We start from the raw sequence: 72,089 nt of genomic DNA, 5'->3' as shown, positions 1-72,089 counted from the left end.
CCAACAATGTTATGAGACTGATGTTAAAACAACATCTTCCCCTACAAGAAGATGGTTTCTTAATCTTTCCTGCATTCAATGTTTCTGATTATCTCTGGTGTGGGGAAACGCGAGATGAGAAAGTTCTGTATATCTGGGGTGTGGATGAAGTGGAACCCAGAACCAAATGCACCTTGGGATGAATTTAATCATAAATAAGGGAAAGTTACATTTGGGGACTTTATTTCTCTCACTTTATACTGTATTTCAGAAATCCTGTTTTGTACCACAATCATTATTGCGAGAGACTGTTGTGTTATTGCACATCCAGTTGGTCCCTCGTGTCTCTTGTCAAACTGACGTTTTGTCAGTCGCCGCTACGGTGCCATATTCTAGCCACTCGTTCGCAGTGTGCTGTTGTCAGAGCTTCTGTCTAGGAGGCCTTATAGACATGAAATACTTTACTCCCAGAACCATTGAGCATATGCTTTTTGTTAGACTTTTATTTTGTTCTTACTATTTTCCTTGGGGGGGGGGGGTAGATTTATTTTTCTACTGCTGTGTCTTATATGAACTACGGTTGAGTGAGACTTGAGCGGTCCTTGTTGAAAACATGTTGCCGGTCCACTTGTTTATAATGTCTAATGCTTATCAATATGTCATGACTTCCATCTACTTGTTATTTATTATCTTTGGTTTACCAAATGGCTGAATCCAAACGCCAAGAGTTTGAATAAAGGATCAAAGCACAATTATACTTATTTTGTACTGTCTTTTTTTTTTGTGTGTTTTTATAGTATTTCTGTAGAACTTAGAAATCTTAATCAAGTCTAGGTTTAGCTATCTGGCTTTCCTGGTTTCACTCTGGGGTTATAGATTATAGGTTTACATTGACTCCAAAGAGGCAAGAGCAGATATTTTTATTGTGAAATGTTTATTAATTTGTTCATCACATGCATGCAGTCCATCTAACTGCTATTCAGATATGATCAGGTAAAGAAGCACAATAGATTATCAATAATATAACGGATAAGAAATGTCATAAGAAAACAATCTGGTATGGCAAAATATTGTAAATCAAAATAATCCAAGTATATAAAATGTGTGGGGAGAGTACTGTTCACCTGCCCCAGAAAGCTCTCCACCAAAACAAAGTCCACATGCTTCCCATTGAGTCAATATAAACAACCACCCAGCACCAAAAAGTAGTACCTATCCCATCATGTGACATCACCAGCGTCCAATGGAGACATTTGAAAAGTCTTATACCTGTCATGTCAAATCCAATTATTGGTCAGTATTTACAGTGAGTCAGTCACAGCCCCACAATAGGCCAAAACATATTGAATGAGTTCTGGTCAGTAATGTGACTGACTCTGCCCTTTAGGTGAAGAAGTAAAGCTGCTCTTCTTTCTCCTTGTCTGAAATGTCATACACCTGGCTGGTCTTCAGCTTGCCGGCAGGGGGCTGTGATCTGGCCATCAGTTTCTTGCCAGTCTGGAGAAAAGCATTGTCAAATAAAGGGAACACAATGGTATGGTTTCTGTAGTACAATTAATTATATGACATGAACTCTAGATTTTTATTGAACGTCATGCTTATTCTCCATTTCTATCATATATTATAATAGAACAGTCGCCCAGGTAACTAAACCAATGGCTTAGGGCTGCATTCAATCCATATCGTGGAAGTATCGCAGAAGATCCACGGCATAGCTCGATTTAAATTTAAAGGTAATGTTCCTGCATTCACCGTAAAATCTGCATATGCCGGCTCAATCAGAAATGACCTTACATTTTTTCATGCGCAATGTAATCTGGGTTGTAGGCGTCTAATGAAAATGTCATGTTTCACACAGATTTTCTGACTGAACTTTGGTCATAACGTTTGCCTGTAGGATTGTAATGGTGTGGTGTTGAGGCAGATTGTGTGACTTACTGTTTTCTTGATGTCGGCCTGGGCTCTCTCCAGGGCCCTCTTCAGCCTCTCCTCCTGGTGCTGCTTTGCCTGATGCATCTTCTCATCACGCAGCCTAGGGAGAGGAAGCAAAGGATCATGGGCGGGAAAGGAGGAGAAGGGTTGATTAATTTAATCTAAACGGCTAAATCTCCAGTCTAGTTGTCAACTTCACAGAGATGTGCTTTAAACTGAAAGAAACTCAGTTCTGGCACCCAGCTACCAAATGGAACAGGCAACGCCTAAATCTTAGATCCTTAAGACGTGTAGGTTGAAATGGAATGGGGCCAACCTGACTAGCCTATATGATGGTCCTACGATGCTGTGTTCCAACTCTCCCCTACCTGAGCCTCCTTTCCTTCTCCTTGGTCCTCTCGGCCATCAGCAGTCGCTCCTTGGGGATCATCTCCACGTTCTCCAGCAGCTCGCCCAGGCGGCTCTCGATAACCGTCAGCATCTGCAGTGTGCTCAGGTTGGCCTCTGTGTCGCCCACGCAGCTCCGGTACACCTCCTCCACCTTAGCGCCCAGGGAGTCCAACATAAACTCCTACAGTGGAGGAACAAAGGTGAGAGAGAATGATCTATATGATCTAAGGCCAATGACTGGCTCACTACTGACATTAGCATGTCCTCTGCATAACCGTCAGTGTGACCTGTCCCATTTCCCACTGTGAGTAGAAGTGTCATTAGGCACAGATCTAGGATTTGCTTACCTTCCCCAAATCTGAACATTGACCATTAGGGACGGACAGACTCTAAACTGACTTTAGATCACGGTCTCAAGGGCAGTCTTCTCTCTCCTACCTGGTCGGCGGATTTGTACTTCCCAAAGTTGAAGAGGCGGGCCCTCAGCTCCAGCTCGGCAGCCCGGTCCCTCTCCCTCTGGATGGTGTGGGTCATGATGTCTATCTGCTGGGTCAGCTGGACAGTTTCCAGCTCCCTGCAGAGAGGGGGAGGAGCCGCGCAACACATAGAAACGAATGCAGGTGAGGAAAGAGAGAAATGGAACTATGAAGGGACCTCATGACATAAAGCATCCTAGCACTTGTCAATGTCAGTCAATGTCAGTCAAAATAATGTACTTTCTACAATAACTTGGAATTTTTATCGCTAATATCATGCTATTCTAAACATTTTGCCATGAGGCTGAGAGAATTTTGCATTTTTAAAGCTAATTTCCTGCAATTCTACACATATTTACCCTTTTTGTTGGAGCATCTGCCAAGTGCCTAAACAGGCTATTTCCTAAACTGTGCTGCACGTGTCCTCACCCACACCTCCCCTCACATCACTCCAGTGCTGTTCAACCTCCACTACAAAATCCTGGTTCACACCTACCAAGCTACGAACAACTCTGGACCAAAGTACCTGTCTGAACTCATTCTACCCTTTGCTCCTCCAGGTCCATCTCCCTTCCGCAGCCCTTCAGCAGACTATAAACTATGGGTGACAGGGCTTTCAGTTACGCGGCTCTGTGGCTGTGGAACGCACTTCCAGACACTATTAGGACTGCAGAGTCTCTGTCCTCATTTAAGGCACAGCTCAAGACCGTGCTGTTCAGACCGTGCTGACCGTGCTGTTCAGTAAAGCTTTCTAGGACCTCTGCTAATTCTGTTCTCATGTCCTCCGGATCTGACCACACCTGCATATAGCGTTGATTGTTTTCTGTGTTTTGGATTGTTTTTATTATCATTTATTAATTCTGTATTATTATTATTTATCTTTTCGCCTCTGGTCTGAGAAAAGCACTTTACAAATTAAATTAATTATTAGTATGAATTATATTGCTATTCTGCCCATTTTGCAATAAGGCTGAGAGAATGTTGTATTTTAAAAGCTAATCTCCTGCAATTCTACACATTTTGTCATGGAGCAGAGAGGAACATGTGCAGTTTTATAGCTAATATCATGCTATTTTACACATTTTGCAATGATGCTGAGATAATTTAGAATTTATAACTAATTTCCTGCTATTCTACAAATTTTGCCATGAGGCTGGGAGAACATTTTGCCGTTTTACAGCTAATGTCCTGTAATTCTAAACATTTTGTTCATATTCTATCTGGAGATCCTATTACATTACCAGAAGGGCTTTGACATAAACCCTCAAAGTTCCCGAATGGAGTGCAAATGGCAGCCATATTGGTCAGGGAGAAATCCAAACCAGTGTAACTGGAATGAGAGGCATAATCCAGTGGTCCCGAGCCACTGTGTGAATCTCTACATTCACTTCCATCTGTAGTACTCACTTCACTCTCTACCTACCTCTCACCTCTAACCCCAGCAGGTCTTACTTACATCTTCTTTCTTGTATGGTCCATGACCTTACTGAACACCTCCAGGGCCTCCTCCGTCTCCCTGGAGTTCTGGATCAGAGAGAGGTTCTGCTCCTCCAGCTCTGAAAGCAACTCCAGAAGCTGCCTGGGGTCTGTGAAATACAGCTCTGGGTGTTCCTGCAGGGGGCAACAATCACCACACACAGATACAGTGCCTTGCGAAAGTAATCGGCCCCCTTGAACTTTGCGACCATTTGCCACATTTCAGGCTTCAAACATAAAGATATAAAACTGTATTTTTTTGTGAAGAAACAACAACAAGTGGGACACAATCATGAAGTGGAATGACATTTATTGGATATTTCAAACTTTTTTAACAAATCAAAAACTGAAAAATTGGGCGTGCAAAATTATTCAGCCCTCTTAAGTTAATACTTTGTAGCGCCACCTTTTGCTGCGATTACAGCTGTAAGTCGCTTGGGGAATGTCTCTATCAGTTTTGCACATCGAGAGACTGACATTTTTTCCCATTCCTCCTTGCAAAACAGCTCGAGCTCAGTGAGGTTGGATGGAGAGCATTTGTGAACAGCAGTTTTCAGTTCTTTCCACAGATTCTCGATTGGATTCAGGTCTGGACTTTGACTTGGCCATTCTAACACCTGGATATGTTTATTTTTGAACCATTCCATTGTAGATTTTGCTTTATGTTTTGGATCATTGTCTTGTTGGAAGACAAATCTCCGTCCCAGTCTCAGGTCTTTTGCAGACTCCATCAGGTTTGCTTCCAGAATGGTCCTGTATTTGGCTCCATCCATCTTCCCATCAATTTTAACCATCTTCCCTGTCCCTGCTGAAGAAAAGCAGGCCCAAACCATGATGCTGCCACCACCATGTTTGACAGTGGGGATGGTATTTTCAGGGTGATGAGCTGTGTTGCTTTTACGCCAAACATAACGTTTTGCATTGTTGCCAAAAAGTTCAATTTTGGTTTCATCTGACCAGAGCACCTTCTTCCACATGTTTGGTGTGTCTCCCAGGTGGCTTGTGGCAAACTTTAAACAACACTTTTTATGGATATCTTTAAGAAATGGCTTTCTTCTTGCCACTCTTCCATAAAGGCCAGATTTGTGCAATATACGACTAATTGTTGTCCTATGGACAGAGTCTCCCACCTCAGCTGTAGATCTCTGCAGTTCATCCAGAGTGATCATGGGCCTCTTGGCTGCATCTCTGATCAGTCTTCTCCTTGTATGAGCTGAAAGTTTAGAGGGACGGCCAGGTCTTGGTAGATTTGCAGTGGTCTGATACTCCTTCCATTTCAATGTTATCGCTTGCACAGTGCTCCTTGGGATGTTTAAAGCTTGGGAAATCTTTTGTATCCAAATCCGGCTTTAAACTTCTTCACAACAGTATCTCGGACCTGCCTGGTGTGTTCCTTGTTCTTCATGATGCTCTCTGCGCTTTTAACGGACGTCTGAGACTATCACAGTGCAGGTGCATTTATACGGAGACTTGATTACACACAGGTGGATTGTATTTATCATCATTAGTCATTTAGGTCAACATTGGATCATTCAGAGATCCTCACTGAACTTCTGGAGAGAGTTTGCTGCACTGAAAGTAAAGGGGCTGAATAATTTTGCACGCCCAATTTTTCAGTTTTTGATTTGTTAAAAAAGTTTGAAATATCCAATAAATGTCGTTCCACTTCATGATTGTGTCCCACTTGTTGTTGATTCTTCACAAAAAAATACAGTTTTATATCTTTATGTTTGAAGCCTGAAATGTGGCAAAAGGTCGCAAAGTTCAAGGGGGCCGAATACTTTCGCAAGGCACTGTAAGCATAGGGACATACAGAGAATCTCAATAGCATTTCCTTGATTCATCGCGTCATCTCTCCTCACCTCCTTCTCAAAACCCATTGGATTAGAAGGTCAGAGGGGCGACTTTTGAGAAGGAGGCGAGGAGAGTGGACGTGAGGAATTGAGGAAACGCTATTGGAATTCTCCCATAGACTTCATCCAGGGCAAATTGAAAAGTAGTCAGAAGTTTATAAAAATGTACAGGGAAAGATATCCTTTAGCAGGAAGCTAGGTTGCCTGGATGGACTAGTGGGGTTGAAGTTCAACATAATCAGATTTTGCTTGGTTTTCCCAGATCAATCCTAGTCATGGGGCTCGTTTAAGTGGTAAGGCTGAAGCAACCAACTGCAGACGAAAGTCGAGGAGTGAAGTCGGGGGAGGTGCATCTGCGACAGCCGACAGTCGGACACAAATCAAATCAAATTTGTCACATGCGCCCGAATACAACAGGTATGGTTTTTCAACAGCAAGACTCATGGCAGTGTTGCCATTGTTTATACAAGCTTTTCTTTGTAATGTCGAACTAAACATGTCTCCGACCTCCATATTATACACTCACAAACTGTAAATATATGTGTGTACATTGTACTATCAATTAGTGATTGAGAGCCTCAAATATCACATTCATTTGTACATATCCACTGTATACATGAATCGCGGCAAAGTTGGTTTTGGTTTCAGTCACGTGTTTGGTCACTTTCGCATGGAGCAAACAAAAACACCCTCATGATTGGTTGACAATAGAGCCTCCCACAATCCAGGCTATGGCTGTAGGGTGAAGTTGGTGAAGAGCAACTGCAGAAACTTGCAGTTGACTGCAGTCAAAGCTTCATGAGTTCATGCAGTCGTCGTGTAGGCGCAAGTCGAAAATGTTTATTCCCTTAATGCGACACACTTTGGAAGGCAGCGACCAACGACGGTCAAAAGTGATCTGCTTGAACGCGCCCTTGGAGAATAGGTATTTTATTCGAGACTGATCCATTAAGCATACTTTTAAGGCCTGAGCTTAATCTGTGTCCGGAAAATCGGCACTTGACATTTTAAGTCATATTCAGCCTGTATTCACTTTTTATTCAAACGTCTCATTTATTCAATTTTCACATTTTCACATTTTTCAGAATGCCGTTATCCTCCAGTGTAATTCTTACCTTCTAAGGTTGAAACTAACCTCATATTCAGAGCTGTCGGTCTCCAGTTCTGCCACAGGACTCCTGAAAAGACAGGAACTCAGCACAAAGATGTGCCAAAATTATAGCATAGAACACGGTCATATTCAAACCCACTTCTGCCAATGGGTGACTCACATAGATACCCTGAGGCCCAATGTTGTACTCGTGATTTGTGACACACACACACTCACGTTTTGTCACTCTGGACTATCGACTGTCTAGAGGGGGCCCTGGCATCCCGGAGAGGGGGCAGCTCCCGACTCGCAAAGGACGCCCTGCTTTCCACACCTGTGTGTGTGCGTGCGCACGTGTGTACGTGTGTGTAAGGGAGAGGGAGAGACAGAAAACAGAGATTAAAAAAGGGGCGCTTTAGTATAGACATAAAATAGCATCAAATGCAACAGCCCGTCACCATTTTACAGGCCACTGCATCACAGTACTGAAGTCAAATGTTTATGCAACAATACATAACAAAACACTAAGAAAGAAGACATACTAGAACCTCTTTTCGGAGTGGCCCTCTCGTCTTTGTCTTTCTCTTTGGACTTGTCCTTGGTGGCAGACTTGGTGGTAGACTTGGCTTTGGGGGTCTTACCCTTGGCCCTCTGTGCCTCTTGCCACTCTGGAGGGGACAGCTTGAAGAGAAACTCCTTGTACATGGTGTACTCCTTTATGATGTCCTCAAACTTAGAGATGTCACTGCAGGTGAAGAGCATGCACGCACACACACAAACAAACGCATGACACACACACACACACACACACACACACACACACACACACACACACACACACACACACACACACACACACACACACACACACACACACACACATCTTTGAGATATACACTTCCTTTCAAAAGTTTGGGGTCACTTAGAAATGTCCTTGTTTTTTAAAGAAAAGCACATTTCTTGTCCATTAAAATAACATAAAATTGATCAGAAATACAGTGTAAACATTGTTAATGTTGTAAATGACTATTGTAGCTGGAAACGGCTGATTTCGAATGGAATATCTACATAGATGTACAGAGGCCCATTATCAGCAACCATCACTCCTGTGTTCCAATGGCCTGTTGTGTTAGGTAATCCAAGTTTATAATTTTAAAAGGCTAATTGATCATTAGAAAACACTTTTGCAATTATGCTAGCACAGCTGAAAACTGTTGTCCTGATTAAAGAAGCAATACAACTGGCCTTCTTTAGACTTTTGAGTACTGAGTTGAGTATCTGGAGCATCAGCATTTGTGGGTTCGATTACAGGCTCAAAATGTCCAGAAACAAAGAACGTTCTTCTGAAATGTATCAGTCTATTCTTGTTCTGAGAAATGAAAGCTATTCCATGCCAGAAATTGCCAAGAAACTGAAGCTCTCGTACAATGCTGTGAACTACTCCCTTCACAGAACAGCGCAAACTGGCTCTAACCAGAATAGAAAGAGGAGTGGGAGGCCCCGATGCACAATTGAACAAGAGTACAAGTACATTAGAGTGTCTAGTTTGAGAAAGAGTCGCCTGTCATTAAATAGTACCCGCAAAACACCAGTCTCAGCATCAACAGTGAAGAGCCGACACCAGGATGCTGGCCTTCTAGGCAGAGTTGAAAAGAAAAAGCCATATCTTAGACTGGCCAATAAAAATTAAAGTTTAAGATGGGCAAAAGAACACAGACACTGGACAGAGGAACTCTGCCTAGAAGGCCAGCATCCCGGAGTTGCCTCTTCGCAGGGTTTTGTAATGATCAATTAGCCTTTTGAAATGATAAACTTGGATTAGCTAACACAACGTGCCATTGGAACACATGAGTGATGGTTGTTGATAATGGGCTTCTGTACGCCCATGTAGATATTCCATAAAAAATCAGCTGCTTCCAGCTACAAAAGTCATTTACAACATTAACAATGTTTTACACTGTATTTCTGATCAATTCTATGTTATCTTAATGGACAAAAAATTGACCCCAAACTTTTGAACGGTGGTGTACATGATGTGTAACCTTTATGACTTTTTCACGTACATCAAGCATTGACTATAGTTTATTTACGCCAATAGTTCCAATATTATACTGAGGCCGGAGGCCATGGTCATCCTAGCTGTAATGCTCTGGGTATTACCCACCTCTTAATGGTCACCATCCTAGTCGTGAGCCTCTTGATCTCAGTCACCTTCTCCAGTTTCACTTTGGTCTCTAACTCAGCACTGTGCAAAATGGAGACACCATGTGATTTTATGAAGTAGAAGAGGAAGATAGATTGTACATATAGCAACCATATTGTTAGTTATTACACTTTGATGGCCTCCACAGAGTTCTTGTCATTCTCTTTGAGGAACTCGTCGAACATGATGGCGTCGTCCTCCAGGAACCGCTCGGCGCGCATCAGCTTCCTCTCCTGGCCGGTCGCCATTTTCTCCAGCTGCTCGATCTCTCCACGCTTCACAGCCAAGGAGTACTGGGAGAGAGGGGGAGAGAGATGAGGGAGATAGGGATGGGGAGAGAGAGATGGGGGATTAGGGATGAGAAGGGACAAGCAGGGTTGAAGGATGGATAGAAGGATGGATGGATGGATGGACAGGAGAGAGAAAGATTGAGGGCGGGAAGAAGGGAGATGTCAAGAGGTGGGAAATGCCACCAACTTGAGGGAGCTGGAGAAGCTTGTATTGACTGTACCTGCACACAGGCTACTCCTCACTAGTGGGAACCACTAAAGACACTTTAATTCAATGATCAAGCATTTCTGTATCGTATAAAGAACGAATATCTGTGGACACATTCCAGTTGTCATAAAGAGCATAACATGATCACCCGGGCAGTTTTAATGGACCTTCGTTCCCTTCTTACCTCCAGCAGAAACATCTCCCTTTTCTTGGTGATAAACTCATTCATGCTCTCTTTGTCAATATTGCGATCTGGGGAGAAACAGTATGGTTGGTTACACACACACATACATTCATGCCACACACACATCACAACTGCTGATAACAGACTGCTAAATACTGCACAATTTAAACATTTGCCCCCCAATCCCCCTTTCCCCAATACACGTGTAAATATAGGACTATAAATTGTGCCTTCCTGTATTATACTTTTGCTAAAATGTTTATTCTACTGAGTCATTTACTTTTTGTTCACATTCTTATATTGTATTATTTCTTACTGTTGTTGCACTGTCAAGAAGGAACCTGCAAGTAAGCATTTGGTTGGACGGTGTATACAGATGTCGGATCTTAATTTGACCATTTCATCGCAAGAGGAAATTAGTCCTGCAGCAGGAGGACGTGAATGAATACTGAATATTTAGAATTGGCGCCAGGGGGCAGCTGGAATCAGTCTTTGTAGGCTATATAATGCAGTACCGTACCTACCATAAGCTGGGTATAAATACAGCATCTTCAGTTCCAACAGCCCCGACCCAACTCATTGGAATGACTCAACTAGGGTTGAATGGCAGGAAGCCCGTTACCAAGATTTACTGGGATTTGCCGCCTAAAACCACTCCCTTTTCCAGGGAAAAATAACTGTGTGAAAACGGTAAATTATAAATCATTATTTATATGAACAGCATGGTGTGAAATGGAACTGTTAAATTATACAGTGGCAAGAAAAAGTATGTGAACCCTTTGGAATTACCTGTATTTCTGCATAAATTAGTCATCAAATTTGATCTGATCTTCATCTTAGTCACAATAATAGATGAACACAGTGTGCTTAAACTAATAACCCCCAAATTATTGTATTTTTCTTGTCTATATTGAATACATAATAAAAAAATTCACAGTGTAGGTTGGAAAAAGAATGTGAACCCCTAGGCTAATGACCTTTCCAAAAGCTAATTGGAGTCAGGAGTCAGCTAACCTGGAGTCCAATCAATGAGACGAGATTGGAGGTGTTGGTTAGAGCTGCCCTGCCCAACAAAAACACTCACAAAATTTGAGTTTGCTATTCACAAGAACCATTGCCTGATGTGAACAATGCTTCGAACAAAAGAGATCTCAGAAGACCTAAGATTAAGAATTGTTGACTTGCATAAAGCTGGAAAGGGTTACAAAAGTATTTCTAAAAACATTGATGTCCATAAGTCCACGGTAAGACAAATAGTCTATAAATTGAGAAAGTTCAACACTGTTGCTACTCTCCCTAGGAGTGGCCGTCCTGCAAAGATGACTGCAAGAGCAGAGCGCAGAACGCTCAATGAGGTGAAGAAGAATCCTAGAGTGTCAGCTAAAGACTTACAGAAATCTCTGGAACATGGTAACATCTCTGTTGACGAGTCTACGATACGTAAAACACGAAACAAGAATGGTGTTCATGGCAGGACACCACAGAAGAAGCCACTGCTGTCCAAAAAAAAAACATTGCTGCACGTCTGAAGTTTGCAAAAGAGCACCTGGATGTTCCACAGTGCTTCTGGCAAAATATTCTGTGGACAGATTAAACTAAAGTTGAGTTGTTTGGAAGGAACATACAACACTATGCGTGGAGAAAAAAAAGGCACAGTACACCAACATCAAAACCTCATCCCAACTGTAAAGTATGGTGGAGGGAGCATCATGGTTTGCGGCTGCTTTGCTGCCTTAGGGCCTGGACAGCTTGCTATCATCGACGGAAAAATGTATTCCCAAGTTTATCAAGACATTATTCAGGAGAATGTTAGGATATATGTCTGCCAATTGAAGCTCAATAGAAGTTGGGGGATGCAACAAGACAACGACCCAAAACACAGAAGTAAATCAACAAAGAAGAAAATACGCCTTCTGGAGTGGCCCAGACAGAGTCCTGACCTCAACCCGATTTAAAATGCTGTGGCATGACCTCGAGAGCGGTTCACACCAAACATCCTAAGAATATTGCTGAACTGAAACAGTTTTGTAAAGATAAATGGTTAAAAATTCCTCCTGACTGTTGTGCAGGTCTGATCCGCAACTACAGAAATTGTTTGGTTGAGTTTATTGCTGCCAAAGGAGGTTCAACCAGTTATTAAATGCAAGGGTTCACATACTTTCTCCACCCTACACTGTGAAGGTTTACACGGTGTGTTCAATAAAGACATGAAAATCTATAATTGTTTGTGTGTTATTAGCTTAAGCAGACAGTGTTTGTCTAGTGTTGTGACATAGATGAAGATCAGATCAAATGATATGACCAATTTATGCAGAAATCCAGGTAATTCCAAGGGTTCACATACTTTTTCTTGCCAATGTATGCAATGTCTAAATCTGGTTTCTCTACGGTGCCTGCATGATGAATCATCAACGCTCAGGGTGGGGACAGACAGCCCATCTCAGAATGGAGCGCAGTTCACAATGCATGTAGACCTACCATAACTTTTATTCTTGGAACAGGTAGGCCTGCATTTGCTGCAGCATAGTCTAAAGTAGCTACAGTAAAATAAAGTCTGAATGCACATCTAATTTATCCATCTCCATCTGGCTTTCAGGGGCCACCAAAAGTTTGTATTGTAAAGATATATATTTTTTAATGCAGCTGCAGAGTTTTACAACAGCCTAGCACTTGAATATCGTTGCTTTAAATCAGTGAATGTGCAAGCACTTTCTCCATCAACTCCATTCAAATTGCATCCAAAATAGATACTCCTGTTCTATACTGAACAAATATATAAACGCAACATGTGAAGTGTTGGTCCCATGTTTCATGAGCTGAAATAACAGATCCCAGAAATGTTTCATACGCACAAAAATCGTATATCTCTCAAATGTTATGCACACATTTGTTTACATCCCTGTTAGTGACCATTTTTCTTTTGCCAAGAAAATTCATCCTCCTGACAGATGTGGCATATCAAGAAGCTGATTCCACAGCATGATCATTATACAGGTGCACCTTGTGCCCGGGACAATAAAAGGCCACTCGAAAATGTGCAGCTTTGTCACACAATACAATGCCACAGGTGTTTTAAGTTTTGAGGGAGTATGCAATTGGCAAGCTGACTGCAGTAATGTCGACCAGAGCTGTTGTCAGAGAATTTAATGTTAATTTCTCTACCATAAGCTGCCTCCAACGTTGTTTTAGAGAATTTGGTAGTATGTTCAACAGGCCTCACAACCGTAGACCACTTGTAACCACGCTTTCCCAGGACCTCCACATCCGGCTTCGGGATTACACACCCGAATAATATCTGCACAAACTGTAGGAAACGGCCTCAGGGAAGCTCATCTGTGTGCTCGTCGGCCTCACCAGGGACTTGATCTGACTGCAGTTCGCCGTCGTAACCAATTTCAATTGGCAAATGCTCACCTTCGATGGCCACTGGCACGCTGGAGAAGTGTTCTCTTCACGGATAGGCAGTATGGCAGTACCGGTCAGTATGGCATTGTGTGGGCTAGTGGTTTGCGGATGTCAACGTTGTGAACAGAGTGTCTCATCGTGCCGGTTGGGTTATGGAATGGGCAGGCAGAAGCTACGGACAACGAACACACTTGCATTTTATCAACAGCAATTTGAATGCACAGATATACCATGATGAGATCCTGAGGCCCATTGTGGTGCCATTCATCCGCCACCATCACGGCGGCCCCATGTCGCAAGGATCTGTACACAATTCCTTGAAGCTGAAAATGTCCCAGTTCTTCCATGAGCTGCATACTCCAGACATGTCACCCATTGAGCATATTTGGGATGCTCTGGATCGACGTGTATGGCACCGCGTTCCAGTTCACACCAATATCCAGCAACTTCGCACAGCCATTGAAGAGGAGTGTAACAACATTCCACAGGCCACAATCAACAGCCCGATCAACTCTATGTGAAGGAGATGTCTTGCTACATGAGGTAAATAGTGGTCACACCAGACACTGAGTGGTTTTATGATCCATGCCCCTACCTTTTCTTTTAAGGCATTTGTGACCAACAGATGCACATCCGTATTCCCAGTCATGTGAAATCCATAAATTAGGTCCTAATGAATGTATTTCAATGGACTGATTTCCTTTCATGAACTGTAACTCAGTAAAATCTTTGAAATTGTTGCATGTTGCGTTTATATTTTTGTTCAATATATATTGATATATAGCCCTAGTCCTCACAGGTAGTTTTAAAGAAGAGCGAAGGCTATAGCAGTTATTTAGCCTTCTGCATCTAATTCTAGTCCTATATTATTCAAGGATGTCATTAGAATGATGAAGATAAGGACAATAAAATGTGTTTCCTTTACCTGTTGAAAGCGTGGAGGGAAGGAAGCAACAATAGAGAGAGAAAGAGGAGGTAGGCTAATAACATTAGGGGGAAAATTATGAAAGATATATATATATATGCATGAGCCTACTGTTCCATAAGGTGTTTTTTAATCTGTTTTTAAATCTAATTTTACTGCTTTCATCATTTACTTGATGTGGAATAGAGTTCCATGTAGTCATAGCTCTATGTGCCTTCCATAGTCTGTTCTGGACTTGGGGACTGTGAAGAGGCCTCTTGTGGCATGTCTTCTGGGGTGTGCATGGGTGTCAGTAGTTTAGACAGTCAGCTCAGTGCATTCAACATGCATTCAACCTTTCATAAATACAATTAGTGATGAAGTCAATCTCTCCTCCACTTTGAGCCAGGAGAGATTATTATTATTTTTTTAAATATTTTTTTTACTAGGCAAGTCAGTTAAGAACAAATTCTTATTTTCAATGACGGCCTAGGAACAGTGGGTTAATTGCCTGTTCAGGGGCAGAACGACAGATTTGTACCTTGTCAGCTCAGGGATTTGAACTTGCAACCTTTCAGGTACTAGTCCAATGCTCTAACCACTAGGCTACCCTGCCTATTATTAATATTAGCTCTCTGTGTACATCCAAGGGCCAGCCATGCTGCCCTATTCTGAGCCAATTACAATTTTCCTAAGTCCTTTTTGGTGGCACCTTTACCACACGACTGAACAGTAGTCAAGGTGCGAAAAAACTAGGGCCTGTAGGACCTGCCTTGTTGATAGTGTTGTTAAGAAGGCAGAGCAGTGCTCTATCATGGACATACTTCTCCCCATCTTAGCTACTGTTGTATCAATGTGTTTTGACCATGACAGTTTACAATCCAGGGTAACTCAAAGCATCTCGACTTGAGCAATTTCCACATGGTTTATTACAAGATTTAGTTGAGGTTTAGGGTTAAGTGAATGTTTTGTTCCAAATACAATGCTTTTAGTTTTGGAAATATTTATGGCTAACTTATTCCTTGTCACTCACTCTGAAACTAACTGCTACTCTTTTTTAATAGTGTTGAGTCATCCGCATACATAGACACTCTGGCTTTACTCAAAGTCAGTTAGTAAAAAAAAAAAGCAAGGCATAAACAGCTACCCTGGGGAATTCCTGATTCAACCTGGATTATGTTTGAGAGGCTTCCATTAAAGAATACCCTCTGTGTTCTGTTAGACAAGTATCTCTTTATCCACATTATAGCAGGGGGTTTAAAGCCATAACACATATGTTTTCCAGCAGCAGACTATGATCGATAATGTCAAAAGCTGCACTTAAGTCTAACAAGACAGCCCCAACAATAATTTTATCATCAATTTCTCTCAGCCAATCATCAGTCATTTGTCATTTGTGTAGGTGCTGTGCTTGTTGAGTGTCCTTCCCTATAAGCGTGTTGAAAGTCTGTTGTCAATTTGTTTACTGTGAAATAGCATTGCATCTGGTCAAACAGGTATTCAGACCCCTTGACTTTTTCCACATTTTGTTACTTTACAGACTTATTCTAAAATTGATTATATAATGTTTTTTCCTCATCAATCTACACACAATACCCTATTATGACAAAGCAAAAACAGGGTTTTAGAAATGTTTGCAAATTTATTACAAATAAAAAACAGAAATACCTTATTTACATAAGTATTCAGAAACTTTGGTATGAGACTCGAAATTGAGCTCAGGTGCATCCTGTTTCCATTGATCATCCTTGACATGTTTCTACAACTTGATTGGAGCACCTGTGGTACATTCAATTGATTGGACATAATTTGGAAAGGCACACACCTGTTTATTTAAGGTTCCACAGTTGACAGGGCACATCAGAGAAGAAACCAAGCCATGGGGTCGAAGGAATTTTCCGTAGAGCCACCGGACTATTACTACTCCACCAATTAGGCCTTAAGGTAGAGTGGCCAGATGGAAGCCACTCCTCAGTAAAAGGCACATGACAGCCCTCTAGAAGTTTGCCAAAAGGCACCTAAAGGACTCTCAGACCAGGAGAAAAAAGATTATCTGGTCTGATGAAACCAAGACGGAACTCTTTGGCCTGAATGCCAAGCATCACGTCTGAAGGAAACCTGGCACCATTACTACGGTAAAGCATGGTGGTGGCAGCATCATGCCTTGGCGATGTTTGTCAGGGACAGGGACTGAGAGACTCGACCGGATTGAGGGAAAGATGAACGGAGCAAAGTAAAGAGAGATCCTTGATGAAAACCTGCTCAAGACCTCAGACTGGGGAAAGGTTCACCTTCCAACAGGACAACGACCCTAACCATACAGCCAAGACAATGCAGGAGTGGCTTCGGGACAAGTCTCTGAGTGTCCTTGAGTGGCCCTGTCAGAGCCAGACTTTAACCTGATCGAACATCTCTGGAGAGACCTGAAAATAGCTGTGCAGTGACGCTCCCTATACAACCTGGCAGGGCTTGGGAGGATCTGCAGAGAAGATCGGGAGAAACTCCCCAAATACAGGTGTGTCAAGCTTGTTCCGTCATACCCAAGAAGACTGTAATCGCTGCCAAAGGTCCTTCAGTAAAGTACTGAGTAAATGGTCTGATTACTTTTTTAGCAAACATTTCTAAAAACCTGTTTTTGCTTGGTCGTTATGGGGTATTGTGTGTAGATTGATGAGGGGGGGGAAAACGATTTAATCCATTTTAGAATAAGGTTGTAACGAAACAAAATGTGGAAAAAGTCAAGGGGTCTGAATACTTTCCGAATGCACTGTATGTATTGGATAATGACAAAATAATTTGGCCATGAAATGTCTTTAATGTAGGGCTTTTAAATGTATTTAATGTATGGCTCATCAGGCTCAGGTAGCATCAGGCTTGAATTTTCAATCAAAGCTCTAATCAAATCCAGACATGAAATGCTTTTGAATGACACTTCCGGTTTTGGCGGGAAATACTGGGTTACCCAGGAGAAAAATGATTTACTCTCGGGAACATTTGTAAAATTTGTAAAATACCGGGAAAATATTCAACCCTAGCCCCCACACCATGGCCCAACTAGAAATTTGTGCAATTTATGCCAGTCCAATGGTGGTCCCGACAGTGTGCAAAAAAAGGGGCAGGGGCGGGGGGGATTACTCTTAAATATAGGATGGTATCCATCATTCGGCTATGCATATTTGGGAGAGAACACGTGATGATGATGATTCATTGATTTGTGCAGGACAGTGATTTAATAGGCTAAGCCTACTGAAATAGATCTCCCCTCATTCTGAATTTTTTTCCATCTCTGTCATATGAAACTGGTGGCATGTGTGGTACCAGCACATTGACGCGTATTACCATGTTTGCATTGCTGCGCTGATAATGTGAAAAATATATTTTTTAGCAACATTCTAAGAATTCTATATATATGGGGCATAACAATCTCAGCTCTGTAGATTTTGCTGCGAAGAGATAGAATCAATAGATCATTTATTCTGGTATTGCCCCTATGTAGCTTGTTTCTGGTCACAGGTTCAGGAATGGTTAAAAAATCACAACGTACACTTAACCTTACAAATAGCAGTGTTGGGCGATATGGAAAGCCATAGTCAGTCCATAAATAATACTCGTAGGAAAAGTTTTCATCTTTAGCTCACAATCTGTGGATACCATACGATTAGAAAGGTTTTTTTTTAATTATGTAAAACATCACAGCACAATTGAAAAATTTGTGGCACATGGAAACCAAACAAGGGTGGTCTATGGTGATAGGTGGGATGGGCTGAGAGTAGCTGAGGGTTGGGATTAAAGAGATTATATTTGGTCATGTTTTATTGTTATGTGACTGATTTATATAAAAGTAAAAGTACCATGTATGCAAAATGTACTGCTTATGTCAAATGAATATGTAAAATGAATATGTAAAATGTATATGTAAAATGTATGTATGTGTAGCAGAAAAGCTTTAAAATATATATATTTGTCCTCTGGAGATTAAAAAAACAAACATTAATTGCAAACATTGATGGCACTAGATTGTCGCCAGCTGATGTCTCAATAAACCATCTTTAAATTCTAAATTCATCTGCACAGCTGATCTAAATTGCAACCATTATTGGTCACCTCATTACCATTCCCTATCAGATGTCATCGTTACCTTAGTCCTGCTTGCAACCAAAGTCTTCAAGATATGTTCGCCCCCTGGTTGGTACTGTCAACGTTTTGAACAGACTAAGTGCGATTGATCTACTGTATTTGACAAGCATTCCATACAATTGAAATAAAGTATTTCCTCACTTACCTCGGCAAATCTACTGTGGCAATTTTCCTGACACTTTGTATGACTGGAAACTAATGTTGGTGTTCTTATTTTATTAGTTTCCTATTTATGATATCTGCTAAATACAACTGTCTATAAAAGTGTCTGGTATGGTTATTTCTTATCAAGATCGGGGTAAAATATCTGAAATGTGGAACTAAATCAAGTCAATGGGGAGATTGGGTTATTTGTGCCAGAAGGGTATGGGCCAGAATCAAACCCATGCCAACACAGTAAGCCTACATGTGCACGCTGAAGGAAGCAGCCCTAACCACTAGACCACCCCAGACCACAATTGAGCTACATTGTGACAGTTGATTGGCAACATTAGGTTCGCTAGAACTCCTAAGCTGTCCTCTTTTTCGATAACATATACTGTAGAGCTAAAAAAAAAAATCATGGTCTTTCACGTGCCATTGTGCTCCATTCCGTAGGCTACCTCATTATTCTCAATTTCATCTTTTCTTTACAGCTGATATTATAGGCCTATTCGTGCAATTAGTTTTGACAGGCTACAGTAGGCCATAGTTTAGGTGTAGCCTACTGTACAGCTGCATTTCAGATACACTTGACACCTGTATGTCATAGCCTAGTGGAGACCAATATATAGCTTGTGTTAATAAGCTATATAAAATGACAGTTGTTGATGTGTATGGCTGAAAGTTGCAGTAATAGGACCTAGGCCTAGCATTTGAGCGAGAGGGAGGATGATTTTGATAGCAAGCCCTTATCCCAATGACTCAACTGCCCCCGCACGGAGAGAAAGAGAACTGCTCATTTTGACGCAGTAGGGAAAAGGTTGATCATGGACTCTGTTCCACACAGCGGTTGTGTTGTTGGTGTCGGAGGTGGAACTGTGTTAGAGCTGTCAAATCCACAAGTGGCTCCCGGGCATTATACCTAAAACGGACATTGCCATTGGCTGCACAAGTCACATTAACAGAAATCCCATGCAAAGGAGTCACATTAACAGATATATCATGCAGAGGAGTCACATTATCAGAAATCTTATGCAGAGGAGTTCCATTAACATAAATCCCATGCAGAGGAGTCACAATAACAGAAATCCCATGTAGCCTTGTTTACAAGTTTGAACACTAGAATGTGAGATTAGGATGATGGAAAATCCTCATTATTTTGTTTTATGATTTTTTTTATTTGAGTGTAATTATTTCTATATAGGCTATACTTTCTCGCTCTGAACTTCTAACAAGAGTGGGGCAGGCGTGGCTTCGTGATAATGATCGCAAGAGCAGCTGCTCACCGATTTGATGGCTCCAACTGCAGTTTCACCTCTGACACTGCCAAAACATCTGCTACGCGGGTGTCTGCTATCACCGGTTAACACTTGATCTGATTGAATCTAGGCCCAAGTTAAGATCTGTCATCTGTACCACCAACATGAAATAGCATGGCATTGTCAAAAGATGGGCCTGAGGTTAGGTATAAAGGCAGAGGCAAATAAAAAGTGTTGTTTTGCAGTCTGTATTTTCAGTGCACTGGATTGACCATAATAATTATTTCAGTTGTGTCAATGACTCCAGTGTAAGCCTAAGGCCTTTGTGTTTAGGCCTAGACTATACAGTATGTGTGTGTATAGACCTAAAGTGTGTGTCATAACATGTCAATTATGGTGAGGCAACATGGTGTGTGTGCACCTTTGATCATGGCCACCCTCCAGGCAGGGGTGTTTTGTTGCTGGGCCAGGATGCTCTCCTCCCCTCCTGGCTGAGCTGTGTCCTCCTCCAGACCCTCTCTCAGTTCCCTGAGGAGGTCACCCTGCTTGGCCTTCATACGGCCCGCATAGGTCACCTTCTCATGGACCCGCAAACTCAACTGGCTCTGCAGCTCCTGGAAAGAAAATAGGTGCATTATTTGACATGATGTTGGACAGATACCAGTTGGACAGAGGTAACTAAACAGTAACTATATGTGTAATGCATTGAATAAAACATGATTTTGGAGATCGCATTCACGGAAAACACTGCATATGTAGGCTCAATCGGGAAATTGCCTTTAAAAAACACAATGCCAGATACCCCATGATCAGATTGATTCCTGGCCAAAGTTGCATTGTCAACAATTGTATTTAATCTATAATAATGACACTAAAATATTTATTGTCACACACACGTGAACACACACATACACACACATACACACCAGTTTCCTGCGCTCCTTTTCCTTGTTCCTGATCAGAAATATGTCGCTGTTGTCAAGCACTTTAAAAGGGTTCGCCCCAGGCATCTGTTTATATACATCTTCACACATAGCAATAAAAAACAGGGACAAATGTCAGAAGAAGAGTAGCCCATAGACAACTGTGGCTTGCATTTAAACCAGTACCAGTAAATTGACCTCTCAAAAACAGCATGCATGTTGCACCAACATAATACCAAGAATAAACTAGTAGGGGAGAGTGGGGTAAGTTGAGCCAAAGGAGTAAAGGCGTCAGCATGCTTCAGTTCAGTTGGCGCCTAGCCGGACTCTGCTAGCCAAACCGAATGAGTGTGCTCCCATACTCCATTAAAAGACCTTCGCTTGAAAATTCTAAAAAGCAGCAATAGTACTGTTTGTCCATTTTGAAATGCCGTAGCCATTATACACTTCCTCAAAATATTCAGAATGAATCCAAGATAACTCAAGAAATGTTGAAGTTTTTGCCGAAATCTTATTTGCGCAATTTCACATCTAACTAAGATGTTTGGTGAAGTAATTCGTAATGAAAAAATGTACACGAAAATAAGTCGTTGAATGATAACAAAGACTTCATTGAAGAATCCCTACTGTTGACCAATTGCCGACTAAGGGGCAGAGACTTCGGCTCCGAACTTAGGCTCGCCTGCAGAAAAAATGTTGTGTGTCTGAATAGCTGAAAGAACAGTCACTGAAGTCCAAAGGAAAGAAAACATCACAAAATGTCATCATAATATATGCACGAACTCTTCCGAACTGTTTCGGCTAGGAAGCATGCGTTTAGGAGACCATAGACAAAATGAATAATTTGTCCAAATATTTAGGAAGAGCTCATAATTTTATGGAGTTTGTGAAGGAAGAAACCATATAGAAAAGGTATGCAAGTTAGGTACATAAAACTGTTTTTCACCAAGTCAATTTAATTTATTGTGTTACAGGTTTCATAATGCTAGGATCTAAACCAAAGTACTGTATATATCATTTTAAGATTGTTCAATACATCAGTTAGAGTCTCTATAAGCTTCAATAGGTGGTCCTAAACCTAGCATGAAAGTGCATCCTTGTAGCTGTGTGGGCTAATATAGTTAAAATGTTTGCCTTGGGGTAAATTGAGCCAATGACAAAATGAGTGAATTTAAGTGTTTTATTCCCAGGTGTAATGCAAGGCATTATCGCTGGGATATGACGTAACAACAGGTCCTGGCCTATGGTAAGAGTGCTGTTTTTTTAGTACAAAGTGTTTGTTTTGTTAAGCCTGTGTTAAGAGACCCTTAAAATTATTAAAAGGCAAAAAAAAGCGATTGTGATGGTGTTTAATTGTATTTGGGAAATAAAGATGGTTTTAAAAAGATAGTGGTAATATTTCATTCAGTACAGGAATTTTTAGGCAACTTAACTGACTCTGTCCCGCAGCTCAACTTTCCCCATAACCGGCTATGTTTTTAAAACTGTAAAGTTTACATGAATTCAGAGTATTTCCACGGATATACAACATCCTGAAATATATGTAGACATCTTTATTAGAAACAATACTATATCTCCCTTGGCAGAGTGATGCTGAATGTAAAAAATGTTTCAATGTACCCCACTCTCCCCTACTACTATTTTACTGTCTTTGTACATCTAGGATGGTGTCATACATTTCAGAACCAGTTGATTGAACTGTTGATTACATTTTCTATACAGTTTTTATTTCATTATTTTATCTACAGTAGTTTATAACAGGTTAACCCTAGACTGGAATGAAGTGGGATTAGAGGGATGTCATAAAAGTCAAAAGACTAAGTGAGATGAACGACATGGAATTGGAACAGGAACAGGATTTTTCCATTACTTCTTCCTAGTCTATTTTATGACAGAATCATTCTAGGGGTAACCTCAAAGTGACTCATCATCAATATTACAAGTAATGCTAACAGTTAGTTAGATGATATGTACAATAGCTACTACCTGTAGATATCACTGACTTGGTGGCACTCGCCGACTGGGCCACTATCATGGGACCTGACAGCATGTTTGGTCCTCCTGTCGAATAGAATCGCATACAAAATATAGAAAATCAAAACTAGAATTCACACCCAGTAGAAACAGTAGGTTTATGATGTGTAAAGTAGCCTAGTCTTGCATGGCGAGCCTTCACAAAACTTGTCTCATTCACCATGGGAGAGTGGGGTAACTTGAGCAAAAGGAGTTGAGCCATCCTTGTTTCTAAGAAACTATACACAAAATGAATCATTTGACCAAATGTTTAGGAAGAGGTTATAATTTCATGGAATCTGTGAAGGAAGAAACTACATTGAAAACGAAAGTTAGGTCCATAAAACTGATTTTCACAAAGTAAAATTAATGTATTGTGTTAATAAGAGGTTTCATGGTGCTTGTATCTAAACCAAAGTAGGTCATTTTAAGATTTCCTACCCTGTCCCATGGCTCAACCTACCCTGTCCCATGGCTCAACCTACCCTGTCCCATGGCTCAACCTACCCTGTCCCATAGCTCAACCTACCCTGTCCCATAGCTCAACCCTACCCTGTCCCATGGCTCAACTTACCCTGTCCCATGGCTCAACCTACCCTGTCCCATGGCTCAACCTACCCTGTCCCATGGCTCAACCTACCCTGTCCCATAGCTCAACCTACCCTGTCCCATGGCTCAACTGACCCTGTCCCATGGCTCAACCTACCCTGTCCCATGGCTCAACCTACCCTGTCCCATGGCTCAACCTACCCTGTCCCATGGCTCAACCTACCCTGTCCCATGGCTCAACCTACCCTGTCCCATGGTTCAACTTACCCTGTCCCATGGCTCAACCTACCCTGTCCCATGGCTCAACTTACCCCATATCTGGGGTAAGTTGTGCCAAGAGACCACTTGTTTTGTTTTCAAGACTTTCATGTTTACATGAATTCTGGTTATTTCCATGGATACACAACATCCTGAAATATATGTAGATGTCTTTGTTAGAAAGAATAGTATATATCCCTTGACGGGGTGATGTTGAAAGTAAAAAATGGCTCAATTTACCCCACTCTCCCCTATGTGTTTAGTAAAAGCCATTGTACAGTATCAGTGTGTCAAGATGAAGACTTATATGACTGATACTTACTGTGCCTTGATGTTGGTGACAGCATCCCTACAGTAGAAAGTGAATGCAAATTACTACAATTAGGGTTGCTAAGACTGATAAATAGGGGACAGGTTTTTTCACACATTGCATGTCAACTATAAGTCAATCGAATCACAATGGTGAATGTGGTAACAAGTGAATTCTCTAAATGGTGAGTAACATCATAAGACATGTCTATAGTTTTGCCTAGTTGTTTTCATCAAGAGAATGTTACAATAATGTTTCGTTTAAAACGGGCCAAAAGACCTTTCTCTTTAATAGGAAGGATTTATGTTAATAGCTGTTCTCCTTGGTATCCTTGTCCTTTATAGCGTCAGCTGTGTTCTTTGTGTGTTGCCCTGTCAATTTGTTTTCTACTTGGTTTTAATTTTATGCACTTTGAGATGATTTTGTATAATGAGAAGCGATTCACAAATTTAATAAATTATTCTTATTATTTATGTTTCCAAAAGTTTATCAACAATGTCGCCCAAAAATCTACAAATGGAGCCAAATTGGCTTGTTGTAACATACAACATTTTTGCAACCTACTTTATCTAATATTATGTCAGAGTAAAATACGGTTTGTTTTGAACATCTTTCCTTACCTTCAATTAGATTAATCCCTTTACGGTGTATTCTGCTGAAACACTTTGTCAAATGAGCGTCTTGAGAGAGTTCTACCCCTTTTCTTCGGAATTCGATTGTCCTGAGTTTGCGTTCTGTTGCCGTGGTAACATTATTGTTCAGCAGGTTCTATTTTCTTACCACTCGATGACGCTGTTTCCCAACATTCTACTCAGTCGTCAAACGCTTGTGTTCTATGCTACCGCATTTTACAAGACTCAGGGAATTTTAGAGTTAGATTGCTTAGCATCAAATTGCCCGGGACGTCTCATTTGTTTACATTGGGCACGGAAGAATACTTGATATGTTATTATAGCACAACTGACCATTTTGGGTATGGGCCAGACCACCACTGATAATTCTATGATATTTGTACCCATATTTGCATAGTCCACGTGCTCCTCCATATAGGCAAAAAAAAAAAAAAAAAATTCAAATTGTTGATATTGAGGAAGTATTTATATTTTCTCATGTGTCCAGTGAGGGTCAATAGTTTCTCAAGCTAAAGGTCTCTGCAAGTTGATCTGCTGCCCACAGCCTATACCCCAAAGAGGATTTGTGCAATCCCCTCTACACCTCACCTTATTGACACCCAGTGTACTGAAATGTCCTGGCTAACTCAGGATACTGTAGAGCGCGTTGTGATAATACTCAGATTATGCTAGCTAATCGTTTTGTCTCTATTACAGGTCCCTCCTGTCCATGTAATCTTTATCAATTTGATCTGAAACGCAAAACTGATCCTATATTAGCACTGACTGTTGAGACACTTTATGATTTCGGCCCTGATTACATTGATTAAGAGTTAAATTGGCAACATCTACTCTTGGAATTGTTAAGATTTTTGATAGAAGTGGCAGTGGCTTAATTTCTCTACCTACATTTTTTAAAAATTATGTTATGGGTAAAGTTTGAAGGGTTGTTCAAATCCTTACAAATGCTTCTGACAGGACTGGAGTTGTGCCATGCTGGTCTTGTGTTAATAGTGGCCGACAAAAGTCAGACCGTCAGTCTAATACTGGTGTTTTGTCAAAGCTCACACACACGCACAGTCTCCATTTTTTTCCCTTAATTGAATCTCCAATAGATTTTAACATGAACTGGATGGTCAGTTATCATGGTCAAGTCATATTGTCAAAGGTGTTGTGAAGGTGGAAGAAGTATGTCTGTTATAAAAATATGTTCTGTGTTTTTGACACGAAGATCAACTGCTAAAGTTGTTCAGGCTTTGAATTTGTCCCATCTTGATTACTGTCCGTTAATATGGTCAGGCGCAGCAAAGAAAGACCTAGTAAAGCTGCATCTGGCCCAAAACAAAGCAGCACGCCTTGCTCTTAACTGCACACACAACACTAACATCAACAACATGCTTAATAGTTTTTCATGGTTGAGGGTTGAGGAGAACTGACTACTTCTCTTCTAGTCTTTTTAAGAAACATTTGTGTGTTGAAAATGCCTAACCGCTTGTACAGTCTGTTTGCAGACATACTGTACATACCCCACCAGACATGCCACTATGGGTTTCTTTACGGTACCCAAACCAAAGACAGATTTAATGAGTCACTCAGTTATGTATAGAGCCATGTCATCGTGGAATGCTCTGCCACTAGAGGTTACTCAGGCAAAAAGCAAGTTTAGCTTTAAAAAACAAATAACAGCCATATTGTGTCACAGCACCTCTCCTCTTTCTAAAGATCTACTTTAACTGTACTGTATATAAGAATATGAATACTACTCGCTGTAAGCTATCAGTCATAGTTAGTAACCGTCAATGTATTTCTAAAGACAAAAAGGTTTCTACCTGGAACCTAAAAGGGTTCCTCTGCTTTCTCTATGAAATAACCTTTTGAGGAACCCTTTTAGGTTATTTCATAGAGAAAGCAGAGGAACCCTTTTGGAACCCTTTTGTGTATATGCAACTGTGTATATGCTGCAGGACGTGTGTCACTGTTTTAGCCCTAGATGGCTAGATAGAATATAGACTGTATGTTTTTGTTTCTTTGTTGTATGATTTTCTGTGTTTTATACTGGATCTGCTTCCTTGGCTATGGTCTGCCTTGGCAAAGAGATTTTAGATCTCAATGGGATTCTTTGAATAAAGTAAAAACATATATTTAAAAATGCATGTATCATTTCAACTTATTTGTCAACATATTAACACATACAATATATGTCACTGTGACATCTTGTCCACACCATGTATGTTTTAACATATATGGCTACAGTTTTCCACAGTTATTCAAATGTACCATATCCTGTGGCCTGTCATTAAGGATACAGTTAGTTTAACACATTAACCAACATTTTCTGGCTCCAAATATGATCGCTATCCGGTCCCTCAAGGGCCAGGAAGTAGGACAAAGGCAAAGTGACTAATCTGTGGCTCAACGCCTCTCTCGATCCCCTTCTGCATCCCTCCGGGGTAACATCCATTAGGGCAGAAAACCTTTTAAAACGTTTTGCAGCGGAAAGCAAAAGTTATGATTTCTTAGGTAATCTCCCTGTTTCAATTATGTTGCAGTCCTTTGACGCCTAATGAACACGGCCCAGGTCTAATCCAGGGAGTGACCCGGAGCGGGATGACGATCACAACAGGTCTCCCAGCTGTTTGATGTGCGCATTAGAAGGTCAGAGCAGGTCAGCCATGGCCTGCTGTTTGCCTTCCAGACAGACCAGACAGGCTGGCACGTTGTACAACACGGTATTACATTCGCACTAATACATTCCTACCAGCCAGACCCCCGCTGACAGACTGTGACAGTGGTCAGGTCCCATACTGTGCACTTGAGCTGATGAGGGAGAGAGAGTGGTACTGGTAGTGATGTCAGTTGGCCTCAGGCGGTAGAATACAGTACAGAATGATATACTGCATAGAAATATATCAATGTTGAAGAAATATATACTGTAGAAATATTTTAATGTAGAAGAATAGACACTGTGGTTATTAACTGCTTATTCAAATGTATATTATTTCCTCCAAAAAAAGAGATAATGAAGAAAACATTCCACCTTTCAGGTGGTATGTGTAATGCACTGTATTCTATCCACTACCAGCAATATATCAACGGCAAGAAAAAGCAAATGCGTAATTTTCAGGATCACAAAGATATTGTTGGGGAAATTCTTACAAAGGGACAGTCAATCTTATACGAATCATTGTTTATTGTCAGAGTGCTGGAGAGGTTCCAACACACTTAATGCACCATAGTGTGTCAGAATCTCTGCTGCGGCCATCCCAGCAGTTGTCTTATATACGTCTATACACAGACAAGTTATATTTGCATGATTTAGCATAATTATATCATCATTACAGTTTTGTTTCATTCATGTGACCGACCAATACTGGTTCATAACATGTGACAGACCAATACCTCACAAGGCTTTTTTTCTCTAAGCTGAGACCTTGAAACCCGAGATATCTTTCGTTCTCAAAACAAGGTCTGGGCGTACTGCCAAATTGCAGATACTGATAAGTGAGGATTTGTTCAATCAGTCAATTGCATGAATACAGAAATTGGTTATTAGAACAGCACATGAATAGAACACAGAAATTAGTTATAAGAAAAGCACATGCATAAAAAAATCCATCACAATATCTATTTTCACTCTCCTCTGACAATCATGCGGATACAGCCACCAGTTTCCCAGGATAACTCGCTCCCGCCATGTGTTTCTCTCAGAATGTTGAAGTGACTGAAACAAATAAACAGGCACGTTCACGCACATTCTAATGGTTTTTAAACACTTCCTGTCTGAGTACGCCTGGCTGCACTGGTTAGCCTACATTCTTCCTGAGTGTGGGTTCCTCTCTTTGTAACTGAACTTGAATCATGTTTGTTCAAGGATTGGTGTCTAGAAGTACAGGACATACTGCTGTGTATGATGTTCGTCAAGTTCATTCACTATCAAAGAACTACACAGTTGTAGTGTTCAGTGTTTTGCTGCATCAAAATTGCATGGACAGAGAGGATGACTGTAACACTGTAATAACAGTAGGCTATATTGTAAAAATGTTATACAGAATATTCAGTCTTTCCAACAGTTTCATAGCCTACATAATGAGAACACTGTGTTGTGAACTTCTTTCGAGGAAAGCAAAATCCTTCCATTGAAATGTGTTCAAATGAATTCAAATAAACTCCCAAGAATTTACCATTTTCACAGCCATATCCAATATCCATCCATGATCAATTATTATTTTGCTTTCTATTGGGAGTCATATGAGACTCCGGTAAATAGGCTACATTGTTCAACATCCCAGTCTCCTTTTACCGCAACAGTTATCTGCTCTTCAGGCTATGGGTAATAAGGATGAGAGGAAAACTAGGAAATTACTGTCCTCATTTACTAAACATCCCACATGTAGGCGCACACATCCTGATTGACATATTCAGAGACCAGCCTCCACGTACTGTTGGCCAATAGCGGCGCAGAGCTGGGTCGAGCCTTCAGATCCAACCTCTTATTTTAACTCATATAACACACACACCAGCAGTCATGTGACGGTAATATAGTACAACTCTGCCTCGCCGCTAGTCAGTCTGAACGGTGCTGCATGGCAAGTCTCAAGGGCAAGGCATGCATTAGAGAGAGATTCCCCAACGAATGCAAAGGAAAAGTAAATACATTGGAATTAAACAGGGATTTGTACATGCTTGATGAATAAGGTAAGATCAGAGATTATTTTTCCCCGCATATTTTCCTTGGGAATATATTCTGCAAGAGATATTGGGCGTACGTTTCTCCTCCAGCCTACCACCATATGCCGCAGCACACTGCTGGGCAAAAACATGTTTACGTTGGAACGTTGGAGCTGCGCTTTCTTACGCGTTCTATAGCTGCTGGGATAGGTAAAATATGTGCTCGTTTGCTTCAAAACTATAATCTGTAGATTTTGAGTTATGATCAAATGAGACAAGCACATGTTTAGAAATGTGTCTTTTCTGCCAATAGTAGTTTGAGAGGTAATTAATTTTCAATTGATTTACATTTCATTGAAATGTAGGCCTATAAGCTTATTTTTGTTAAATCTAGTTTTATACGTTTCTTATTAGTATGTTGTAATTATACAGTGTTTATTATTGAAATAGCACGTAATTGCATGAACATAATTTGCACATGCGGCTTTACTAGGCAATAGCAGTGGTGTCCTGTCAAAGATATGACCCGCGGGCCGGATTCAGCCTGCAAGTGGGTTCAATCCGGTTCCAAACAATACTTTAAAATGACTAAAACCAGATTGAAACTGTGTAGAAATGATAATGGACTTACATCCATACAGTTTCTTGACTGTGTCTAGTTTATAATCACTGAAATGAAAGCTACAGTCAGGGAGCATCAACAATTCCGAAAACGATGAATAAAGGACCGTTTTTGGCTAATTTTGACTGCAAGGAAATATAACACATTTTCAAGGCTGCCCCCCTGGACCTCATTAAAGACTGAATTAGGCCCCGGGCAAAATGAGTTTGACACCCCTGAGAGATTATAAAAGCATTCATGTATCTAGGTGAACAATATATACATGGTCAAGCAGAACAGATGAATGGAGCAATTATGCACTGGATATGTCGCAACAATTGTGTGTCATTCCCATTCAAGTGAATTTCCAGTAATTGGAGTTGATTTATTGCGTTTTGCATGTTCTGTAAGTAGCTTGCAGGTGATTTATGTACTATATGGATTGCTCAGTGCTCTTGGCTGCCCCACACAGTGCTTTATGTTAATCCTTTGACAGTTCCTTTGGTGGGTTACTGTCGGTCACTGAGCCAAGAGCCCAGAGAAGGCGAGGGTGAAACATCCATGCTCAGCTTTGCCTTTTCTTGACAGTGTTGCAAGTAACAAATTAGTTACAAATTAATATAAAGAAATTCCTTGCAACGTTTAGAATCAAACAATTAGAATAATTCAATATAGTAAAACATTTGTTCAAATGAAAGAATATTCTATAAATTCATTCAATAAATAAAATGCACTAAAAACCTATTTAAATGTAAATGTGTGAGACAAAAGTGTGCTTTGTCAGGAACAATTCACGTTGCGTGACATCATCAAGTTATTTTAAATTATGTTTACTCCTGAAATACAGGTAAAGGAATGTGATAGCCAATAGCCCCATAGCACTCTGGAAGTCACTTCATCTCTCACAACAACCGCTTCCTCTCACGCCAACCGCGATCAAACTCGAAATGGAAACATGCACAGCATTCCATATTTTTCATGTGCAAGCTAGTAACTGTGTGTGTGAAGATAATTTGCTTCACAGATAGTGCATTGGAGATTCATGACTTGTGATTAGGTCTTGGCTATCTGTCATTTTCCCTGTAGGCTTTTGTCTGCTATTATAGTGAAAATGAGTTTAGTAACCTTCTCTCTCTTCTTATCTGCTTATTTATGTTTGTCTAGATATACAGTATCTGGGCTGGAAACCTTGGAATTTAAGACTTTTTCTACCCCAGCTTTTTTTATCTTGAGAGAGAACAACAGGTGTTCTCTATCTCTCTGCGAAGCACGACCTTGCTGTGGTGACCCATTTGTGGGTTTATTTGGTCCCCGTCTCCCGACAACAAGAGGAATAACCCTAACAAACTGCTGTATCAGAAAGACAAATTTCAACACAAAGTGGGAAACATTCTCTTGGCCCCTAGCCAGGAATGGTGGATAACTTCCTAGTGAGCGGCGAGGACACTTTTTTACCGTACGGTGGCTCCCCACCGGCATACCGCCTGTTGGACATGGTGACGGACGGGGGGACCTACCATGTGATGCCTTCGCCCTTCTCCGAGGATGACCTGAGCGAGTCGTCCAGCCCTCGCTCCTGCTCCAGCCCCGACTCCCAAGTGCTCAGTTCCAGCTATGGCAGCAGCTCCAGTGCCGAAAGCTCAGACAGCATCCTGGACCTTCTGCTGTCCCAGACCTCCCTAGGTGGGGCAGGGACCGGGGCGGCCATCCCGATGTCACTGCCCACCTTTCTGTGGGACTCACAGAGGGACGCGCCATCCCACCCCCACCCAGAGGCCTTGAAGGAGGAGAGCGTGGACTTCCCGGTCTGGTCCTTAGTGGACATGGAGGAGCCGTCCTTCCATCCTACCTTAGAGGAGATAGAGGAGTTCCTGGAGGAGAACATGGAGGTGGTGTCGTCCATGAAGCAGGAGGCCCAGGAGGGGGCGCTGGGGCCGGGCCTGGAGGAGATCTTGGGGCTGGGGGTGGGACTGGAGGTGTACAGGGAGTCCTCATCCCCAGGGCCAAGGCTGGAGCCAGAGGCCAAGCATTCAGACCAAACTGTGCCGACCGCAAATGCTGCCACCGTCACCGAGACCAAAAGCACACCAGCCACATCGTCACAGGAGTACAACGAAAGCCCGCACAACGACGTGTTCAAGAGTGGTTCATTATCCAACAGGCCAGGATCAACACAGAGCTGTGAAAATGGTGGCAGCGCTGGAATGCCGGTCATCCTGCAGATCCAGCCCATTCAGATCAAACAGGAACCTGGTGCCACGGTTCCTCCTCCTCCGCCTCCTCCCACAGTTGTCCAGCCTCCTCAGTCGGCAACGGACATAAAAATTGCCCAGCTGCTGGTCAACATCCAGGGGCATACCTTCGCCCTGGTGCCCCAGCTGCTTCCCTCCACCAGCCTCAACATCTCCTCTAAGTTTGTGCGCATCGCACCGGTGCCCATCGCGGCCAAGCCCCTGGGCCTCGGTGAGGTGGCGGTCGGGGGCCAGGGCCATGGGCTGCTGGTGGGGGGTCAGAAGTTCCAGAAGAACCCGGTGGCGGACCTTATCAAAATGCATAAATGCACTTTTCCCGGCTGCACCAAGATGTACACCAAGAGCAGCCACCTGAAGGCCCACCTGAGGAGACACACGGGGGAGAAGCCCTTTGCCTGCACCTGGCCGGGCTGTGGATGGAGGTGAGTGGGTGCTCACTGACAATGATGATGATGTATTACTTTATGATTATGATGATGATGATGATGATGATTTATTGCTTTATGAATTTACTATGTCAAAAAGCTTCCGGACATTCAACGTAGTAAACATACCTATAGCAAGCTTCCACCGTTGACCACATAACGTGATCATTCTTCCCAATATATCGAAATAGATCATCTCAACACACTCGCTATCGTAATTGTATTCGACAGGTGTCAGGGTTTTGAAGCTCAAGAATTTAAGATGTCGCATCTCAACACACTCGCTATCGTAATTGTATTCGACAGGTGTCAGGGTTTTGAAGCTCAAGAATTTAAGATGTCGTTATCTCGAGAGATTTGATCAACGTTGCTTTATGGTTATGGCAGGTTGTTTAAAGAATGCTTAGGGGGTTTTGAGTGAGAGACCAGTCAGTGAACACATGCTTTCACAATCATGTGTGAGATATGGATTATACCCTATTGTTACCGTAAGGCCTTTCTGGACGCAGTGAGGTAATTATATGTCTGTCCACTATACAGTACACGCAGGGTGTCATGTTCCTCAATGGAAGGAAGCCTTTGCACCACAGACCGTGGCTGGCACCCGAATTGACCTGTCTGATGAGGTCATCAATTAGCCCCAGCGAGGGGCTTAAAGTGAGACTTTACAGGATCCACAGGCTCCATTACTTATTTGTAGAGGCTCATTCTCTCGCAGCACCAAGCTAGCCGATGAGGCTCATCGTTCATGGCGCTAAACATGGAATTGAGTTGCTTGTTTCCTTATGGCTATTTGGCTGTCACTCAACATGCTATTTCTTTATTCCAGTGCCACGATTCATTCGCCACAGTAGCAGTGCTGTGAATCATTATACATGTGTCTAGCACTAAGTGATATTTCCCCTTGTGGAGTAGTTGGATACCACTTAAAAGGAAGAAAAAGTCTTCAATAAAGGAACACATTTGGGTCTGCAGGGTAGCCTAGTGGTTAGAGCATTAGATTAGTAACTGAAAGGTTGCAAGTTCAAATCCCCGAGCTAACAAGGTGCAAATCTGTCATTCTGCCCCTGAACAGGCAGTTAAACCACTGTTCCTAGGCCATCATTGAAAATAAGAATTTGTTCTTAACTGACTTGCCTAGTTAAATAAAGGTCACATAAAACATTTAACTTGCAGTACAGCCCACATGGTCATCTACAGATATAGTCAGAAAATAGAAAGCAAGGAAGAAATCTATATCAAGTCATTGTTTGCCTTCTATCTCCTCATCTGCTTTTCCAGAGCTCTTGCAGTCTTAATGCCTGTCAGGCTGCGTTCAAAGTGTTAATTGGAGGGTTGTCAAGAGACATTAACATGTTCCCTCAGATTCACACTTTTTTTCAGGCAGAGAGATATCTGGGATATGTGAGAATGGCGGGGGTGTCATATTTCTGCTGGTGTAAACTAAAACTGAGCCGAAGCATGTGGGTCGAGGTCACATGGGCACAACTCGGGCGCCTCCTGTACTGACTCGACAGCTGTGCAGGATTGTGCATGAGTAAGAGTGTGTGTGTGCGAACGTGTGTGATTGACTGTGTGACTCTTGTCCCCCAGTACAACTGGCTGATTTCCTGAGGACACAGGGTCAGGCAAGAGAGTGACAGTATCAGGTGAAATTGGCTTTCTAAGCCAGGGGAAATGTTATCCACATGCCCTACACAGACCTCACTAAGTACAGGTGGCTAGAAGAGCAGGGACAAGCCAACACATGGGCAAAGTAGGGATCTGTTAGTGGTGTGTGTGAGTGAGTGAGTGAGTGTATGTGTGTGTAACAGAGTGCATTCTGTTCTGCCCTGACCAGGGATCGAACTAGCAACCTTCTATACAACATCACATGCAATTCAACCATTTGAGCCATTAGAGCAAAAGACTAGTTTGTCACTGTGTGAGCGACAGTTGCCTTTAGATCTCATGGAAGGTGTGATGTCACCAATGCATTCCAGTCAACATCCTACAGATGACTTTGACATCCCCTACACGTACAGTACGTGTGTATGTGTTTATACATGTATTGTCAACACGCTCCATACAGCATGTTAGTTTGTACTGCTGAGTGATTAGTGCTTTTTGAGGTTGGTGTGATTACGGTTAGATTGTAAAAATAAAAAAAATCACAGTTTTCTATTTCGGGTTTCAATCATTTTTTAAATGTATGTTGAATGCTGTAACAACACAGAATAAAACAATTAATATAAGTCCCATGGTGGTAGTGACTGCATATTATACTGCTCACTTATTAACCATAATTTATTCATATTATTTTCATAAAATATTTTAGCTGTTGTGTAAATTACATTTGTTTTATTTGATGACTTTATTATTTAATTACAAATCATCATCTCATCTCCATAGAGCTGCTGCCTATGCTGTCTGACAAAATCACTATTTTAGTAGTTCTTCAAAGTAAATAAGGCATACTTTAATGACTGCTGAATACCAACTATCAATCACTTAGATCATCATTTTTCTTCAGGTAGAGATACCTCGCGAAGCAACTGCTCTCTATCCCTCTCAATCGCAAGTTCTTCTGTCTCTTTCCCTGCCTCTCCCTCTCCATGACTGGCCCACACAAACCGGAAAAGTAGGCGCGCACAATGGGTTGTCATTGTAGTTAATTACCAAGTTAATTACCTGCACTAAACTTTGTAGAATACTGTTGGAAACTACAACTCCCTACTACATCGCACAGTTCAGGCTTGATCTGATTTCTCTCCAGAGAAATTGCTCATTGAGCTCGCAGAAGAAAAATAATAATAATTGGAGTTCAAATAATTTAACCGATTCTGGTCAATTAGTTGTTTAAAAAATAAAAAATGACAAAAATGTTGGTTAATCGCTCAGCACTATTATTTTGTATAGAATCATTACATATTTAATAAAAAATTAAAAAACATTTTAATAGATGCTCTTATCCAGAGCAACTAGGGTAAAATACCTTGCTCAAGTGGATATCAACAGATTTGTCAACTAGTCAGCTTGGGATTTGAACCAGCAACCTTTCAGTTACTAGCCCAATTTGCTTAACCACTAGGCTACCTGCCTCGCGCCCTCCCTTATATGCTCAATCGTTCATGGACTGCAGTCCACTTCTTCTCCTCTTGCACACACTGAGGAATCGATATTCCTGAAAAGGGTAGGGCATCAGTCAATTTATTTATGTTGACTTTGGCATCAACTTGGCAACCTGCCAGTGGCCGCGTATTTGTAATGCTGCAAGTCTGTTCCAGTAGATGAGCTCGGCTGCAACAGAAATCTCTCTAGTAGTTATCCAGGCGATGCATCTCAGCCCAACAAAAGGGGTCTTGTCTGGACACAAAAGACAGGATTTAGTTAGAGTGGAGGCAAGATGGTGGGTTGGATGAAGGGGGGGTATAGAGAGAGAGAGAGGGAGAGGGAGAGGGAGAGAGAGAGCGAGATAGAGAGTGGGCTAGTGAGAAAGGATAAAGAGAGTGAGAGGGAGAAAGAAGGAAGAGCAAGAAAGAGAGAGTGTGTGTATAAGTAAGGGGCCTGTTTTGTGTGAGGGGCCTGTTTTGCACACAATCGGGCTGAGGGAAACTAGTGTGGAAGTGAGACGAACAAAGGCTAAGCACTGAATAGTTACCATGACTGTGTGATAGGAACGTCTAGGCTGGCAGTCTGCTTGAAAAGGGAGAAGGATCGGGGTGAGGTTTCTGTGCTAAGGCTGAGACTTTTACAGTTGGACGGGGCCATGCATGCATACACTCTTAGGGGAAAAAAAGAGTTCCAAACGGGTTCTTTGGCTGTCCCCATAGGAGAACCTTTTAGGTTCCATGTAGAACCATCTGTGTGAAAGGGTTCTACATTAAACCCCAAAGGGTTCTACCTGGAACCAAAAAGGGTTCTTCAAAAGGTTCTCCTATGGGGACAGCTGAATAACCCTTTTTAGGTAACACCTTTCTTTTCTAAGAGTGTACAGACACACGTGCAAACAGGTAAGGGAACGTTGTGAGCACACACAAACACATACACACCCATGCATGCACACCTACAGAATTCACCCTTACGTACACATAGTCTCGCAGTATTTCTCTCTTTCTCCCTCTCTTTGTCTTATATGTCTTATATGTGTACACACGAACACGCGCACAGAAAAATCCAATTAAACCTCCCCATATTTTCTCTGGAGCTGACATTGATATCATAGCATCACAAGGCCAGGGGCACTCACACTCCACACACTGTTATTCCACTGCTTCCAGTCAGTCAGTCAGTCAAAGGAACGAATCAGGGGGACTCCCTGGGTAGGTGGGTGGGGGGGTGGTGGGGTTATTCTCAGAGTAGTGTGCCTACACACGAGGCACGAGAGGACTGTTGAGCAGGAAGGGGCCAGAATGAGAAACAACCTTACTGTACACACGACTATTCAATAGCCACTACCATTGGCAGTACTATTGTAGTAGAGCTTGTGTCATCTTGTGTTCTAAACGTGTGGTCTAGAGTCACACTCTTGTATTATTACCCTACTGTTATTAATAACAAATAGTATTATTTTATTACTATCATCAGACTGAGCTCTTATTTTGAGAGTCACGGAAATAGCCCCTCTATAGTGGCCTATTTAGTGTCCTACTAAGCTAGCTATCTGAGCCCAAACCTCTATCTCCTCGTGGTGTGGGGACTCATGTTTTATGTGTTTGCGTGACAGATAGTAAAGTGGTTTTTATTCGACTCCTTGAGCATTGCTGCTTAATTACAGGCTCGAGATTGTATCCATTCATCATCATGTCAGCTCTGGCTGTAACATCTGGGAGACTGACAGAGCTAGGCTTGGGAGAGATTGCTGCGAGGCCAATAGTTGTCATGCCTTAACCTTGATCATCTGTTTCAAGCTGGCGCTAACTAGTTAACACTGCCACATAAGCATTGCTTTAAGACTATAGCCATGTATGAAAGCTCCAACTACTTAGCATTTCCTAATAGGATTTCGCCAAGGTTTATCCTTGGGTTTTAAGCTAGCGCTAACTAGCTAGCGATGATCTTCATAGCACTGGTAAGGTCATGTGTTTAAATTAAGATAGCTTAAACCTTTTTTGCATTGCCTTTGCACCCCCCCTGCCCAAAAATGTTTTCATCTGACCCTCCCCTTCTACTGTAAAATAGCACACTCCCCCTCATAAAGTTAACTCAAAATAATGTTTGCCACCACAAATAACAAGCGACCCTGTGTTTATACACGTGGATACAACATTGGCACTTCAGCATGCTTTTGTGGAACAATCAATGCCATTCAGGTGCTACGGGCTAGAAGGTTGAGGGTTCGCCGACCACCACAGATGAGCTCGCTCTCGCCATGTTTGTTTCATTACAATGCAATCAGAGCCAGTTGCATACAATGATCAGCTAGGGGGGAATCAGATTTATAATTATATATAATATATGCAACAGATTTTCCACCAACAGGTTTCTGTGCGAATGCACCACACAACCAATAAACAAAGCATACCAACTTTGGCACGTCAATATCATGAGTTACTTTTTTTAACACCACAATAAATAGACTATGTCAATCTCGGCAAACAGAAAATGAATCCCTCCCTTATCCAGTATCGAGGGTTTGTCATTAAACCTTTTGGTGTTTTGTAACAGATGTATGTTTCTAGTCATCAATTGGTCACTGCACAGTTTGGATTGATTGATTGATTTTATTTGTCAGTTAAAAAAATACATACAGGACCAATCAAAAGTTTGGACACACCTACTCATTCAAGGGTTTTTCTTTATTTTGATTATTTTCTACATTGTACAGTAATAGTGAAGACATCAAAACTATGAAATAACACATTTGGAATCATGTATTAACCAAAAAAGTTTTAAACAACGTTGATTTTAGATTCTTCAAAGTAGCCACCCTTTGCCTTGACCTAGTTAAATAAAGGTTCAATAAAAATAAAATTTAAAAAATGACAGCTTTGCACACTCTTGGTATTCTCTTAACCAGCTTCACCTGGAATGCTTTTCCAATAGTCTTGAGTTCCCACGTATGCTGAGCACTTGTTGGCTGCTTTTCCTTCACTCTGTGTTCCAACTCATACTAAACCATCTCAATTGGGTTGAGGTTGGATGATTGTGGAGGCCAGGTCATCTAATGCAGCACTTCACTCTCCTTCTTGGTCAAATACCCCTTACCCAGCCTGGAGGTGTGTTGGGTCATTGTCCTGTTGAAAAACAAATGATAGTCCCACTAAGCACAAACCAGATGGGATGGCATATCTCTGCAGAATGCTGTGGAGGCCATGCTGGTTAAGTGTGCCTTGAATTCTAAATAAATCACAGACAGTGTCACCAGCAAAGCACTCCCACACCATAACACCTCCTCCTCAATGCTTCACGGTGGGATCCACACATGTGGATATCATCTGTTCACCCACACCGCGTCTCACAAAGACACAGTGGTTGGAACCAAAAATCTCACATTTTGACTCAAAGGACAGATTTCCACTGGTCTAAGGTCCATTGCTTGTGTTTCTTGGCCCAAGCAAGTCTCTTCTTATTATTGGTGTCCTTTAGTAGTGATTTCTTTGCAACAATTGGACCATGAAGGCCTGATTCATGCAGTCTCCTCTGAACAGTTGATTTTGAGATGTGTCTGTTACTTGAATTTGCCATTTCTGAGGCTGGTATCTCTAATGAACTTATCCTCTGCAGAAGAGGTAACTCTGGGTCTTCCTTTCCTATGGTGGTCCTCATGAGAGCCAGTTTTATCATAGCGCTTTAAAAGTTCTAGAAATTTTCTGGATTGACTGACCTTCATGTCTTAAAGTAATGATGGACCGTTGTTTCTCTTTGCGTATTTAAGATGTTCTTGCCATAATATAGACTTGGTCTTTTACCAAATAGGGCTATCTTCTGTAAACCACCCCTACCTTGTCACAACACAACTGGTTGGCTCAAACACATTAAGAAGGAAGGAAATTCCACAAATGAACTTTTAACAAGGCACACCTGTTAATTGCAATGCATTCCAGGTGACTACCTCTTGATGGTTGAGAGAATGCCAAGAGTGTGCAAAGCTGTCATCAATGCAAAGGGTGGCTACTTTGAAGAATCTCAGATATAAAATACAGTTTGATTTGTTTTTTGGTTACTTCATGATTCCATATGTGTTATTTCAAAGTTTTGATGTCCTCACTATTATTCTACAATGTAGAAAATAGTAAAATAAAGAAAAACCCTTGAACCAGTAGGTGTGTCCAAACTTTTGACTGGCACTGTATATACAAAAAATATGTTGTAATGTGACCGGGATTGCACAATAAAGTCTGGGACTTATTTTCATTGTGGTCCCTATTTTTTACATGAATACATACACAATTACATAGATACAGACATATTACAGAGATAGAGAAAGAAAAAATGTTCAACCTCCAGATGAGTATAAGGGGGGAGTTTAAATACAATTCTTACAAGCTTGTTTGGTTGATAGATTTTTTTTTTTAGATGTTTGGGGCTGCTGGTGAACCATGATGTGCAGGCATAATCAAAAAGGTACTAGAGTGGTGCACTTGCCAGAGTCTCTAGGATGTCTATCTCTAGGATGTCTATAGCCATCCAATTGGCGACAGATTTTCATATGAATATTCGGAAGTCTTTATTATAAACAATATGCTATTTCAGTTTCCTTTTGGAAAATTTGGCGTCGGACAACATGAAAGGAATGATTTGAATCTACCAGACTTTTGAGATAAGTAATGGACGTCCATATGCATTCAGATCCAACCTGGCGCAGTCAGCGCCATCCATTATTGAGGGATTTTGGCCAAATGAGCCACATTTTGTTGTGTGTGTGTGTGTGTGGGGGGGGGATAATTGTCCATCTCACGGTTCAGCTGTCAAAGATTTGAGCTCTAAATGTATCCGGTTATTGCATGCGTAGGCCTTTAGGCTTAAGGAGTTCACTGTATGATATTCAGATTTTAATAAATGTATATATGTAGCCTATATAAAGGAAGATAAGCTTAGGCCTAACCCCAGAGAGACAGAGATATGCCGGTGGCGTGCTACCACAGTAACATATATTTATTTATGTCAGATTCTTTCATTTTTGATCCAAATATTTTGTTTAAAGATAAGCATTATATTGTTAGATTATAGGAGTTACTCTTGTAGGCCTCTTCCTCAAGTTCAACTGTCGGAGTCAGTCTGCAGTAGCTAAAGCTTAGTAATTGCCACACCATACCAAATCCTCACAGATGTTTTATTAGGGTAATATCAAAAGTAAGTCAAGCCATTATTTATAGGGAAAATGCAAGCAGAAGAGTGATTGCAAACCAGGGAAAAAACACACACCTGCCTCCCCTCTGCCCAATAAAATAAAATAAAAAACCTCCCTAAAGCAAAAAAATAAGTTGGACATCCCTCCCCTATTTTGGACCACCCCTCCCCCCAGTAAATTTCGATCTGTCCCTTAGCTCAGCCTAGCCATGTGTTTTAAGCTAATTATTTAGCATTGCTAGCATTACTTTAGGGTTCATCCATGTACTTTAAGCCAGCTCTAATGACATACAGTCTGGGATATTACATAACTAGCAAGGCTTGGTGAGATGCAGTAGGTCTTGCAAGAAAAGGGAGAAGCCCAGATTTACTGCAAAATAACACACTGGTTCAAGCAGACGTGGTGTAGCCAGTCACTTATTATGGTATACACTGCCCCAAGACTGCTAAAGGCAAAACATATCGGCTACTTGCTGTAAAATGACTTTTACCATCACGACTATACACAAATCTGTATATCCTACCATTTCGGAATCACTGTCTCAAACATTTGACAATAATATGGAATGAAACTAAAACCAAATTCTCTTGTCTGTACTATGTCAAGGAACATTTAAAATATGATAAATGTTTTTTGTTTATCATGTTATGTAAACAATAATGTTTTATTCTATTCTAAAATGATTGACATCTCTCTCCTATCTGTGTGTGTCTCTCCCAGATTCTCACGGTCGGATGAGCTGTCGCGGCACCGGCGGTCCCACTCAGGGGTCAAACCCTACCAGTGTCCAGTGTGTGAGAAGAAATTTGCCCGCAGTGACCATCTATCAAAACACATCAAAGTCCATCGCTTTCCCCGAAGCCGGACGCTGCGCACAGCAAACTGACCCCATCCGGATCACTCTTCAATGGACATAGACCAAGGGAGCACGGAATGTGTGTGTGAGATGTGAATATGTATGTGTGTCAGAGTGTGGTAGGAGTTATGGAGAGAGAGAGAGAGAGAGAGAGAGAGAGAGAGAGAGAGAGATGGAAATAGTAGGTTTATGTGTGTGTGCCTTGCCTTTTAGAGAAATATTGTGCTATAATTTATTGTAGAAAGCAAAAACAATGAACAACCATGTGAAACCAACAAATGACACTTACCATCTTCTCATTAATCAACATATCTTGAGATTCTTGTTGCTGTTGGTGCTTTTGCATGTTGTACTCTTTTTTTATTTGTTTTTATGTTCAGTCTTCATCTTCTATTTCATTAATAGGTAAGATAAGCTTTTTCATTTGAGGTGAAATGTATAATTGCTTCAGTAACAGCCTTCTATTTTACCTGGATAGGACTGCCTTTTATCACATTAAGAGCCAATGTCTTTGACATTCCTCATCTGTCAAGTTAAAGTTTTCCTGGAACTTTCTCCAAGTCAGGTTGAAGTTTCCCCAGAAACGTTGTCCTTGTTTTTTTTCATTGTCACTCATAGCTCATTGACAGAGAGGGTAGAGAATAGTTTACTCATTCAGAACACTGTTTATGCAAAGGGAGGAGCAGAGCCTATTGTCAATTCTGTACATGAACTACTGATAACAAATAAGAACACGTCACTATAAGCTACTGGGACTCTCAAGTTTCAGAAAAACTTCACCGGCTCAGATTCTGATACAAGGTGGGTGAAAGTAAAAGAATGGCAGAGAAAATGCAAATCGAAAAGCAAAAAAAGAAAGAATTGTGCACGGTAATGATTGTTGATTGTTTTACGTCTAAACAGGCCTTCCAGGCAGTGTTGTGTATTTTTCGTGTAAGTGGCTCAAGCCATTTGTTAGACACTCGTCTGGCCTTAATCCACCACAGCATCCTTACCAGGGGAGAAAATAGTAATACAACAAGTTATTCATCACAGTTTTATGGAGAAATGGTGATATGGTTTGAGACAATGAGGAAAGGGAATTGGAAATGTATCACCCTTTACTCGCTCAGCATACACATCCATTTTGCTCTCCGTTTTACTATTGACACAAAATCTGCCTCAACTCAACTACCCAACCTGATCTGTTACTGGAATACCCACAAGCCTATGTTGGCGTGAGGTCATCATGTATGTGGATACTACTACACCACGGTGCTGAACACCCAGAATAACTGCTTTCTGGGAACTGTAGTCACAACACTTATTTAGGCCATGACACAGTCATTACTTTTGATGTCCTGTTTTCTCTTGAAACTTGTTTGTTATGTATGCCATGCCCTGTTGTGAATATGTATGGTGAGAGAGATACCGGCCATGCAGAGTTCATGTACTGTTCGCAGATTAAAACGCAGGGGTACACGATATTGTACATCATTCCTTTCATTCAATTTTTGAATTTTTAATGCTTGTTTAAACACAGGTGTTTTATCGCATCCTATGAATGTATGTTAATACGCAGGAGTGTACATAGCTGCATCAATGCGAAAGACACAGAAGACTATAATAACATATCTTAAGTCTGTGGTTGTGATGATTTCTAGTGGAACCCCTAAACGTGTACATAACAGAGCGTTTCAGTACATATGAATATATTATATATTTTTTCTTTGTTCTACCCAAGATGCATTTACAAATAAAAATGGAAACAATCCTGTGTAGAATACTCTCTATTATTTCTGCTCATTTTCTCATGTGAATTTATTAGAGCAAAAAATCATCAATGTTTGGAGGTAACAAATCATCATTTAACAAAATATACAGAATCAGTCCAAAATTTGGTCACAACTACTCATTCAAGGGTTTTTCTTTATTTTGACTATTTTCTACATTGTAGAATAATAGTGAAGACGTCAAAACTATGTTAATAACTTCTTACGGCTGAAATCCCAAAAACAGGGCTCGATTTGACAACAGCCAGTGAAAGTGCGGGCGCCAAATTCAAACAACAGAAATCTCATAATTAAAATTCCTCAAACATAGAAGTATTAGACACCATTTTAAAGATAACCTTGTTAATCCCACCCAATCTTCATCAGATGGCACTCATAGGACTCATTGTACACAATACATGTATGTTTTGTACGATAAAGTTCATATTTATATCCAAAAATCTCAGTATACATTGGCACGTTATGTTCAGTTATGTTTTGCCTCCAAAACATCCGGTGATTTTGCAGAGAGCGACATCAATTTACAGGAATACTCATCATAAACGTTGATGAAAGATACAAGTGTTATGCATATAATTAAAGATATACTTCTCCTTAATGCAACCGCTGTGTCAGATTTTTTTTAAAGCTACAGCGTTCAGCCACCAAACAGACACCCACCATGTTGTGTAGTCAACAAAAGTCAGAAATAGAATTATAAACATTCACTTACCTTTGATGATCTTCATCGGAATGCACTCCTAAGAATCCCAGTTCTACAATAAATGTTAGTTTTGTTCGATAAAGTCCATCATTTATGCCCAAATATCTCATTTTTGTTTGCGCGTTTAGTCCATTAATCCAAATGCACAAGGCGCAGGCACTAGGTCCAGACGAAAAGTCAAAAAAGTTATATTACAGTTAGTAGAAACATGTCAAACGATGTATAGAATCAATCTTTAGGATGTTTTTATCATAAATCTTCAATAACGTTTCAACCGGACAATTCCTTTGTCTTTAGAAATGAAAAGGAACAGAGCTCGTGCTCACGGCCGCGCGCATGACTAAACTAATGGCATTCTGCCAGACCCCTGGTTCAAACAGTTCTTATTCACTCCCCCTTCACAGTAGAAGCCTGACACAAAGTTTTAAATACTGTTGACATCTCGTGGAAGCCGTAGGAAGTGCAATCGGACGAAATTTGACACTGTATATTGGATAGGCAATTGAAAAACTACAAACCTCAGATTGCCCACTTTCTGGTCGGATTTTTCTTCAGATTTTGACTGCCATAGGAGTTCTGTTATACTCACGGACATCATTCAAACAGTTTTAGGAACTTCAGAGTGTTTTCTATCCAAATATACTAATAATATGCATATCTTCGCTTCCGGGCCTGAGTAGCAGGCAGTTTACTCTGGGCACGCTTTTCATCCGAACGTGAAAATAGTGCCCTCACTGCCGTTCAAAAGTTTGGGGTCACTTAAAAATTTCCTTGTTTTTTAAAGAAAAGCTAATTTTTTGTCCATTAAAATAACATCAAATTGATCATAAAAACAGTGTAAACAATTGTAATGTTGTGAATGACGATTGTAGCTGGAAATGGCAGATTTTTTAAGGAATATCTACATAGGCGTACAGAGGCCCATTATCAGCAACCATCACTCCTGTGTTCCAAGAAAAAATATTAATATTTTACATAGGTTTAAAGATTACCTTCTTGTTAAACCAACCACAGTGTCATATTTATAAAATGATTTTCGGCGAAAGCATACCTAGCCCAGAACATACCTAGCCCAGAACGTAGCCCAGTTGACAAATTACTACAAACAGTAACCAGCCAAGCAGAAGTGTTACAAAACTCAGAAATAGAGATAAAATTAATCCCTTACCTTTGATGATCTTCATATGGTGGCAATCAGAAGACATTCATTTACTTAATAAATGTTATTTTTGTTCAATGAAGTCTCTTTATATCCAAAAACCTCCGTTTTGTTAGCGCGTTTTCTTCAGTAATCCACAGGCTCAAACTCAGTCAAAACAATCAGACAAAAAAATCCAAATTGTATCCGTAAAGTTCATAGAAACATGTCAAACGATGTTTATATTCAATCCTCAGGTTGTTTTCTAACCTAAATGATCTATAATAATTCAACCGTACAATAACGTAGTCAATATAAAAGGTAAACAAGAAAGCACATGAGCCTGAAAAAACTCTGCGTCACGTTAGCGTCCACTCGTTCAGACTGGTCTTACTCCCTCATTTATAAGAATTACATGCCTGAAACAAATTCTAAAGACTGTTGACATCTAGTGGAAGGCATAGGAACTGCAAATGGAGTCCTAAGTCAATGGATACTGTAATGGCATTGAATAGAAAACTACAAAACCAAAAAAAAACGATTTTTCTCAGGTTTTCGCCTGCTAAATCAGTTATGTTATACTCACAGACACTATTTTAACAGTTTTGGAAACTTTAGAGTGTTTTCTATCAAAGTTATATACATATCATATCTTCTGGGCCCGAGTAGTAGGCCGTTTAATTTGGGCATGCTTTTCATCCAAAATTCTGAATGCTGCCCCCTACCCTAGAGAGGTTAAGAACACATTCTTATTTACAATGAAGGCCTAGGAACAGTGGGATAATTGCCTTGTTCAGGGGCAGAACAACAGATTTGACCTTGTCAGCTAAGGATTCGATCTGGCAAACTTTTGGTTTCTGGCCTGGAGTAGCCTTGCTGGTTACGTGTGCCTTGAATTCTAAATAAATCACAGACAGTGTCACCAGCAAAGCACCCCCCACACAATCACACCTCCTCCTCCATGCTTCATGGTGAGAACTACACATGCAGAGATCATCCGTTCATCTACTCTATGTTTCACAAATCTCAAATTTTGACTCATCAGACCAAAGGACAGATTTCCACCGGCTAATGTCCGTTTCTCGTGTTTCTTGACCCAAGCATGTCTCTTCTTATTGGTATCCTTTAGTAGTGGTTTCTTTGCAGCAAATTGACCATGAAGGCCTGATTCACACAGTCTCTGAACAGTTCATGTTTAGGTGAACTCTGTGAAGCATTTATTTGGGCCGCAATTTCTGGTGCAGTTAACTCTAATGAACGTATCCTCTACAGCAGATGTAACTCCGGGTCTTCCTTTCCTGTGTTATTCCTCATGAGAGCCAGTTGCATCATAGCACTTGATGATTTTTGCGACTGCACTTGAAGAAACGTTAAAAGTTCTTGAAAGTATCCAGATTGACTGACCTTCATGTCTTAATGTAATACACTGGCATTTCTCTTTGCTTATTTGAGCTGTTCTTGCCATAATATGGACTTGGTCTTTTACCAAATAGAGCTATCTTCTGTATTCCACCTCTACCTTGTCACAACACAACGGATTGGCTCAAACACATTAAGAAGGAAAGAAATTCCACAAACTGTCATCAAGGCAAAGGGTGGCTAATTTGATGAATCTCAAATATAAAATACATTTTGATTTGTTTAACACTTTATTGGTTACTACATGATTTCATATGTGTTATTTCATTGTTTTGATGTCTTCACTATTATTCTACAATATATAAATCGTAAAAATCAAGAAAAACCCTTGAATGAGTAGGTGTGTCCAAACTTTTGGCTGGTACTGTATTATGCATTGTATCATTATTTGGGTCAAAGTTTCTTGACCAGAGCTAAATATTCTTATGAATGTATTTATTAACGCAAATACATGTTTATATATAAACAATTTATTAAAAGTGTAATCATATACAGTGCGGCCCAAAATTATTGTCACCCTTGAAAAATATGAGCAGAAATTACTGTATAAAATAAATAACAGCAATTCTCAGCTATATTGTATGCTCCAAATAATTGGGAATTTATAATAATTTTACTAATACATTTGTTCAGAGAAAAAGATTTTGTTTAAAATAAAATCTCCAAAAGGTTGGGGTCAGGATTATTGACGCCCCTGTTTTCAATACCTTTCAATACCTCACCTTGCGAGGATCACGGCACTGAGCCTTTTTCTAAAATGTTTTATGAGTTGGAGAACATATTGGGAGGGATCTTAGAACATTCCTCCATACAGAATCCTTCCAGATCTTTGATATCCTTTGTCTGGGCTTATGGACTGCTCTTTTCAATTCAAACCAATAAGGGATCATACTGTGCCTTTCACCTGGATTCACCTGGTCAGTCTATGTCATGGAAAGAGCAGATGTTCCTAATAAGTTTTGTGCACTCAGTGTATGGCCTCTATTTACGTGATTTCCATTTTGATCAACGTGTGCGCCTATTCACGCCTTCACGTATACAAGCAGCAGTCGAAAACATCTAGTGTTCCATGTGCAGAATGTGCTGACTCACCCACCATCAGTAGAGAGTCAAAATGTTGGTATGGACCGGGAGCAATGAGGAGGGGGGACGGAGGACTTTAAAACGCTTACGTTCGCCCAGGATCCTGGGTCTGGTTTGCTGAGTTGGGGGAAAAAAGTTAAGGTGAGTGTTGAGAATGTACTCTATGGGGATATTTAATGTATGTGTGTATTTGTGTCTCTGTGTGTGTGTGTGTGTGTGTGTGTGTGTGTGTGTGTGTGTGTGTGTGTGTGTGTGTGTGTGTGTGTGTGTGTGTGTGTGTGTGTGTGTGTGTGTGTGTGTGTGTGTGTGTGTGTGTGTGTGTGTGTCCATGTGCATTGGGGGTACTGCTCGGTGGGGGTGGTAAGGTATGATTAGAAGGAGTTGGAAGGGGGGCAGTCAGGGTTGCAGAAACACTAATTCATCCCTTATGTTGTGTCCCTCTATGGTTGCATTTACCTTGACATCCTCTTATGCTGATTTAAGAGTCTACATCCTACACTCCTGGTCGGTATTGTGGAACACGGCAGGTTGTCGCAGTCTGGACCGTGTCACTTTAATATTTCCTCAGGTAAGTGGAGGACACAGGGATGCAGAGATTCCTAGACACTTAACAAATGCCTTCTCACAGTTAGCTAAGAGTGTTCAACCCAGAATATCTACATCGGTTGTGAAGTCAAGAAATTTGAATACTGGGACTGCTGATCCATTACATAAATATTTGACTATAACTGGACCATTTTAGATTAAAAGAGGAGACACTGTTTTTGCATTTCCACTTGTTGAGAGCTACTTGTAAATGAGTACAAACAAACACCTATTGTACACAATATTTACATTTGTTTTTAATGTGACAGTATTTAAACTCGGTTTTAATCAACAGAAGATTATGGTGTCCATATTAGGACGGCCTCAGTCTCGGGAAAAATCAACAGTAGTTATTCTCAGTTCAAATGAAACAACTTTATCCCCTTTGGGCTTACTTAGCTTCAGTAATTGTTTCAGACACATACAACAAACAGTCACAGAGACAATAAATAGACAAGAAACCTGAAAGACAATGACTTAAAAGTTCAGTGCAATAAATATTATATGAGTGATATTATCTCAGTCAAAGAACACCAAAGTTTTTGTGACCTCATTTAATTTTGAAAACACTGTGTGCACTCGCAAACATCTGGCAATGTATACAGGAAGACATATGCACCCGTGCAGGATCAGTGTTCCCATTGACTTTATGGTGTTCAGACAACCTCAAGGTTAGCCGTGCATGACAAACATCAAGCGCTTTCTGTCTGAAATCAGCTCACTAGGCACAGCCATAGGACATTGATCTAGTTGATTAGTTTTGCATTGAAAGAGCTCAAGAGGGGCCTCCCGAGTGGCGCAGCGGTTTAAGGCACTGCATCGCAGTGCTTGAGGAGTCACTACAGACCCAGGTTTGATACCAGCCTGTGTCACAACTGGCCGTGACCGGGAGTCATATATCACAATTGGCTCATCATCGTCCGGGTTAGGGGAGGGTTTGACCGGGGGGGCTTTACTTGGCTCATCACATTATAGCGACTCCTTGTGACAAGCCAGGCGCCTGCAGGCTGGTCACGTTTCGGAGGACGCATGCCTCTCCCGAGCCTGTTGGGGAGTTGCAGCGATGAGACAAGATCATAATTGAAATTGGGAGAAAAAGGGGGTAAAAATAAAAAAAATAATGAAGGGAGAGCTCAAGAGTAGGGTGAAATCTATATCAGTAGTAAAAATGGCTAATGGAGTGGCTGAGACATGTATTAGCCACTGTTAGTTTGGTTGTGCTCAACAGAATAAGATAGACAATATATCCAGGTGTCGCCATTTCCTGTTTGGGAGGAAAATATGCAACAAAGGGTGGCTCTGACACAAAATCACATGCTCTCTTTTAGGCACCTCCCTCTCCATTAGTGGAAATCAGCCAACCACCACACACAATCCCATTTGCATATTCCATTTACAGCCAAGCAATAAATGAATGTCACATTAATGGGATGCTTGCAACAATGACAACATTCTTCTTTTGCTGTGATGTTGGATCCCAGATGGATCCCACATCTAACACCAAATGTAAAATAATGGTGAGGCCAGGCTAAGGTTGCAGTGTCACATGCTCCAAGAATGATTACTCACATTCAACAGAACAATGTTTGCCGTCTGGTAAACAACAAACATCCGTTTGTTCAAATGCACAGCTGTCATATTGTGCACAAAGACCATCATTTGGACTATCATTTTGTCCTCTCATAGAAACCTGGTTTCCTGTTCAGAAGGGTGCAGAAAGAACAAACAGTTCATGTGGAACAGGGAATTGTATCAACTCTATACTCATTACATGTCCACAACGTTCTTAATGTTTCACCTCACAGAACATCCCCAGGTCATAGGTATTTCACAGTAGGACCCTTAAACAACAGGAAACATTTTGAAACATTTGGAGTGAGGACACAACAGAGGAAGCGTTATGTTCTATGTTCCCATTATTTTGCTCTGTGTTGTCTTCAAGTCCAAGACTACTGACAGTTGGCCATGTGCCAACATATTAACTGTTAAATATTAACTGATGCACTCATACCTATTTTCTCTGTCCACGAGGACTTTTTTTTCTGCTTGTCATGGAGATCCGAGAACCCTTTGAACCATGGTCATAAAGCAAGAAAATGGTAGCTCACAAAAGCTAAACCATGAGTATTAAAATATCAAATGAGCGAGAAAAAAAAGTTTCTCATTCACAGTATCTATGGTGTTGTCTGTTAAAAAATGTGGCAGTATGACACTATGGCTGTCTAAAACTGCCCCTGTTCTTTATCATATACTAAATATTATCCCTCACAAAAATAATTGCTCATGCAATCATGATTTACCCTATGGATATTTAATCTTTTCAAAATCAAACCATATCCTCTGTAATTACTGCTATGTGGTGTTGGTGTACTGCTATGTAGCCTTGTGTTCTAGCGTCAGGAAGACTGGGCTTATACATGGATAATGTTCTCATATGGGGCCTTCTGTCTCTCTGCTATTTTGTTTTGTGCTGTCTCTTTGAGGGTTTGGCAGGTACACCAAGCGGTCCATCAGGATATCCTTTTTGGAGAGCTAAAGTCTTCGAACACATCTGTAGGCCATTACCAGAGTATGTGCCATTGTAAAACTTCCTCCCCATGCACTATGTCAGAGAGTTGACCTGTAAGGAGAGATGGAAGCCAGAATATCTCTCTCTCTCTCTCTCTCTCTCTCTCTCTCTCACTCTCTTTAACTCTCTCTCTCTAACTCTCTCTCTCTAACTCTCTCTCTCTAACTCTCTAACTCTATGTCTCATGGTCAGATTGTGTAATGATATGGACTGGGAGTGTGGAAACACATGATTAATTGGGTGTTAGTGCTCAGGAAATCCCAATAAGACCAACAGTGTCTTTTCCCCCCTGGAGAATTGCTAATTAAAGCCCAAACCAGCAAATACATCTGCAAGTTACGCTAAGTCAGCAGTTGACTAATCAAACCATGCGTTAAAGTTGATAGTCACATGGTTGAATAAGTATGTTCATTCTATGTTGCATGGAAACCCTTAGGGTTACTTTTCAGCTCACACGCATTGAAAAAGCAACTGACCTGTTACAGTGTAGTTTATGCACTTTTTACATTATGCTAAATGTTGGATGTATGAGTTGAAAATAATGAATTGTTGATATTTTTGCCAATAAAATGCAGTTTATTCCTATTGGCTGGGTAACATCTCTAACCCATTGTTAAAACCCCCAAAAATGTAGTTTATTGTAGTAATGGTACATCTATGTACGGATAAAAAAATAAATTGGCATAAATAGAATACAGTTTGCTGAAAACCCTCACTGCTTCGAGCTGGTACCAGCAAGTCTGACTAGGCACTATTTACAGAGGCTGTCTGTTGAAACTTTCTCCCCCATTGTGGTTTTAGGAGGAGTGAAAATGGTCTCCTTTGGCAATCGTGAATGAGTAGTCAGCCTGAAAAACATGGGTAGAAAATAGAATGAGCACAGAGTTGTCTCAGCAGATGGACAATTGCAAAAGAGGAGAGGTTACACATCTGCGTAGGAGAAGTCTGAGAGCAAACGAGAGCGACAGAAAGAGAGAGACAGAGAGAGAGGGATGAGAGAAAGAGAGAGATAGCAGACATTCAACATCCTCTGGTATCTTTTGTCTGCTGTGGACGGGACACAGATTAATTTCAACATGTCAATGTAGGTCAAGGCCAATTGGAGAAATCATTAGTCATCACCCACTGGGCACAGATGTCAGTTCAACGTCTAGTTTTGATTTGATTGAGTTGTCAACTAACTTGAATTCAACTTGAAATCAACAACAAATGTCACCATGTAATTGGATATAGGTTCAAAGTTAGGTGAACAAAAAAAATGAAACGTCCTTACGTTGATTACTTTGCGCAAATCCAATCAGTTTTCCACTTTGATTCAATGTCACCTCAAGGATTGTTTTGGTTGAAATGATGTGGAAACAACATTGATTCAACCAGTTTTTGACCAGTGGCAGTTACACCAACATGTCTTTAGAGCCAACATGTACAGTTGAAGTCAGAAGTTTACATACACCTTAGCCAAATATATTAGCCAAATACATTTAAACTCAGTTTTCACACATTTTAATCGTAGTAAAAAGTCCCTGTCTTAGGTCAGTTAGGATCACCACTTTATTTTAAGAATGTGAAATGTCAGAATAATAGAAGAGATAATTATTTATTTCAGCTTGTATTTCTTTCATCACATTCCCAGTGGGTCAGAAGTTTACAATTAGTATTTGGTAGCATTGCCTTTAAATTGTTTAACTTGGGTCAAACACTTTGGGTAGCTTCCCACAATAAGTAGGGTGACGTTTGGCCCATTCCTCCTGACAGAGCTGGTGTAACTGTGTCAGGTTTGTAGGCCTCCTTGCTCGCACACACTTTTTCAGTTCTGCCCACATATTTTCTATGGGATTGAGGTAAGGGCTTTGTGATGGCCACTCCAATACCTTGACTTTGTTGTCCTTAAGCCATTTTGCCACAACTTTGGAAGTATGCTTGGGGTCATTGTCCATTTGGAAGACCCATTTGCGACCAAGCTTTAACTTCCTGTCTGATGTCTTGAGATGTTGGTTCAATATATCCACATAATTTTCCTGCCTCATGATGCCATCTATTTTGTGAAGTGCACCAGTCCCTCCTGCAGCAAAGCACTCCCACAACATGATGCTGCCACCCCCGTGCTTCATGGTTGGGATGGTGTTCTTCGGCTTACAAGCCACCCCCTTTTCCCTCCAAACATAACTATGCTCATTATGGCCAAACAGTTCTATTTTTGTTTCATCAGACCAGAGGACATTTCTCCAAAAAGTACAATCTTTGTCCCCATGTGCAGTTGCAAACTGTAGTCTGGCTTTTTTATGGCGGTTTTGTAGCATTGGCTTCTTCCTTGCTGAGCGGCCTTTCAGGTTATGTCGATAATGGACTCGTCAGAGAGAAGGTAAAAATGCACAACGCTGTGTCATCGCACTCCGAATGTATCATGCCGTGAGATTTCAATGTCCTGTGATTGGTGATTGTGTGTGTGTGTGTGTGTGTGTGTGTGTGTGTGTGTGTGTGTGTGTGTGTGTGTGTGTGTGTGTGTGTGTGTGTGTGTGTGTGTGTGTGTGTGTGTGTGTGTGTGTGTGTGTGTGTGTGTGTGTTAAAATCCCTCTCTGGCCCTGGAAGAGACACAAACTTTGAAGCCTTTTACTGCTGAGGTTGGCTACCATCCCCACCTCAGTCTGACTCTATCATTCAGTGGAATAGGGCACTTCACACCTCTGTGTTAGGGACCAGTTTGCCAATATACTCAGTCAGCTGACCAGGGCCAGCCAATCACAGGCTCTACCTGCTAGAGGTAACAGACCCCCATTCCTGCTTGTGCTTTAGTTGTTTAAAGGAAGGCAGGTTGAGAAGGTCTCTGTAAACTCCTGTCCTTCATTACATACATCTCATCACTTTCCTGAACAGACAAGCCTTCCTTGGACTTCCCCAACTGTGTGTTAGTGCATCACTGAACAGGTAAGTGGATTTTGTTAGGGGTTTGTGTGTATTTGATCTGTATACATGTTATATAGTGGAGCAGCGGTCTAAGGCACTGCATCTCAGTGCAAGAGGCGTCACTTCAGTCCCTGGTTCGAATCCAGGCTGTTTCACATCCGGCTCTGATTGGGAGTCCCATAGGGCGGCACACAATTGGCCCAGCGTCGCCGGGGTAGGCAGTCATTGTAAATAAGAATTTGTTCTCAACTGGCTTTCCTTAGTTAAATAAAGGTTAAATATGCTGCTATTGCTATGTTAGGATATGCTTCCTTAAGATGTGTATATTTCAGGATAGCCTTCTGTAATCCCATGTTGCATACTTCCTTCAGCCATGAGGGAAAATTTCTCCCCATTCTTTTCTATGGGCCAAGACGGCTGCCAGTCATGTCATTGTATATCCTCGCCTAAAAATGGCCGACCAGTGACATCACTACCCGATCACTTCCTGATATGGTCATAGCCACATCCAACAAGGCTGCTTGTTGGCATCCTAGCCTTTATAGCCGCCAACACTGATGCTAACTTGCCCTTACTGTCCATACTGTTGTGTGCTATTACCTATAGCCTTAGGCCTACTAGCCCTTGGTCTACCAACTCCCCCTGTACATAGTGTACAATATGCTAGCCACTAATTGCATCCTGATTTTAACTGCCTATGCTATTCTAGCCTTTACTACAGTATGCTATCATGTGTGCTATGTAGCCTGTTCACCTGCATTACTGCACTGTAGCAGATTAGCCTACTAGGCCCTGTGTATTACTGTATATTTACTACCAGCCAATAATATTATCATGTTAGCACCACTGATGCTACTATAGCAATTACTATTGTGTGCTAGCCCATTGCTATGCCATTGCTGCTTTGTATGTATTGCATCACTGCTATTACTACTGTATTGCCAACACTGCCATCACACTGTTGTAATATATATCCCCTGTTCCTTCCATCCTGCAGAACACCACTATAAACTGTCACTAGTTCCCTTCTCTATTCCTGTTTGCTGCATGTGTCTGTTTGGTTTGAAGTAATATTGGCTATACAGTAGCAATAGCAGTGATGTATACAGTAATACACAGGGCCTAGCAGGCTAAACTGCTACAGAGCAGTAATGCAGCCGATGTGAGCAAGACCTTTAAACATTCACAAAGCCGCAGGGCCAGGCGGATTTCCAGGACGTGTACTCAATGTATGCGCTAACCAACTGGCAAGTGACTTCACTGACATTTTCAACCTCTCCCTGACCGAGTCTGTAATACCTACATGTTTCAAACAGACCACCATAGTCCCTGTGCCCAAGAAAGCAAAGGATTACCACCCCGTAGCACTCACGTCAGTAGCCATGAATTGCTTTGAAAGGCTGGTCATGGCTCACACCAACACCATATGCCAGAAACCCTAGACACACTCCAATTTGCGTACCACCCAAACAGATCCACAGATGACGCAATCTCAATCGCACTCCACACAGCCCTTTCCCACCTGGATGAAAGGAACACCTATGTGAGAATGCTGTTCATTGACTCCAGCTCCGCGTTCAACACCATAGTGCCAACAAAGCTCATCACTAAGCTAAAGATCCTGGGACTAAACACCTTCCTCTGCAACTGCATCCTGGACTTCCTTAAGGGCCACCCCCAGGTGGTAAGGATAGGCAACAACACAGTTGCCACGCTGATCCTCAGCACTGGTGCCACTCAGGTGTGCGTGTTTAGTCCCCTCCTGTACTCCCTGTTCACCCACGACTGCGTGGCCAGGCACAACTCCAACACCATCATTAACTGACGAATCAACCAACAGTGATTGACAATGATGAGACAGCCTATAGGGAGGAGGTCAGAGACCAGGAAGTGTGGTGTCAGGACAACAACCTCTCCCTCAATGTGAGCAAGACAAAGGAGCTAATCATGGACTATAGGAAAAAGAGGGCCGAACAGGTCCCCATTAAAATCGACAGGCTGAAGTGGAGCGGGTCAAAGTGGAGAGTTTCAAATTCCTTGGTGTCCACATCACCAATGAACTATCATGGTCCAAACACACCAAGACAGTTGTGAAGAGGGCACAACAACACCTTTTCCCCCTTAGGAGACTGAAAAGACTTGGCATGGGTCCCCAGATCTTCAAAAAGTTCTACAGCTGCACCAGCTGCACCACCATTTTTTTTCTCAACCATCCACACACAATAGCCCATAATGACAAAGCGAAAACATGTTTTTAGAAATGTTGGCAAATTTATTGAAAATGAAATACAGAAATATCTCATCTCTCAAATTTGATCATCCTTGAGATGTCACTACAACTTCAATTGGAGCCCACCTGTGGCCAATTAAATTGTTTTGACTTGATTTAGAACACACCAGTCTATATAAGGTCCCACAGTTGACAGTGCATGTCAGAGCAGAATACCATGAAGTCTAAGGAACTGTCTGTAGTTCTCAGAAAATTTTGACGAGGCACATATATGGGGGTATAAAAACAATTTCTAGAGTGTTGAAAGTTTTCAAGAACACAGTGTTCTCCATCATTGGGAAATGGAAATTATATGGAACTACCCAGCCTCTGCCTAGAGCTGGTCGACTGACCAAACTAAGCAACAGGGCATGAAGGACCTTGGTCACAGAGGTGACCAAGAACCCAATGACCACTCCAACAGAACTACAGAAGTCTTTGACCGAGATGGGAGAACCTGCCGGCTTCATAGGAAAGTTGCCAGACGGAAGCCACTCCTGAGAAAAAGGCACATGACCGCACACCTGAAGTTTACAAAAAAAGCACATGAAAGACTAAGCATGAAAAACGAAGGCAAAAGGTCCTTGATGAGAATCAATGATGAGAGTGCAAACAACCTTAGACTGGGGCAAAGATTTACATTCCAACAGGACAATGACCCCAAGCATATAGCCAAAGCATTTCTGAAATGGCTTCAGAACAAGAAGGTGAAAGTCCAGACTTGAATCTGTAGAAAGACTGGAAAAATGCTTTTGACCCCCGCTCCCCATCTGATTTAACACTAGAACCGTCCAGAACGTCAATCTGCCAGTTTTCAATTTAGTAATTTTCATAACTTTAATTTCAATAAAAAACCCACATGTCCCTGACTTTTCCTAAATATGTGTATTTTGCACTCTAGCAGTACTTTCAGACAAATATCATAAAATACAAAAACTTTTGGAGTATTTCATCCTCATAGCGCTATGTGTGCATATTTAACAGTAGAATAGCTGGGCCTGGAGTAGTACTAATAACCACCAGTCTAACGAATCCATTTACCTAGAAAAGACTGGCCTCATTGGACCGCCCTTCGTGCCATATTTAACAGTAGAATATCCAGGCCTGGAGAGGTACTAATAGCCACCAGTCTAATTAATCAATTTATCTAGAAGGGTCTCATTGGACCCCCCTTAATGCCAATGTCATTTGGATGTGTTGATGAAGGTATTAGGTAATATTAGAATACGAAATGCAAATATTTGAGCAAACACAATGCCATTTTCATTAATTTATGTTATATATATAAAACACAGAATTTTAAGTGATTAAGTGCCTTTGTTAGAACTATGAAACAAAAGGCATGTGCGTTGAAACACAGTAAAAGCTTATATTTTATAATGACAACAAAGAAATAATACCCAAACTGCTAGACACTCAGTCAATGATGAAAATATCCAAAAATATCAGTAGCCTAAACATCAGTATAGGCGCCAAGAGTGCTTGTGAATTGTGCAATAATGGCATTATAATGAATACGTGTCCATATGAAAGCGGTCAAAAATGGTCTATTATTGTCAGTTATTGGACACATTATTTGTGGCCTCACTCATGCTTACAGTATGGTGTGCGTCTTCACGCAATAGCTGGATCTCATTTAGCTTGTCCTAACAGTCACCACAAATCTTTGTCACTTTCATTTGATTGCAACATATTTTTTATACTTTTTCTATCAAGGGAGGTCAAATGCTCACTGGCTTCCCTTGCATTCAATGCAGTATTTATTTTGTATTTTTTTAAGTGCATGAAAACAAGTCATCTCTCGTTGAATGACAACAAAGATTTTACTGAATAATCCCTACTGACCAATCACCAACGAAGGGGTGTAGACTTCGGCTACCGATTTAGGTTTACGTCAAGAAAAAACCCTTTACCAAAGTCCAAAACAAACAAAAATGTCACAAAATGTTGTAATAATACTGTATATGCACAAACTGTTTAGTCTGGGAAGCATGTGGACCCATTAAGACTGCTTGGATTTGGAGGACTGATAAAGGGTACACTGTTTTGAGATTATAGCTAATTAGAATAGATGAATACAATAGAATGGCCAGCCCTGTTCCTCATTCACAATTGGTGATTACATAATTATGCATCGTTGGCTTCCCCTCACTTATCAACTCCCCCAGTCTCCCCTTTTCTCACCCATAATTCTATGCTTCATTTATTTAACACGTTGTTATACATGTAACATTTGTTTCTGTATAGTTTATTTTCAGATTAGAAGCAATTATCGGGGTGATTATCAACTAGGCATATGGCACATTCAACGATCAGAGAAGAAGCATAACAGGCCGGGGAAAACCATTTAAAAAATGACACGCCCTCCTAAAACTGGTTAGAACTCCAGTTCTGTTTGTGATATTAAGATTCTAACAAGGACAGTGCGTTATATAGATGTATTTAGGAAAAGTCAAAGACTATGACTTTAAAAATTGAGAATAATTTAACACTTCAATTCATTTTTGCCATTATGATTCTTGCTGCCTTTCTAGTGTTAATATACACAATCACAAATAAATCCATTAATATTTCATTTAGGAAGGTAATACAAATAACAGAATAGCATGTTTTGAGTTGTATTTATCTGCACTTATCTGCACTTAGTAGCCAAGGCTATCGCTGCACCATGCCAATCTATGGCTGCACCATGCCAATGAAATCAACTTTTTCATTTAGGCCCTGATGTCCACTAAGTTATATTTTGAAACAGAGACCATCCCCTCAATTTGTACTGTTGTTTGGCAAAAACTGTTTCATTAGAACCCCTGGAATCTGCTCTTTCTGATAGGGTATAGCATCAAAACATTTGGACTGCATGGACCTCTGTAGGATGATATGGAAGAAGTGCTATTTGGTAAGCTCCGGTCTTCTTTGTCAATACACACTGTCAATGCACTCTGTGCAGGTCATCAGTCTCTTCATTCTCTATTTCATTAAGTACTTTAAATTATGTATGTATGTAGCCTTATGTAGGACTCCTGAACCACACACGGTTTATGTCTTTCATTATGCTCTGCAGAATAAATAAGTGCCAAAAAGTAATCAGAAAAGATTTCCATATGGGAAAAATGCATTCTGTTAGCAACATGTTCTTCTGACATGTTGAAATGTTTGAAATGTACTCTGGAAACAGTTGTTCTCAGTGGTCCTAAACAGCAACAGTTATGCATCAATGAAAAATTAACCATGCATCTCTGACAATAACATAATGTTACCATGAAGATGTTATGTACGATAAAGTAAAAATGATGATGTAATGTACAGTAATGCAATCATCTATCACGATGAGCAATGGTGAAAAGATGACCTCAAAGTGTACGAAAAAATTGTAACCAGGTAGGCTAGTTGAGAACAAGTTCTCATTTGCAACTGCGACCTGGCCAAGATAAAGCATAGCAGTGTGAACAGACAACAACACAGAGTTACACAGGGAGTAAACAATAAACAAGTCAGTAACATAGTAGAAAAAAAGAATCTATATACATTGTGTGCAAAAGGTATGAGGAGGTAGGCAATAAATAGGCCATAGGAGTGAATAATTACAATTTAGCAGATTAACACTGGAGTGATACATGCTCAGATGAACATGTGCAGGTAGAGATACTGGTGTGCAGAAGAGCAGAAAAGTAAATAAAAAACAGTATGGGGATGAGGTAGGTAAATTAGGTGGGCTATATACCGATGGACTATGTACAGCTGCAGCGATCGGTTAGCTGCTCAGATAGCAGATGTTTAAAGTTGGTGAGGGAGATAAAAGTCTCCAACTTCAGAGATTTTTGCAATTCGTTCCAGTCGCAGGCAGCAGAGAACTGGAAGGAAAGGCGGCCAAATGAGGTTTTGGCTTTAGGGATGATCAGTGAGATACACCTGCTGGAGCGCGTGCTACGGGTGGGTGTTGCCATCATGACCAGTGAACTGAGATAAGGCGGTGCTTTACCTAGCATAGGCTTGTAGATGACCTGGAGCCAGTGGGTCTGGTGACGAACATGTAGCGAGGGCCAGCCGACTAGAGCATACAGGTCGCAGTGGTGGGTGGTATAAGGTGCCCGAGAATTTAACCCAGTGGTACCCCTATAGAGACTGCCAGAGGACCAGACAACACGCCCTCCGATTTGACACACTGAACTCTGCCTGCAAAGTAGTTGGTGAACCAGGCAAGGCAGTCATTAGAAAAACCGAGGCTACTGAGTCTGCCGATAAGAATATGGTGGTACACACGACTCTGTTTGTACAGAGAATCCTTGCTGACGATGAGGGTTAGTTGGAGTTGATGTTGAGTGGAAGGCAGCAGATAAAATGTGTATGATATGGTTGAGGCTGCAATGTGGCAAAATGGGACCTAAACCAATCTGAAAGACAAAGCCCTTTGGTGAGAAATCCATGAGAAAAGATTTGTAGCATTTTCATTGAATGGAGAAAATGCATTTATTTTCACATGAATGCCTAGTTGTAACTCATTAAAAACACACAATAAGCATTCGTAACATTATACACAGTTATAAACTGCGTTGTTCGAGCCCTGACTGCTGATTGGCTGACTGCCGATTGGCTGACAGTCTGGTATATCAGACTGTATACCACAGGGTATGACAAAACCGTTAGTTTTACTGCTCTAATTACGTTGGTAACCAGTTTATAATAGCAATAAGGCACCTCAAGGGTTTGTGGTATATGGCCAATATACCACGACAAACGGTTGTATCCAGGCACTCCGCGTTGCGTCGTGCTTAAGAACAGCCCGTAGCCATGGTATATTGGCCATATACCACCAACCCCCTCTTGTCTTATTGCTTAAATATACGCCAACAATTTGAATTCATTGGATCATGGGAGCATTCATTGCAGAATGCAGACCTTGATTAAGGTCATATCATCATATCTAACAACAGTGTATCTTCGATATCCTACAGCCTACATAATGCAACCTAAACGTTGTGCAACGTGCTTCACTGATTATCTGATGCTTGTCTCTCCTCATCGAACCTCATGTCAGTGACTCCTTCCCAGCTGATGACGATGGCTCTAGGCTCCAGTCAATATTTGTGAAGAGAAACAGTGGTCAAAGGTAGGTTTCGCTGTTTGGCAGGGGCCAAGGGCATAAACAAAAAGGAAAAAAAACAGCCAATGACGACAGCGACGGCACATCTGTCCAACAAACATTTGAAATTGGAACGCGTCGTCAACTCATCATCCGATGACTCCAACTCAGCCTAGAGTTTAAAAACGAATCCGCAAGCGAACCTTGTTCTCAAATGCAACTACATGACTTGGCCATTTTGAAGGCTCCTTTGTCTCTATGGGAGAACTGCAGAATCCCGAAATAAGAAAAAAATCAGTTGCAAGTTCACAGACTCCCCCAAATACTGCTCGGCAATATTTGCCCTCAAATCGGGAGAGCTATTTTTACATATTTTCCTCTCGCACTACATGCTTCGTAATCACATGCACCGTTAGTTCCACTGCCTGCTTTTCGTCTCCCTGATGGTTTGCTTGAAACCCCCTGCTCCTGGCTTCATTCTTAACATGGCCAACATTAATAAACATGCTGTGAAAATGGCCAGGGTCAATCCAGTGCATCTGCGTGCACGCACGCTTTCTGCAGACCTGGGTTTATATACTATTAAAAAATGTTCAAATACTTTTAGCATTTGCTTTAGCCTGTCTGGATTCCCAGATGGGCAGGGTTTGCAGTTTTCAGCTATTCTATTGGTTCCATTGTGTCAGGCAAGCTTAATCAAGCCCAGCGGAAGTACTTGAAATTATTTTATTTGAACCCAGGTCTTGCTTACCAACACTGGGAGGGGATGTCATGCTTTTCCAGCTGCACCCACACTTTGATCTCTATGGAGGCCCTATTGACTTGTGTGGTTGTGATCCCTCTAGTCCACTATGTAGCTATACAACGAAGTGGTGTTATGCCTTGTTTTTTTTATAGAGATGCTTGTAATCTTCAACAGACTAATTTAATGGAACAACAGATAGGCGTTTTGCTTTATGACTGGAATATAATGAAGCCACTAAAGCTACTGTTTATGAGGTGTTTATGAAGTGTTTATAATCATCATTAATCAGTGGTGGGCCAGCAAGGCCATCTCTGCTGGACTAAACAACATCAGAATATATATATATTTTTAAATATATTTTCCCACAAATATGTATTAAATTATTCCCCAGACTAAGAGTTATACTCTTCATTTCATAGCTTTCCTCTTGGTTGCACTGCTTCCAGCCCCAGGTTGAGATTTGGAGGGCTGGTCTTTATGTTAGATCTTTTATCCAATCATATTCAGCCATCATGTGTTGCCAGGGGTCTAAAATCTGCCCTCCGGCCTTCAGAATCAACAGTGTGGGCGCTTGTAGCTTAAAGTGAATGGAAATTAAAATGTAGTGTCAACCTTTAGCTTCAGCCTTTAGCTTCAGCTTTAGAGTTGGCTATTGTACGTCTGCTGGCTGGCTCCAGTGTTACACAGGAGCCAGCTAGCAGGCGTAGTGCGTGCACGTCTTTTGATTGGATTACCAATATTGAGAGGCAGGTCCTATGGGCAGGTCTATGCAGAACCTCAGAACTAGGAAACTGAATTTGATAAATGAAAAAATTTGCATACTACTAAGCTGTTTTTTCAACCCACAATGGCGGAAGAAGGAGAAGATATCGATTTGGTCGAGAATATAATTATAACGCCATTCTCAAGACAAACGTTTCAAGAAAAGTTAGACATTGTAAGGAGAGGTCGCTCGACACCGACGCTACAAAGCCTGTCACAGGCGGGAAAGGGGTTTGTTCGCCACTTTCAAAGTTCCAACTACGAGCGATATCAATGGCTCACAAGCTCCGAGAAGCACTGCAAACTGTACTGCTGGGAATGCCTATTATTTGCAAGTGATCGATTTGGTGTTTGGAGGCACACTGGCTTTGCAAACTTGAGTTGTCTAACCAAGGCAGCAACGAGACACCAAAGTACGACTGGGCACTTACAAGCAATGGTGCTTTTGAAAACTTTTGGGGACACCCGAGTGGATCTACAGCTCAACGAACAAGCGTGCAGGGCAACGAAGCTGCACAATGAAAAGGTGAAGAAAAATAGGGAAATATTGAAAAGACTCATTGATTGTGTCATGTTTTTGGGTAAACAGGAACTTTCATTTAGGGGACACGATGAAAGTGCTGACTCTTCTTTTTGGACTTAAAGCTCAAAGTTTGTGGACCAGAAATGGATAGAAGAAGAATATTAATATAACTCTGTTGCACTCGACTATGTTCTTGCCTATTAGTTGAACTGTACTATATTGTACTCTTCGCCTGCAATTCTCCGAATATTCTCTGGTTATACTGCGTTTCTGTCTACATGTAGTGTCTAGAGCCATGGCATCATAATGATGGTAAGAAGAGGTGGATTAATTCGGGTGGGACTGTGTAGGACCTCACTGAAGGCCCAGGCCCCAGGCCCACGGCACGCCACTCATTAATATATCATGAATGAAAACAGTTGATGAGTATTTGTGAAGAAATGATAGTATGCCATGCCAAACCTAAAGTGTATGTTTTTGGTAGCAAGTGCATATCTTTGGCCTAACCAATTGCTTGTAAATTATTTTGTCCATAATGTTTCTGCCACCATCTCTTTTGACCAAAAAGAACTTCTGGATATTAGAACAGTGATTGTTCACCTCGAACTGGACAAAGATGTTTTCTTTAACGAGTCGGACGCAAATGATTTACTCCAGATACCGGACCAGGCCCAAATCCCTGTCATTCGCATGAAGAAAAGACGCTGACACAGGGGACGCAGGTCAGGGTGCCTTGTGAGAATTTTTTGGTGAGTGGGTAACCTGTCTCTACCATCCATCCTATTGGCCAACGTGCAATCATTGGGAAATAAACTGGATGAGCTCCGTTTAAGATTATCCTACCAACGGGACATTAAAAAATGTAATATCTTATGTTTCACTGAGCCGTGGCTGAACAACGACATGTATAATATACAGGTGGCTGGTTTTTCCGTGCATCGGGAAGACAGAACAGCTGCCTCCGGTAAGACAAGGGGTGGTGGTCTGTGTCTATTTGTCAATACCAACTTGTGAGCAAAATCAACTATTAAGGAAGTCTCTAGTATCTCATGATAAGCTGTAGACAACACTATTTAAAAAGAGAGTTTTCATCTATATTTTTCGTAGCTGTCTATTTACTACCACAAACTGATGCTGGCACTAAGACCACACTCAACGAGCTGTATAAACCCATAAGCAAACAAGAAAATGCAGAGGCGGCGCTCCTAGTGGCCGGGGACATTCATGCAGGGAAACTTAAATCCACTTTACCTCATTTCTACCTGCATGTTACATGTGCAACCAGAGGGAAAAAAACTTTGACATTTTAACCTGTCCCTGGCCGAGTCTGTAATACCTACATGTTTCAAGCAGACCACCATAGTCCCTGTACCCAAGAACACCAAGGTAACCTGCCAAAATGACTACCATCCTGTAGCACTCACGTCTGTAGCCATGAAGTGCTTTGACAGGCTGGTCATGGCTCACATCAACACCATCATCTCAGAAACCCTAGACCCACTCCAATTTGCATACCGCCCAAACAGATCCACAGATGATGCAATCTCTATTGCACTCCACACTGCCCTTTTCCACCTGGACAAAAATCTGCCATGTTGATCCTCAACACAGGGTTCCCTCAGGGGTGCATGCTTAGTTCTCTCCTCTACCACCTGTTCACCCATGACTGCGTGGCCAGTTAATTTAGTACATATGTCTTAACTCTGCATTGTTTCCCTGGACAACATATGTGAATTGATTGCCCCCCATCTATCTTCAGAGCTCATGCTGCTAGGTGACCTAAACTGGGACATGCTTAATAACACCCTGGCCATTTTACAATCTAAGCTTGATGCCCTCAATCTCACACAAATGATCAATGAACCCACCAGGTACAACCCCAAATCCTTAAACACGGGCAGCCTCATAGATATCATCCTAACCAACTTGCCCTCCAAATACACCTCTGCTGTTTTCAACCAAGATCTCAGCAAACACTGCCTCATTGCCTGCATCCGTAATAGGTCCGTGGTTTGACCACCCCTCATCACTGTCAAATGCTCCCGAAAACACTTCAGCGAGCAGGCCTTTCTAAATCGACCTGGTCCGGGTATCCTGGAAAGATATAGACCTCATCCCGTCAGTAGAGGATGCCTGGTTATTTTTTAAAAGTGCCTTCCTCACCATCTTAAATAAGCATGCCCCAAAACATTTTGAAAACATTTTGAACCAGGACTGCCCTTTGACCAGCACAAAAACATCCTGTGGTGTTCTGCATTAGCATCAAATAGCCCGCGTGATATGCAACTTTTCAGGGAAGTTAGGAACCAATATACACAGGTAGTTAGGAAAGCAAAGGCTAGCTTTATAACACAGAAATTTGCTTCCTGTAGCACAAACTCCAAAAATTTCTGGGACACTGTAAAGTCCATGGAGAATAAGAGCACCTCCTCCCAGCTGCCCACTGTACTGAGACTACAAAACACTGTCGCCACCGATAAATCCACAATAATTGAGAATTTGAATAGGCAATTCTCTTCAGCATGCTTTCCATCTGGCTTCCCCTACCCCAATCAGCCCTCCACCTTCAGCAGCAACTCGCCCAAGTCTCCCCAGTTCTCCTTCACCTAAATCCAGATAGCTGATGTTCTGAAAGAGTTGCAAAATCTGGATCCCTACAAATCAGACGGGCTAGATAATCTGGACCCTCTCTTTCTAAAATTATCTGCCGAAATTGTTGCAACCCTTATTACTAGCCTGTTCAACCTCTCTTTCGTATCGTCGGAGATTCCCAAAAACTGGAAAGCTGCAGCGGTCATCCCCATCTACAAAGGGGGAGACACTCTAGACCCAAACTGCTACAGACCTATATCTATACTGCCCTGCCTTTCTAAGGTCTTTGAAAGCCAAGTTAACAAACAGATTACCGACCATTTCGAATCCCACCGTACCTTCTCCGCTATGCTATCTGGTTTCAGAGCTGGTCATGGGTGCACCTCAGCCTCGCTCAAGGTCCTAAATGATATCATAACCGCCATCGATAAGAGACATAACTGTGCAGCCGTATTGATCGACCAATCACCACATTCTTATCGGTGGACTCAACAGCTTTGTTTTCTCAAATGATTGCCTCGCCTTGTTCACCAACTACTTCTCTGATAGAGTTCAGTGTGTCAAATCGGAGGGCCTGTTGTCCGGACCTCTGGCAGTCTCTATGGGGGTGCCACGGGGAACAATTCTCTACGAATTGGATGCAGTCTATCACAGTGCTATCCGTTTTGTCACCAAAGCCCCATATACTACCCACCACCGCAACCTGTACGCTCTTGTTGGCTGGCCCTCGCTTGTTGGCTGGCCCTCGCCAAAACAACTGGCTCCAGGTCATCTACAAGTCTCTGCTAAGTAAAGCCCTGCCTCATGTCAGCTCACTGGTCACCATAGCAGCATCCACCCATAGCATGCGCTCCAGCAGGTATATCTCACTGGTCATCCCCAAAGCCAATTCTTCCTTTTGCCACCTTTCCTTCCAGTTCTCTGCTGCCAATGACTGGAACGAACTGCAAAAATCACTGAAGCTGGAGAGTCATATCTCCCTCACTAGCTTTAATCACCAGCTGTCAGAGCAGCTCACAGATCACTGCACCTGTACATAGCCCACCTGTAAATAGCCCATCCAACTACCTCATTCCCATACTGTATTTATGTATTTATCTTGCTCCTTTTCACCCCAGTATCTCTACTTGCACATTCATCTTCTGCACATCTACCATTCCAGTGTTTAATTGCTATATTGCAATTACTTCGCCACCATGGCCTATTTATTGCCTTACTACATCCCTTATCCTTCCTCATATGCACATACTGTATATGGACTTTTTCTAATGTATTATTGACTGTATGTTTGTTTATTCCATGTGTAACTCTATGTTGTTGTATGTGTCAAACACTTTGCTTTATCTTGGCCAGGTCGCAGTTGCAAATGAGAACTTGTTCTCAAATAGCCTACCTGGTTAAATAAAGGTGAAAAAAAATGGTTAACCTCTCTAGGGTACGTGGGACACTAACGTCCCACCTGACCAACATCCAGTGAAAGTACAGTGCGCCAAATTCCAACAACAGAAATCTCATCGTTACATAAGTAGCGCATCTCCTAAGTGGCCACACCATAGAGTATCTAGGTCCTCTAACTCATCAGCCTGGGACCAGGGCCAGGACAGGACAGTGTGGAGAGCCAAATGTTGAGGCGTTACGCTCCAAGGGGCCAGCAAAGATGAGTGAGTGAGCGAGTTAGATGAGTGAGTCTATTGTTAGTGAAACAATCTTTTCAGTGCACTCCTATTATGAGAAGACAATTAGATTTTCGAAACCAGACGATTCTTAAAAGCAAAGTATATAGTAAGTACTGCAGTGATTCTGTCCTATATTGTTTTACTTGACCCTTGATCCTAGGGCTTGACCCTTATGTCCGCAATTCCTATTTTTTATTTGTATTTTTTTTATTCCACCTTTATTTAACCAGGTAGGCCAGTTGAGAACAAGTTCTCATTTACAACTGCGACCTTGCCAAGATAAAGCAAAGCAGTGCTACAAAAAACAACAACACGGAGTTACACATAAACAAACGTACAGTCTATAACACAATATAAAAATCTATATACAGTGTGTGGAAATGGAGTAAGGAGGTAAGGCAATAAATAGGCCATAGTAGCGAAGTAATTACAATTTAGAAAATTAACACTGGAGTGATAGATGCGTAGATGATGATGTGCAAATAGAAATACTGGGGTGCAAAAGAGCAAAAAAAGTAAATAAAAAAAATATGGGCTATTTACAGATGGGCTGTGTACAGCTGGATCGATCGGTAAGCTGCTCAGATAGCTGATGCTTAAAGTTAGTGAGGGAGAAATAAGTCTCTTATTTCTTATTTCCTACATTTTTGCAATTTGTTCCAGTCATTGGCAGCAGAGAACTGGAAGGAAAGGCTGCCAAAGGAGGTGTTGGCTTTGGGGATGACCAGTGAGATATACCTGCTGGAGCGTGTGCTACAGGTGGGTGTTGTTATGGTGACCAGTGAGCTGAGCTTTACCTAGCAAAGACTTATAGATGACCTGGAGCCAGTGGGTCTGGCGACGAATATGTAGCGCCAGCCGACGAGAGCATACAAGTCGCAGTGGTGGGTAGTATATGGGGCTTTGGTGACAAAACGGATGGCACTGTGATAGACTGCATCCACTTTGCTGAGTATAGTGTTGGAAGCTATTTGGTAAATGACATCGTCGAGGATCGGGAGGATAGTCCGTTTTACGAGGGTATGTTTGGCAGCATGAGTGAAGAAGGCTTTGTTGCGAAATAGGAAGCCGATTCTAGATTTAATTGTGGATTGGAGATGCTTAATGTGAGTCTGGAAGGAGAGTTTACAGTCTAGCCAGACACCTAGGTATTTGTAGTTGTCCACATATTCTAAGTCAGAACCGTCCAGAGTAGTGATGCGGGCAGGTGCGGGCAGCGATCGGTTGAAGAGCATGCAATTAGTTTTACTAGCGTTTAAGAGCAGTTTGAGGCCACGGAAGGAGTGTTGTATGGCATTGAAGCTTGTTTGGAGGTTAGATATCAGAGTGTCCAAGGAAGGGCCAGAAGTATACAGAATGGTGTCGTTTGGGTAAAGGTGGATCAAGGAATCACCAGCAGCAAGAGCGACATCGTTGATATATACAGAGAAAAGAGTCTGCCCGAGAATTGAACCCTGTGGCATCCCCATAGAGACTATAAACAATCAAAATAATGAAAATCGCACACTCCATTTATAATCTCCCAGCAATATAATGGGTATTTACCAACATTTCGGCATCCACTGTGCCTTCCTCAGGGTAATGTCATGACTACTTGAACCAGGTTATTTAGACACACAGTGCAATTAGTGTAACCAATGACAGTAGTGGGGGGTGCGTCATAATGATTAAGTTAATTAATTAGTGAAACTGTTAAAAAAAATAGTATATGGCATATTAAATATATTACGCTATTGTTATCATATAGAAACGTAATGGAATATTATACATCATATTAGCATCAACATACATTATTGTTTTATTCAATTTCACATAATTATCTCGTATTTCATTTTTGTTCCATCTAATCTTTTGGTTCAACCTTAATATATAATGAGTATCATCAACAGGGGGAACATATTAGGTGTATGCTAATAAGCTGTAAAAATATTTTTTCAATTCATAAGACTTGTTCATAATGGAAAATGTGTTCATAAGAATGGCCTGAGATCACTGTCAATATTCAGACCACTAGGGGTCAATGTTTTTAGATAGGATATCCAGTAAGCATCCCTTTGTAGTAGTAGGATCTCGATGTTACCTCCTCTCCTTGGCAGAGCAACATGCTCAATGCCTGTGTATTTGAGGGAGGAGATGGGATTATTATTATTATTATTTACCTTTATTTAACCAGGTAGGCAAGTTGAGAACAAGTTCTCATTTACAATTGCGACCTGGCCAAGATAAAGCAAAGCAGTTCGACAGATACAACGACACAGAGTTACACATGGAGTAAAACAAACATACAGTCAATAATACAGTATAAACAAGTCTATATACAATGTGAGCAAATGAGGTGAGAAGGGAGGTAAAGGCAAAAAAGGCCATGGTGGCAAAGTAAATACAATATAGCAAGTAAAACACTGGAATAGTAGTTTTGCAATGGAGGAATGTGCAAAGTAGAAATAAAAATAATGGGGTGCAAAGGAGCAAAATAAATAAATAAATTTAAATTAAATACAGTTGGGAAAGAGGTAGTTCTTTGGGCTAAATTATAGGTGGGCTATGTACAGGTGCAGTAATCTGTGAGCTGCTCTGACAGTTGGTGCTTAAAGCTAGTGAGGGAGATAAGTGTTTCCAGTTTCAGAGATTTTTGTAGTTCGTTCCAGTCATTGGCAGCAGAGAACTGGAAGGAGAGAAAAAAGAAAGAATTGGTTTTGGGGGTGACTAGAAAGATATACCTGCAGGAGCGTGTGCTACAGGTGGGAGATGCTATGGTGACCAGCGAGCTGAGATAAGGGGGGACTTTACCTAGCAGGGTCTTGTAGATGACATGGAGCCAGTGGGTTTGGCGACGAGTATGAAGCGAGGGCCAGCCAACGAGAGTGTACAGGTCGCAATGGTGGTGGTTAGCTTCAGCAAAGTGAGCTGCTACCGGATAGTCAATGTTCTTACACCTGATTGAGCTGCGGTGTTCAGCTATGCATTGTTTTAATTGTCTTTTCGTTTCTCCTACATAGGCTTTTCCACATGAACAGGTGATGAGATAGATTACTCCCTTGGTCTTGCATGAGATGATATCCCTAACAGGGATCTTTCGACCTGTATGTGGGTGTCTGAAGAAAGACATTTTTAAAGTGCTATTGCACTGTATGCATGAGCCACATTTGTAGTTCCCATTTGGGATAGGTGTCAAGAGTGTCTGAGTGGGCTCAGGGGGCATGTCAGATCACACCAAACAGATCTCACCAAAAAACGCAACCTTTTTTTGCACTAAGTACACCAAATGTTCAGAGAAAATGCATGCAAACCCGAGAAAGCACTGGGATATTCTGCAATCAGACCAAAAAATTGCACACCACTTCAAGGAACCCCCAATGGTCGTCTATACGTGTGGTTGTAATATTGGAGATAGTTTGGTGAGATATGACATGTCCCCTGAGCCCACTCAGACACACACTCTTGACACCTAGTGTCCCAAAGCTTTTTGGAGTTAGAAATATAGAATGCAAATGTCTGTTTGAAAAAGCTATCCTTTGCTTTCCTAAATGACTGTGTGTATTGGTGAGATGAGTTCCAACCACCGCATCCGTTTCTCACAAAACAGAACTTTGTTTTAGTTCCCAGAGTGACCTATTTTGCCCCTAACCCAGTTAGCGTTGCCGCCTAGCACTAGCTAGACGGAGGGACTGTAGTCGAGGTTCTGGAGAGTATACGTGCCAAATTCCCAGGCTTGGTGAACCAGGACCATTTGGGATTGGGCCTTGTTGTGACAGTACAGCGCTTGAGGAATAGACAGTGACACAGTGAAGGGAAACAGGGGGCAAAGCGGGTCTGGGACAATGGGTCTTTATTCCTCTGAGGCTCTGGCTGAGGTAGTGTAGTTCAGAATACAGTGAGAGAGAAAATGTGTCCCAAATGGCACCCTATTCCCTATTAAGTGCACTACTTTTGTCCAGGTTCCAGAGAAAGAGACCCATTCTGTCCTAATCAACCCTGTAGAGAGAGACCTAATGAGGCCTCATGGGAGTTGAAGTTTGTATTAATGTGTAGGCGTATAAGGCACTAAAGACGTGTGTGTTTTAAGGAGTTTTTTTTGTTCTTTGTTATGATACAGAAGTGGAGCAGAGAGATTAGGGGTGACCAGAGTTTATTAAACGTGTGTAAGAGTTGTCATACAGACCTGCTCCTGGATGAAAGTGTGTGTGTGTGTTTGTGTGTGTATTTTTGAGTTTGAAGTGGTGTATTGGGTACATACGATAACACACATGAAATACGTGTGTGTGTGTGCACATAGATGCGCGTGTTTGCATTTGTGCATTGTGTACACACACACGTGTTATTTGATGTAGCTACACACACACACTGCTGTTTTTTCTTCTTCAATAAGTCAGTGGGAATAGTACACAAGGTGTAATTTCTAAATTTGGTAGTGCATCAGCAGTTTTCCTCTTGTTATGTCAGTCACTGACATTCCCTCATTCAGCACATGTCAGCTAACATTTTATAGATTGCTCAGTAAATTAGTCTAGCCAACTACAGTATCTAAACCTTGTATAATCACGTCCTAATTACTGACTGGCCATGCAAGGCATGTTCACAGGGGCCCCGACCTCCAGGGGGAC

At 41.4% G+C, this 72,089-nt stretch overlaps 3 protein-coding genes across 4 annotated transcripts in view; 2 read left to right on the top strand and 1 right to left on the bottom strand.

Annotated features, from left to right (window-relative positions):
* The window catches only part of si:dkey-156n14.3 (zinc finger protein ZXDC), a 14,783-nt gene extending 14,047 nt beyond the window's left edge, over positions 1-736 (top strand). The window contains exon 10 of the mRNA XM_024445787.2: positions 1-736. This exon is cut by the window's left edge and continues 254 nt beyond it. The gene's annotated coding sequence lies outside the window, so the exon portion shown is untranslated.
* Positions 737-902: 166 nt separating this feature from the next.
* On the bottom strand, positions 903-24,735 carry cfap100 (cilia and flagella associated protein 100). 2 transcript variants are annotated; one of them, XM_024445794.2, is made up of 16 exons: positions 24,601-24,735; positions 23,993-24,019; positions 22,837-22,911; positions 20,854-20,951; positions 20,349-20,541; positions 10,082-10,149; positions 9,529-9,692; positions 9,361-9,441; positions 7,739-7,941; positions 7,434-7,530; positions 7,242-7,284; positions 4,234-4,388; positions 2,740-2,875; positions 2,280-2,482; positions 1,918-2,011; positions 903-1,476 (listed from the first exon to the last, which is right to left on the bottom strand). In XM_024445794.2, the coding sequence occupies exons 2-16, from the start codon at positions 24,015-24,017 to the stop codon at positions 1,363-1,365; spliced, it is 1,749 nt and encodes a 582-aa protein (XP_024301562.1). In that variant the 5' UTR covers positions 24,018-24,019; positions 24,601-24,735; the 3' UTR covers positions 903-1,362. The 2 variants fall into 2 exon arrangements, with proteins under 2 accessions (XP_024301562.1, XP_024301568.1); XM_024445800.2 differs by having other exon boundaries at positions 7,745-7,941.
* A 4,388-nt stretch (positions 24,736-29,123) lies between these two features.
* On the top strand, positions 29,124-43,421 carry LOC112267605 (Krueppel-like factor 15). The gene is made up of 3 exons (XM_024445808.2): positions 29,124-29,286; positions 31,025-32,534; positions 41,530-43,421. Exons 2-3 carry the CDS (start codon positions 31,273-31,275, stop codon positions 41,693-41,695), a joined length of 1,428 nt encoding a protein of 475 aa, XP_024301576.1. The 5' UTR covers positions 29,124-29,286; positions 31,025-31,272; the 3' UTR covers positions 41,696-43,421.
* Positions 43,422-72,089: the final 28,668 nt, after the last annotated feature.

Source organism: Oncorhynchus tshawytscha, linkage group LG02 (assembly GCF_018296145.1).
Source record: "Oncorhynchus tshawytscha isolate Ot180627B linkage group LG02, Otsh_v2.0, whole genome shotgun sequence".
Taxonomy (NCBI): Eukaryota; Metazoa; Chordata; class Actinopteri; order Salmoniformes; family Salmonidae; genus Oncorhynchus; species Oncorhynchus tshawytscha.
The sequence above is the reverse complement of the archived record's forward strand: the minus strand, read 5'-3'. Positions and strand labels throughout refer to the sequence as shown.

Bases quoted from the DNA above. Each gene is read 5' to 3' on its own strand.
- cfap100 (XM_024445794.2), bottom strand. From the start codon at position 24,017: ATGCTGTCACCAACATCAAGGCACA. The intron at 22,912-23,992 runs GTAAGTATCAGT...TCTATTCGACAG, and splicing joins GTCACCAACATCAAGGCACA to GAGGACCAAACATGCTGTCA. The intron at 7,285-7,433 runs GTGAGTGTGTGT...CTGTCTTTTCAG, and splicing joins ATAGTCCAGAGTGACAAAAC to GAGTCCTGTGGCAGAACTGG.
- LOC112267605 (XM_024445808.2), top strand. From the start codon at position 31,273: ATGGTGGATAACTTCCTAGTGAGCGGCGAGGACACTTTTTTACCGTAC. The intron at 32,535-41,529 runs GTGAGTGGGTGC...TGTCTCTCCCAG, and splicing joins TGGCCGGGCTGTGGATGGAG to ATTCTCACGGTCGGATGAGC.